Consider the following 54,166-nt stretch of genomic DNA (forward strand, 5'->3'; position numbering starts at 1 on the left):
GTCCCAAAACATTTGCCATTCTTTTAATATATAGTTTTTTTATAGCCTTGAATCCTATCACTGGTGGTAATTTGCTGTATATTATGGTGTTTTTCTAGGTTGGTGGCTGCCATTCTTTGCTAATTCGTCAGCTCTTTCATTGCCAATATTTCCCTGGTATCCTCTCAGCCAATTAAGGGAAAAGTCACCATTTGAATTTTGTATCATAGTATTAATATTATTCATAATTGGGTGAGTATCAGAGTTTTGAATTATGTAAATAGCTGCTTGGTTGTCAGAATAGATGTTAATGTTATGATGTGGGTATTTAGCAATACAGTCTTCCACTGCAGTGGCAATCACCAACAATTCTGCTTGTGTAACACTGGATGTATCATCTAATTGAGAAGTTTGCTCTCAGTTTCCATATATTTATGATATATTACATAACTGGCACCAACATTATTGTCGAGTTTAGACCCATCTGTGTATACGTCTATATGATTGTCTGTCAATGGTTCAGAGTAAAAATATTTTCTTTCACTTGGGTTCTAGATAAGTGTGTAAGGATCTTCCATTCAAAATCGTTGTTTTTTAAGTCTCTCATCCCCAATGGTAATGTTGTTATCATGTTTCAGTTTCTATTTTAATGCATGGTATTTGATTTCAAGATCCATGGGGCTTTTCTAGCAATTATCTGGAGGCTGTTAGTAGGAGTTGTTCTATAACCTTTGGTGAGAATCAGTAAGTGCTTTCCTTTGGGCTGATATTAGTTTCCTTTTATTATGTATTTTGTGAGTGGCTTCTTCCCAAATTTGGCAGGCATAGGTAATTATTGGAATAAATATCATGTTATAAATTGAGTCCATAGCATGAGAGTCAAGCCCTCAGTTACTTTTAGTGACCTCAGAGAAAGATTGAAAGATTAATCCTGTTTTCTTACAAATGTTCTCAATATGTTTGGTCCAAAGCAGCTTAAAATCAAGTATAATCCCCAAATATTTAATGTTTTTCTCTATTTTTATACTTTCCAACCCCATCTGAATTGTCAGTACACTCTTGTACAAGTTTTGAGCACCTGGCTAGTTCCAGACGATTCCTTCCCATTTGCTTATTTTTGACATAGCCTGCTTTCCTTTCCTTTAGAGTTCCCCATCAACAGCACAAGTGTGTCATCCGCATATGCAATGATTTTGTCCTGTCTGAAGTCCTGAGCCAAAAAATCATTGAAAAGGATGCACCATAGAAGCTGTCCACAGGGCTCGGGCCCTGTGGACAGCCCCTATTATACTCATTCTCAAAAGTAATATTTCCTGTTTTTATGGCAATAGTTCTCTCATGAAGGTATTCTTTCATCAGTATAATTTTGTGAGTATGTTTGTGAGGCATTGTAGTTGCCTTAGTCTATAAAGAATCATAGCCACCATGCAGTGTCAAATGCCTTCTGGATGTCTATACTAACAAGGAACTGTCGGAGTGTCATCTAATAGATTTTAATAAAATTTAGTTAATAATTACGTTAAAAGTATACAAACTCTATGACAAATTTCTAGTATTCACTAAAAGTGTTAATCAGAGTTATTAGCAATCAAATGTCGTACTATTTTATAGTGATTTAACACAAATATGCAAATTTTTAGAAGTGAAAGGGTCGGGGAGGAAGACGGTGATATTACATTTAGAATAAATTCTGGAATTTTCGAAAATGGGAGAAGAATTAATAAAATTTAGTTTAATTACGTAGAAAGTATACAAACTTTATATCAAATTTGTAATGTTTACTAAAAGTGTTAACACAAATATGCAAATTTTTAGTAGTGAAACGGGTCGCGGAGAAAGACGGCGCTATTACATTCATGAATAAATTGTAGTTTTCGAAAATGGGAGAATTAAATGTAAATATTCAAAACATTATAGCAGAATTTAAACGTTTATGTGATAATGTTTGGCCTACAGAAAATATTTGTAGGCCTAATATTTCAGACGTTGATAAACAGGTAGCCAAACTGCTTTTTAATGCATTTAGCGATATTTTAAGTAGTTATGTAAGTAGAGATGACGAAGAGTTTTGTCAGATGGAAAATAATAATTTGATTATAGATAGGCCTATTTCAGATAATAAAATAACATGTCTGCTTCTAGAGAAAGAAATTGATAACGCAGACACTGACTGTGAATCAGGATATTCAGATGATGAAAAATTCGATAAGAATATAATCTCAACAAAACGAAAAGAAGAAATTCTTAACTTGCATAAGAAACACCCAAAATGGAAATTACACACATTACAGTTTCCGCTGTACACACATTACAGTTTCGCTAAAGAATTAAAACGTTTTAGTGATTTATATAAATGGGAAAAACAATTTAAATCTCGAAAGCATAGAATTGAAACGTTAAAAATCATTAAAGAACATACTAAACAAATGTTTGACGAAGCTCGAGGCAGCTATAAAATTGTTAAAGGAAATCAATTAAAAATATGGGCATTACAGAAATTTCTTCAACTGAATAGTTCAATTAAATTTACAGCTAGTGATTCTTGGGTTGCAAAATTTAAAAAAGAATATAGATTAGTATCTCGAAAGATTACAAAACTTGTAAATAAAACAGAAATAGTGAACGAAAAGGATATTTTAGTAAAAGCTGCGCAATTTCAAACAACAGTAAAAAATTTATTGCCATCTTATTTGCGTAACTTCATATTCAATACGGATCAGTGTGGTTTTTCATACGAAATGATTTCACCAAGAACACTTTCATATAAAGGAGAAAAAAACACTATTGGATTTGCACATTCTCCAAGTAATAAAGTTACGCATTCCTACACTGTTCAATATTTAGTTAATGCTAACGGACAAGTTGTAGGTAATGTATTTATTTGCTTACAAGAGGCTCGTGGAACCTTTGGACCTAGAGTTCAAGCATCGCTGTTCAATGCCCCAAACGTAACTGTTACAGCTAGCTCATCTGGCAAATTATCTACAGCAATTATTACAAACTATGTAAAAGACGTATTATCTCCAAATATAACAGAAAACTCTTTATTAATAATTGACTCGTGGAGTGGACAAACAAATATTAATATTTATAATACAGTATTTCAAACATCTACAAATCGAAATTCATGCGAAATATTAATTATTCCACCAAAGTGTACGTCTATATGCCAACCTTTAGATGTCGGATTTCATAGACAATTAAAACTTTTAGCTAAAGAAATTTTAAATGCTATACAATTATTCTGTAATGATTCTTCGATGAAATTGTTTTGGACAACTAGAAATGGCATTATAAAATTACATTCGATTCTTCATCATCAATTATCTGCGCCAATATTTAATAATTTGATTAAACATGCACGGTTCGCTTCTGGACTCATAAATGAAAAGTGTCAATTCTTAAATGTAAAACAAGTTTGTTTTTCTTTTTTAAACACTGACAGTTTAAATTGTGTCGAGAGTAATTGCGAAAATCTTCGATTTGTTAAATGTGCACGATGCCAACAGATTCTTTGTTTATTTTGCTTTGTTGAAAAATATCATGTAAATAGTTGCCCATCTAATAATTTGTGAATATAATAACTTTTAAATATATCTATTAAAATGTATTTATTTATTACGTTTCGATTGTTTTTTTTATATTTATTCTATCAATACTTTTATATTAAATGTCATTGTTAAACTAGTATATATATCTAATCTTTTATAATATTTATTTTAGTTTCCTTATTGAGTTTCCTATTTGAGTTATTCCTTCTTCTACTCTGTAAATGTAATACAGTGATACCTCTGTTTTCGTAGTGTTTAATACTAAAAAAAATTAAGAAATTAATATAAAATGAGTATAAAAAACTAATACAATGGTCTCCGAAACAGAATCGCCATCTAACTGTTTTTGATTGATCGAAATTAATAATAACTGTTCGGCCTCTTCAATTGTTTGCGGTCTCCGTTTCATTAGCACATTTACACCTTTTGCTACATTAGCCTCCGTTTTGCTTCCTTTTTCGCCACAACGAAACTTATCGTGGATGCCGACTTCCCGTACAGTACATGCGACCGATTTCAGCAATCTTAATGCCGGTCACGTATTTTTTAATGATTTCCTTCAACTCGATCGTGTTCCTGGCCTTGTTTGAAAGGCTATTGGCTCTGGAAACTTTCTTTGGTCCCACGATGGAACTAAAAAGAATGGAAGCAATGGAATTGTTTGGCTAGACGCGCGGAGTAATGCTCATACAGCAAGAAACACCGCCACGATGACTTGTGAGCAGAAAAATGCGTGGGTCGCTCTTTGTTTTCGCAAAATTAGCAACGAGATCATGTGGCACGCCGACGAAATCCGGGGCAAATTTTTTGCAAAAAATGACGAAAACCAAAGTCACAGTAATACCTCGGTTTTCGTTATCTTCCTCCGCGACCCTTTCACTACTAAAAATTTTCATATTTGTGTTAAACTACTATAAAATAGTACAATATTTGATTGCTATTAATCCTGATCAACACTTTTAGTAAACATTACAAATTTAATATAGAGTTTGCATACTTTTAACGTAATTAAACTGAATTTTATTAATTCTTCTCCCATTTCCGAAAATTCCAGCATTTATTCTAAATGTAATATCGCCGTCTTCCTCCGCGACCCTTTCACTTCTAAAAATTTGCATATTTGTGTTAAACCACTATAAAATAGTACGACATTTGATTGCTAATAACTCTGATTAACACTTTTAGTGAATACTACAAATTTGTCATAGAGTTTGTATAGTTTTAACATAATCATTAACTAAATTTTATTAAAATCTATTAGATGACACTCCGACAGTTCCCTTGTAAGTCCCAAGACATATTTATTTCTGTGAAGTAGTCCTTTGATGTTGTTGATTGCCACTATGATAATGTTGATCTTTGCTTTCTAAAACCATATTTGATTATCACTCAGTAGGTTATTTGACTCAAGGTGTCAAGAGAGTCTGTTTGTAAGCAGTTTTTCCATTACTTTCCCTAGTGCAGGTAACAGGAAAATCAGTCTGTAATCTCCAGGTTTAGTTACAAGTACCAACTTGGCTCTCTTCCATTCCTTGGGGAAGATGCTGAAATGTAGGCAAGCGTTGAAGAGGTGAAGAAGTGTTGGGTTTATTTTCCAGATTTGTTTGATGATCTCTGGGGTAATTCCATTGAGCCTAGCAGTCTTTCTGTTATTCGGGTTAGTGATTACTTTGCCAACTTCTTCCTGTGTGAAAAGGGTTGTGTCAAGGGTGTTAATATCTACATTTATCTTAATCTTATCTCTGATTTCACTATGAATGTCGAGATCTTCATTTTTGTTGTCTTCTACACACATTTTTTGAAATATAGCTTTGATGATAGTTTGCAGATCATTTGTATGTCCTGTAGTTTCTCCATGGTGGACAGCCTCCATGTTCTTCTTAATCTGTTACAGCTCCACTTGGTAAGAAACCCCCAAGGGTCTTTGCTAGCTCTAGTGCAGTATTCTCTCCAGGATTTCAATTTAGAATCTTTCATGTGGTTTTTTGTATTCTTTTTGTAGCTGTAAATATTGTTGTTTGTAGATTGACCTTTGTGTCCACTCTTTAGTTTTTTGATACTTTTTGCTGAGGGTGTTATTTCTGAGCCTCAGTTCAGACAGAATATCATTCCACCAGGGGGGCTGGTTTATTCTTTGCTCTGTATTTTGGTATAGCGATCTCACAGGCCGTCCTTAATAATTTTGAGATTTCATTCGATCTTTCTCTTAGCCTCTTCCCTTAAGTGTGAGGGAGTTATGTCAGTTTTATCCATAATGTATGTTCTCCATCATTCCCAGTCTGCCCAGGCAGTGCAATATCTTGGTTCCTCTAGAATGTTGAGATTAGGATGTTGATTTCGAAAGATATGTACTTATGGTCACTTAGTGTAGTGTCATCTTCACCTTCCAGTTGTGTATGTATTTGTAAATGTTAGATGAGCTGGCTGAGAAAGTTGGAGGTGAATAACAGTTGTTCAAGATCAAGATATTTTTATCTTGAAGATCAATACATTTGGGACAATGTATGTTAATTATGAGCAGTTTAGTGTCGTGTCCATAAATTTCACAGCAGGTAATGTATTGGTTGTTATGATTTTTGTGAAATAAAATAGGTATGTTCTTATTTTCGAGAATAATAATGCTCCATGGGTATTTATTAGTCCCCTGAAGTATTACACATTTAGTGGGTAAACAAGCAGGTTTATTGTTAATACAATATGATTCTTGTACAAGGACCACATTGTAGGTTTAAAGTTTTGTAGAGAGAAGAGAGGTGGTGTCTCTTAGTATTGTTTGAAATACAAGAAATTGGTGAAATGTCACCTAAAGAAACTGGTTGTCGAACTTTGCTTACATGAGCGTCATTGTTTTTCATCGCCATATTGGACTCCGATGCTTTTTTGTTAGTCTAACAGCAAATTATAAATCAAACAAGAATGGAAAGCTAAATATATGTAGTTTATTTTAAATTATACACATAATGATTAAAATTAACAAAGATGTACTTATCCTCGGTTGAAATTTCCAAAATTTTCTTAGAGATCGTCTCAAAAACACATTGCAAACGAATGAAACTCTGCTTCCAATGACGACGACCACATGACTACAGATTTACCACATTTGCTACCTGACCATAACAATCACACATTAACAATTTCATTCTGTTTTGAGATACCTAAGTGAGCAGGATTTCCCAACTTCCCCTAAATGCTGAAAATTGTATATGACGTACATCTTTTGGCATTTGACTAAACTTGAGCCCATGCACTGTGTGCAATAAAGTAACAAGGATATTAGGCTTATTATGATTTCCATTAGGATAAACGTTAAACATGAATAAATATCTTAAAAATATTAGTTCTATAGACTTAACTGTTATTAGACACTGCCATATTTAAAGATAATGCATTAGCATGAATCATGTATATAAATTTGTGATTCAAGCCAAATTGACTCCCCTCTAGTGGCAAAAATGCTAATTATTGATAAAGTTAAGGTTACTTGCATTTAAAGTATTTAAGTTTGGTTTGATGGGATGCACGTGGACGATCTGCCTGACCTACAGGATACCTCCCTGTAGGTCTTTCTATGGAAACTGATCCCTGCCTAGGTGCTAGACACACCAAGTAAACTTTGACAACTTCACCTAGGTTGGATGTAAACTCACAACAGATTATTATTGGATCAATGAAAACTAATGGTAATATACACGTGTTTATACTTTTCTGAACTTTCAGCAATACAAGTACATGTGCAATTATTATCGACGAATTCTTTCTTTCTTATAAACAAACAATACCGATTTTTTTTTGAGGTAGGGAATAAATGCCAGAGGTTACAAACTCTATCCAATAAGAATTTTATTAACCAAATTCTTTCTCAAAACCCAATTAATATAATTTGCACTCGCTACACTACTGTATTGCCTTTTTGAAATAACATTAACAACACACAACCTCAACATTAATGTAAACAAATGCATCTTGTTTGCATCTGCCATTTTGAATGTATACCTCCTCTCTAGTTATAAAAACCAGAGGGGAGGTCTACATTTATAGTAGGATTTATCAAACCTGACAGCAGGTCTTTAGCAAAGACAAAATAAAATTTGACAATGCATTGATCAGACTGCCCCAGTCTCCAGGAAGTAATTTTTATTTCTGTCTTACTTTATTATTTCTTATAGATTTCTCTATTCTTAAATGCAAAGCTTCAATGATTATTATACAACTAATTCTACAAAATGATGGTATTGTCAGGCTTTGTTGTAAACACTCTATTATTAGTTTAAAGGATGCTGATAATCAGATTTATTCATAGATTATCCAAAAACTTTAATGTTTGTTAAAGCATCAACTGCATCCATGTCATAATTGGCCATCTGAAACTATCCAATATTAGTAAAAATGTTGAAAGAATAAACATTCTTTCAACATTTTTACTAATATTTCCAATTTAAAAAAAAAATTATGTGCGAGACTAATAGTTTAATGATTTTTATGTCCAGAACAGAAACGTGAAATTTAAATTAAATAATTAAAATGAATGTTCTATAATAGCATCTTACTTTATACCCAGAATATATTATTGTTGTTTCATCTTTTGCAAAAATGCAGTTAAAAACCAAACTCATTTTATGCCAGCATATACAAAATTTCATGCAAAATAAATCTGTTTTATTATGAATAAATACTGATATTATGCAAATTCCCTCTTCGTTGATCATTTTGTATCTGTTTTAAATGAAGTAATGTGCAATTAAACATTTGGCTGTAGAGTTTTTATAAAAATGTATTAAGCTTTTAATACACTAATTCAAACACAAAAATTGCATTTGATTTTTTTACAATGGCTCTAAAATTTGCCACGTCTATTAGATTATATTAATAAAATATTAATGTAAACACGAGTTTTTTCCCCCACTGATACAGTATTAGTAAATATCATGTATACAATGTGTTAAGAAGGAAACGTTTGGCATAACGTGGGATGGATAGTAGACACTATACCAAGTAAAATGACCTCAGTAAACACATCACATATGCAGTGAGATCTGTAGTATAAAACAAAAATAAATTGTCAATTTCTGTAAAAGATGGATTTTGTAAAGAAATGCCAACTGAGAAACTGCAGAATTTCATCTACTATCACACAAGTAAAATTCTTTCTTGATAAAGGTGATTTTGATGACGTTATATACTTACAAACAGTATAAAATTGTTCCGTGTAATTTTTGGTAGTGGGAATAGGATATTCAAGAGCAAAAATTTACCGACTTACTAGATACAATATCAAATCGAGAAGATTAATGTATATAAATTCATATTCAAAAGCCAATTGGAATGTCTTATTCATTATTCAAATGGGAATGTGGCAAAGTTAAATGCAAGATATGAATTTCTTGCAATTTTAGTACAGTGTTGCCTATGAAATTTACTAATATATAATGTAAAAATTGAACGTAAGAATATTCTTACATCAAAAGCTCTACTGTTATATAATGTATGCTTAGTATCTCCTTATCAAGAAAAGAAGCTTTGGAAATACCCAAGGCAGGTACAGTACTTATCACAACTTGAGTAGGGGAATTCTTACAAAATATATATTATATCTTAAAATTTGTTACTGCAGTATTGTTTCTTAATAATGGTTCTGCATGTCTGTGGTATGTAGCCAAAAATTTCCATGTATTGCCCATTGAAGACTACAATGTTTCTTTGGGAGTAGACTGATTAACACACGGCACTCAATTTGTCTGTTTTCTTAACTAAATTATTTTACACTTCTAATATTATCGGTAAAGAGAAAGAGTATTTTTAACAAAAAGGGAAAAGAATTAAATTTTCCCTCGAAACCAATTTTATAAAATACAAAAAATAAACAGAGCATTTTAATGTAATTCTATTCAACACTACTCTGACTTACGTAGAAACACATCAGACTAATTACTTATTGGATAGGTAATCGATGATATGAAGTGTCAAACCAAAATTAAAAACACTTCCAGAATAGAAATGAGCCAAAAAGGGTGACATTTGCAATTTCATTACGTGATTTAATGTGAAAAATTTTAAAAAGTTATGTTATACTCTGTGAATTCTTCAGATATAAATTATATGATTATTGGATACAAAACTATATTTTTAAATTTGTGGTTTGTGCACAGTAAGATAGTCACAAGGAAAATTTTATAATTCTCAACACGTATATTAGACTCATGTAAAACAAAGAGTTTGTGTTCAGCACATAAAAGTGATCTAAATTAAATTTTAAAATACTTTTTATTCTATTGTTCTAAATAGAATTTCATATAAATTACATCAACAAATATATTATATGTAAGCGCTTTGTGTAAACGAAGAAAGAAAATATGAGAAGTTTTTGTATGAACATTTTAAAATTATATTCCGATCTTAAGTTTTAACGAATGATACAATTTACTTTGAATTAATTAATATAATTTTAAAGTTTAAAATATGACACTTGACTTGAATAGATACTAAAATTTGTTTAAGAATTGTCCAAGTATGGCATAACGTTTATATATACATGAGAATGGTAAAAGTGTTTCCGAAACACGATCTAACACAAATTTATACAAATTGTATTATCTTTAAATGATGATAAAAATATTAATTCCGTTCTTAATACTATAATAAATTAAAAAAAGTCTAGCAATGAGTGTTGCATAACTTTCCCAGCTGTTATAAAAGTTATTTTGCTTAATAATTTACCTTTTTTTTTAAATAAAAACTCATAAGTGTGTGTGGCACCATCCATTATCATATTTCATTATAAAAACTTTTTATATCTTTAATTACAATTAATTTTGAGGGTAGAGGTGAGGTTTATAAAAGAGTGTAAATGTTAATGAAGATTTTATTCATCATTAACATTAAGTCCTATGTCTAGAGATAAATGACCCCTCTGTTTCTCCTTGACCTTTCACTACCAAAATTTAATATCTTCAATGCCCCTGATATACAAGCCACCATGCCAAATTTCATATATTAATCTTTACCCCATCCTGAGATATTAAGCCAAATACGTGCCAACACACACTTTTTTTTTTTTTTACTTGGACTCTGGAGGGGTCAAAATGTGGAGATTTGCAAAAAGTTCACAAGGGTCAAATTTGACACGATTTCAATACTTTCCTCGTTATGTATACGTAACAGCCGGGAAAGTAAAAACCAGACATTTCCTAATCTGGGATATAAAAAACGCATTTACTATTGTGGCAAATGAGAATCTGTGATCGGATGGGTTTGCAGCTGCAAAATAAAAAAAAAAAAGTTTTTTAAATTAAACTGTGACATTAAATGTCTAAATGCATAATGTTAATTGTCACGTTTACCGTTATGATCTGCTGCTTGATGGAATCTCCAGAACCAATGCCATTCCCGTTACTCGAGATCACTTTTAATGGCGAATGTATCACGATTACGCTTCCCAAATTCGAAAGAACTTGCGTTCCCTTTAATCCCTCAACTATCACCTGAAATACATTATGTATCTGAGCGGTTATAATTTATTAAACAATAAAGAAGGAATTGGAAATTTAAATACCTGATGAGATAAAAGTGGCTGATTTGTCATTTCTAATGAGGATGTATTGTTAAAAGGAATGCTAAAAGTTAGTTGCTGTTCTTCTGTGTCATTTTCTAAGGCCGGTAATACTTGTGATGTTACCGAATCTTGTGTCTAAAATGAAATGATGATGTATAAAATTTTCTACATTTCATTTGAGAAAGAAATATAATTTAATGAATTAGAATTGTAATTTTTAATTGTGTGTGTATGTATATATATTTGGAATTCTAAACATTTCCCAAATCTATAAAATGTAGTCTGAGAAAATCAATGTAATTGGATGATGGTAGGTTACAAAATTTTTAAATCTATTATTTTTCTTAATAATAATCAAATGCTGAATATTTGGATTCAGAATAATTTCATTTTTCACAATTTCAATGCATTTTAATGATCCTTTTTTTAATGCTAAAAATCACAGATTAGAAGAATAATTTCAATATTGTACTAGCTGAAACACAAAATTAGAAAATCTATACATCAGGATCTTCCAAAAAGAATGCTACCATTTTAATTATTACGTTAATTATTATCCAAGGATGTCGTAACGTACGTTAAAACATTGGAAAACTGAAATTGATATAAGTTATAAAGCAAAACTGAGATACTGTCCAATGTGCTGGGTAGTAGGCTGCCATGCATATGCATCATGTTATGCAAGGAAACCTACTTCCTCTATTACACATACATTCCTTCAAGTTTTGCATTTGCCCATCACAATTTCTCAATGTGTGCACCTCTTGTCATGTGGCACAAATTCTTACACTGGCTATGGCATACCCAGTGTCACTCCTCCCACAGCAGCTGCGATTCTACGGCTCCTATGGATTATAATACGGCTCATAATGAGTGATTCTGACTTTGTATGCTGCAGAACACAGAATGCCTTCTCTGTTGTGGAATAGCCATTTTTGTTTGCGACGTTTCCTACAGGTAGTATGTAATGAGATGCTCGAATGTGTATGGGAGATCGGACGGTTACTCTATTGATTGGTGTTCTGTTGCATACTTCTCGGATAATAATTAACATAATTAAAGTAATTTAAAATGGTAGCATTCGTTTTCAAAGAGCCTGTATATCATTTGTAATGGAAGACTTTGTATTTAACACAAAAAAGAAACTAAGTATTATATTAAAGAAAACTATCAACAGAAAGATTTTAAATTAAATCTGTTGATAATAACATCCATAACATTTAATGAACATTCAAATGTTTTCTTTTTTTGTTACAAAATGGAAAGGATAAATGATTCTACACAATCCATTAATTATAAATGGATTAACTACAATCTCTTTATTTTAGGAATTTTATAGATAATATAATTATTTGTCTGAACATGAAAAAGCTTAACTACTATTATAAATTTCAACATGCGTTAAGTATTTTTTTTTGTCATAATTGCACAGAATGATTTGTTTGACTGTTCATTACAAAGTATGAATGTTTAACTGGTAGATAATTTTATATTTTATAAAATTAAATTAGCATGCACAAAACTAAAATATCAGAATATATCACAATATAAGAATTGAATGATTTATTAAATAAATGCAAACCTCTTGCTTTTTTGTAGTTATATCTTTCAGTTTCTGTGTTTTATTAGTATTTATAGAACTTTCATTTTCTTCTATAAGACTTCCCTAAAATTATATAAATTTTATATAAATAACAATTAACATATCGGCATTGTACCTACATTTATTTTTATCGTACCTTCAGTGCACTTTCTTCCGAGAGATTTACGTGATTCTGCGACACACTTTCCATATTTGTCTGAAGAGTGGTAATCGGTAATGAATCGGATGTCGAGACAGATTCGGTACAAATATTCAGAGCTATGTTGTTTGACGACATTATTGTTTCACACAAAAATGCCAAAGTTCCATCTTCAATATTTTCGGGTCTGAAAATGAATTTATTGAATTATTTCAACAGTAAAAATGCAGTAAATTTTTATTTTATGTTTGAGTTTCAATTCATTGCCAGAATGAAAAGACACAATCAACTTACAATTAGTATCATTGCATTTCTTAAATCTAAATATATTTTAATGCAATGTTTTCATCAAAAATGCATAATGCCTTATTAAGAAAATGTCAGAGTAAACATGTTAAAGGAGCACTATACTTATTCCATTCTAGCAAAAGTTAAACTATTGAGAGATTCGGTAATAAAAAAAAAACCTAATTACTAATTTTAATAGCAAATGTCCAAGCTTGTACTTTGTTCTTTAAAATGATATTTGAGTACTCAAAGTTTTCTAAAAACTTTTTTATTTCCATGTAGTTGTTCAAGTTTTAACATTGTTGAGGAAATTGTGATGGACAAACTAAGGGCCAGGCCGAAATTTTTTGTTGAAATGGAAAATAGATATAAAGAATAAACTTATCTTTCATATAATTTGAAATACTGTACTGGGCTGAATATAAGTTGACCTTTTATTATTTATTATTATTATTTGTATACAAAAAATTTGCAAAGTCATTGGAACAATACACCATTGTCATAACTCCTGTTCCCTATTTCATTGTCATCATAGTCTTCAGTTTCCATCCTGTTCGAGTTCTTAACACATTTAAAGTGCTCTGTAATTGTGTCTTCACCAACAACCTTTCATAACTCTCCTGTTGTTCAAACTTTTATGTGAAATTTTTATTTTTTTAATCTATACAATTAATTTCTTTCTTTTCCAATATTAATTTAGTTAAAAATAAAATTTGTTTGAATTTGTATTGACAAGTATCTGGGAATCGATTGGCATAAATGAATTTCTGATTTCTTATTCATTTTTATAAATTGAGTACAATTTTCCAATCAGTTACATATGATTTGAATGCAAAGGGTTTTATAAAAAGAAATGTAGATGTCCAATGCATATAAGTGACAAATTGTAACTTATTACTTCTTTTTGTTGATATCAGTAAAAATGAAATTGATATAAGTTATAAAGCAAAACTGAGATACTGTCCAATGTGCTGGGTAGTAGGCTGCCATGCATATACATCATGTTATGCAAGGAAACCTACTTCCTCTATTACACATACATTCTGTCAGTGTACTTGCAGTTTCATGGCTATCAAAACTGAAATAAAACTTCATGTTTTGCTTTTCTTATTATTTTTATTTTTGGAGGAAGTTATATTCAGTATTTTATAAAGTCTAAAACATATAAGCTTATCAAATACATAAATTTATAATTACAACAGAAACTTACAATTGACAACTGAATAAATTTTGTGGTAAATTCTCAGCAACCTCTCCCAATTTTTGACAATTTCTTGATTAGCAGATTACCAAAATAAAATTTCTGTTGAAGTTACAAAAACGAAATGTTTCTGTTGAATACTATAAGACAATTGTTTTAGTTGTGTCCACTCTTTCAAACAGTGTCTAACATGATTATAAATAATTCCCGTGCACATTTTGCAGGCTGTGGCATGAGGGGTCACAATCTGACTGGCACTTAGCATCACTAAACAGTCGATTTACTAAATTTTAGCACCAGTTTAACTCTGTACAACATGTACCACAGACAGTTATTGAAATTGAAGAAAACTTTAATTGAACTCATAAGTTGAGAGCAATCTTTACCCCTTTAAAATTAGAAAAAAAAAGAAAATGTGTATATACGTTATTGTACTTACTTATTACTTTCTTCTGTGTGCTTCTTAGCTTGTTCTTGCCAAAACTTCTTTAAACCGTGTTGAGGCGGTTCACGATCACCTCCGGTCAGTCTCATCTGATCGCTAACTTTTGATATTGTACTCCGACTACAACCCGTTACCTGTAGCATATATATGAAATTTAATAAATATTTTGCTATACAGACATAATTTAAAGGATATATGATTACATTATTTTAAAATTACCAATGAGATAAATTTATAACAATTAGTTCTGATTCCACCAGATGGTGTAAGCATTTCTGCTAAAACTCTTCTTGCTTCCGCTTGTCCCATTTCTGCCCTCTCTCTCCACTGTTGTAACAATTTTCCATGAGAAAGAGCAATTAAAACACAGTTATCTTTGCAACAAATTTCTGTTGGAAGATCGGATATAGGCTTTAATAATCCAAGCACGGCTTTGCCTTTTTTCCTTTTAATTCGCCGAACTCTCTGCAAACAAATAATAATTTAGTTAAATGAAGAAAAAAGTAATTGTTGATATGTATTGTAGTTAAAAATTAAAAAAAAATGCTTAAATATTTATTGGAAGGATTTAATTTCCCATTATTACTTTAAACCAAACACACATCTTTGTATATAAATTACATTGGCCTCATTTATTCACTTATATCACTCATTGATATAGTGTTTGAATGTAATTACAAGACAGTCTATTCTAAATTAAATACAAAATTTGTTCTTTTTAAAGTTCGTTAATGGCTTTGCTCATAATGTTTCAGAATTTTGTATAAATAAGAATAAAAGAAATAAATATTACTGTATTTACTCAAACATAAGATGCCATCAAATCTAAGATGTACCTTAATTTTTACATGCTCATCCATAGATTTTTTTTCGAAAAAATACACAATTTGTGATAAATTTATGTCAACAGAATTGATTCTGTTGACATAAATTTATCACACATTTGTTTAATATTTATTGCAAAGCAAGTTATATATCAATATTTTCCATAGTATCACAGTCAGAAAACTCTTAACTTTCTGTGTTAGGCCTTCACTTTTTCCACATGCAATCCTTGGTGTTGTTTGAAGCACCGGAAATGCAACATTTCTTGAAAGAGTACTACATCTCTCTTTCTACAATTTCTATCCAAATAATTATTACATTACTGTAACTGCTTGATTGAGCTAGCTGACCTCTTAAACATATACTATTACAAATATTGGTCTAATAAAATCATTAAAATGACACACAAAATTACTGATAGAGAAATAATTTGCATGGCACTAGAGGTCGCTAATTACGACACAAACTATTTTCAGAGATAATAAAATCTGAAAAAAGTGCATCTTATATTTAGTAAACACGATAGATCAAAAATATATCAATTACCTCAGGTTCTGTCCTTAACCTCTTATGAAGGAAATTATTTGAGTACATAAGAACTTTCTGCGTTGCTCTTTCACATAAATGAAGTTCTTCACGAAGATATTTTCTTTGTTTTAAAACAAAATCTTCGAACTGGTGACTTCTCTTTTGTCCATTTCCCAATCCGACATTTGTTCGGTGCATTTTCGTTCCAGAACTTTTACTCTTAAATTTAAAAAATCATATAGAGAGAGATTAGTTAATGAATCAATATATTTAAGAATGAATAAATCATATATTTATCAATCCTCTACTGATTATAAATTAAATGTATCAAGTATTTTAAGTAATACAACCCTGACGAAAAAACCTCGGACAGTACATTAATATTTAACCTTTGGCATAATTTTATTGGAAAATGTAAATTAAATTACTTATATATCAAATAATATTACAATATACTTTTTATTTTTCCTATATTATTAGTTTATTATAAATATAAATTTGTAAATACCATTGATTTTACTGCATCTTGGCTTTTATAAAATTTCTGCTGACTAAGATGCTTTGCTTCTTTTAATAATTTTAATAATTTAACTGCCCTTTCATGAGTTTGATCAACATTATCACCATCTATAAAAAATAAAGTACAGTACATTAAAAATGCATTATATTTATGAGCACTTAATAGTATTTATGCTACTAAATAAATAATATTTAAAATGTAAATCGTGTAATCCATTATATATACAAAAAGTATGTTCAATCCTAGAGGTTAGATTTGAAATTAAAATTAATTTGAGTTTTAGTATTTAAATGGAACATACTGAACATTTAAAAGATAAGTGTAATATTCTTTTAGGTAAACATTTTATATAAAAATTATAACTGTGCATCTAATGAATGTTTATTTTAAAATGAAAACATTAAGTCTATTCAAAGTAAAATTTTTCAAATGTATTTTGCTTTCTAAGATAATATTTTTCTTTATAAAAAAAAACAAACTATTTTTTTGTTTCTGAACTCTCACATTACTCATTCAAATCAAAGCACATAAATGTAATAAGTAATTATTCAAAGTAAAGTTCAAGTTACGGTAATTTAATAATGTAAATTTGTAGGTGAAATTTATCCATTTTCAATAGAAATTATTTATTTTACTTAAAAATTCTTTCAAAAATATTTTTTATATAATCTTAATTCAAACACTAAGTAATTATTTTTATTAAGAGAGTAAAAAACAAGAAAAGTTGGCATTTTTTAAATTTCTTTTCCATATTTCAAATGTATGTTTCTTTTTTCTTTCATTTCAGTTTAATATTAAATATAAAGCATTAAATATTACATATTATATGTAATATATACATCATATTATAAAAATAATATTTCTGAATTGGAAATAAATAAATTTCTTACATTGAATGAAAAATATTATATGTATATTTTGTTTAATTTAAAATTTTTTAATAACTTAAAGTATGATCTTTTGAAATAAAATGAATTTTGTTTGATAAACAACAAAAAAATGCAATTAGTTTAATAACAAGTAAATTATCATATTTCCGATATTCTGCTTTTTGAAATGTGTTATTTTATTAACAACTTGTAGTCCAAATTTGATATGTAGTAATTCAAGATTATGTTTCTGTTAAATCTACTTTTATTTTGAGAAATTTATTGATCAAACTAATAATAATAATTCTCAACGACTTTTCAAAAGTTTTGTTTCCAGAAAAATTCTATAGGTATCTACTGTGCTCTTTTTTGTTACAAATATTTGAATTTTGAAATAGTAATTCATAGCTTAGATCGATGCTTCTGAAGTTAATTAACAAATCTGATTTTTTAAAAGAATTCCTAAGTGTCCACAATCATGGATCTCCCTTTTATTCTAGTGTTATAATATAAAATTTTTCTGCTGTAAGTTATGGACACTTACAGCATTTCTTTATATTAATTTTATAGAATAAATAGATAACTTTTAAGATTTATATTTTAAAAAATCAATGCTAAGGCTATTAATTAAAATACAAAATTTTTATATTTTTAATGAAAGTCATATTAAAATTTAATGTATATCATCTGATAAGAAAATGTAAAACATACAATCTTGCAGAGAATGTTCTATCCAAATTTTAATTGGTAAGAAATGCATTGAAAACAGTATCAGTTTCATATAATGAAAAAAAAATTGTCTGTAAAATTAAGTGCAATCTTTATTTAGTATTGTGAATATTTATTAATCCTCAACAGTTCAAATTTTCCAAAATTCCAAGTTATCTGAATTTAATCTAGTCTCGAAGTCCAAATTAATGAGATTCTACTATATGAAATAAATACATTTAACATTTTATATAATACTACATGAAGTGCTGCAAATATTTATTTTTCACAATACTATATTTAATTTAATTTTTCTTAGTTTACATCAATTAGACAAATATACATGAGGACTTATCATACCGGTGTGATAAGCCCTCAAGTATATTTGTCTAATTGATATAGACTAAGAATAAAACATTAAAGGCTAAAAGCAATAGATTGTTCAATTGAACTATATCTAATGTAGTAATATTTTTCTCTATATTTTAGACAACTGTAGCCACTAAAATATATTGATTTAATATTTCTGTATAGTAAATTTATGTGAAAATGATATTTGGAAATAAAGAATTAATCATATCTGTAATACTGAATATTTCAATATAAACTTAATGTTTAAAATTAGTTATAAGAAAACATTACCTTGTCCTAGGACATATTTCTGTAAACAAGCACAAGGTTTAATTTTGAATTCTGGACAAAATAAACGTTCAGCATCTCTATCATGCAATGTATCAACTAATGATAATGAAAAAGCTTTAGCTTCTTGGAAATACTTTTCTTTTTCTTCAGGAGTAGGGCCCTGTTTAAATATTATACACAAAAATAATTTATTTATTTTAAGTTGTATTTAATCTTTAAATATCTTCATATAAATATTGCCTGAAGATGCAAAACAAAGAAATAATATACTGATAAACAATAATCTATATATATATATATATATACAGAATATGCATGCTATTGTGAAATCTGTTTCCAGTTCATTAAGGTATTTGTGTATAAATTGAAGTTTTGTTTCCTACATCATTTTGAAACTTATTTAATGTAGATTAGTCTTATTACATCTATTTTATTGTTTAATCTCATTTAAAATAATCAGAAGCAAAAATATGCCTAATTCTGCTATTGCTATAGTGGCGCTCCTCCCTGCCATTCCAACTATTGAACTTCCCCTAACTTCTCAAACTGACATTCTTTTGTTGATTTCCAATAATTTTTTAATTTTCATTGAGTTCTAATAAAGTAGTATATTAAAGTAGGCCTACAGTTTAAGTTGGCAGGGAGGGGGAGAGTGCTGCAGCACCACAGCACTAGCAGAAATGTGAATTTGCTGACTGGAACTTTTTGGTTAAGTGATGTTTTGGTTGATCGGTATTTGGATAATTGATGCTCTACTGCAGTGATTCTCAACCTTTTTTTCATCACGGTACACTTTTAATAATTTAAAAATTTGGCGGCACATACGGTTACTTCAGTAAGTATCGCAGGACAACCAGTGACGTCATAACAGTGATTTTTAAACATGGTTATTTAGGTCACATTTCCTAAATACCTTGGTAACTACCAGCAGTTACCGGTAACACCGGTTACAATTTCCAAACGCACCCTAGGAAGGTAAAATCGATTGAACTACTTGTCTAATGTCGCTTATGTATGGGTATTTGCAGTGGCGGCACAGTGGTTGAGAATCACTGCTCTAATGTATTAACAAAAAATTATTCTGAATTATTTCTTTATGAAAGGAACATTAATCAACACAAACATTTGCCTTGTTAGACCACTTTATTTCATTAATGTCATATAAATATCAAACTGACATTATTAATGATGAAACTACTTGCGTTTCACTGTTTAAGAAAAAGTTTTTTCATGTTTAATGTTGCTTTACTGTAACTTCTATTTTACAGTGCCCTATTCATTCTTTTTGGATCCAACAAAATTTGATAATTGAATCTTGTTTAATGTAGGTATATAGCCGAGATCAACTGTTTAAGATCTTGAATAGATTAGAAAGATGTATCATAAATTTTAACATTAAGCTATAGAAAAAAGCTAGTTACTTGTAGGTATTAAAGTTTTTCAATAAACTATTATGATTTAAATGTTTTATTACAGACTTACCTTCTTTTTTTGATTTTTCTTGCTTTTATCGTTGATAGCCAATCCGCATCCCACACACAAAAGTAACATTCGATTAGATTCGGAGTCAAAATAATATCTTGGAAATGACGATTGCTGAGATTTTTTCCTAACTTTTCTGTAAGATAGAATGTAATTTTATCAATTTATAACTGCAGAAACACTTTAGAAACAGATTCAAATCATTAATTTATAATAAAAATTAAAAGTTAAAATATAATATCTAGATGAATAAATATTCATGAGTAACATCAATTAATTATAAAATATCAATCAATTCTGATAATTAATACAAATTTAATAGTTTAAGTTAAAAGTATTTCAAATTTCCTAATTATTAATCTTAATGACACATAGTAACATATATATATCTACTGTATATTCTAAATATATGAATCATTAATTAACTAAATTAATTCAATTAGAATGAGTTCTGACACAAGCTACTGTTACAAATTAATGAATGAAATCATGAGGGATGAATTGATAATAATAAAAATTGTGTTATCCCTAAAGCTAATCAAAAGTTTATTAATTCAGGCCCTTTGCAATATTCCACCAAACAACATTGACTCTTTAGATATGCAAAAAAAGGGGCAGGGAAGGCCTTGCAAAGAGAATTCCAAGCACCCAAAAAAGAAAAAAAAACTTCACTTTAGAATCTGATTTATTACAGGAAGCTATGCAAAAGGAGATAATACAATATACAGAAAGTAAAAAGGTTCTAATATACAAGATTATTTCGACCCTTTGGAAGAATCAGTAACTGATACATACCTAAATTCTGAATACACATTATAATCATCATTCGACGTAATCCAGGTACATTTTTCTTGATTAAATAATGAATTTAAAAATATAAGATACAAAATACAGTTTTTTAAAACAAAAAATATACCTTCTTTAGAGAAGAATTAAAGAATTTTGCAAATAGGGAGGAGGAAGTTGAAACTATCATTAAAAGAAAAGGTCAGATGAGAGGTAGGTTCAAATTTGAGCTAGCTGAACTGCTTAATGAAAGATTTGCTAAAAATATAATAATACAATGACAATCTCCATTAACAGAAAGACTGGTGATATTATTAATGTACTTGGAATTTTTCAAGGTTTGAATTAACTAGTTTGCAGATAACAATCAGAAGCTAAGGATAATGGGAACCAAAAAGATCGTTTTAAGAGTAACTCAAATGATTTAATTACGGATAAGCTGATTTGAGATAATTTACTGCTAATAAGCTGCTGGAACATTCAAGACCTACAAAATAAATTATATAGTTGGTCAATTCGGAATTATATTAAGAAAAATTTTATAATTGGTTTTATAAAATAAATAAAGTGTTTAAAAGAAGAAGATAGAGAATATCTAGGAGCAAGATCATTATATAGTATTAAAAGATGCATTAAAATAATCAAAATTTGGATGAGTCTCTGGAGACTTGATGTTACTAATTAGGAAAAACATTAGTCAAAATTGTGAAAAACCAAAAAAATAATAGCTTTTTTTTCGTTTCTACTTTTCTTAATGAATCAATAGTCAATAATAAATAATTTATGAATTCTCTTTGGAAATTTTAACGTCCACATGCTGAACAAATGAACTCCATACATAAAGAAGACAACAAGGCTATTAAAAAACATATGTATATCAAAAGATAGAAAATGTAATTAAAATAGCATTAACTCTTAATTATAGAATTTGCTTAGGAGAATAATCAAAACATTAAATGGGAAAATAACAGGTGATGTTCCCATTAAATACACTTTTCTGGCATATAATGACAAATCAATTGTCAACTATATTCTCTGTTCAGAATATCTAGTTGAATTTTGCAGGATAATGATGGTACAGGATCAGGATATTTCAGACCATTTTCTGGTATAATTAGAACTTTTGAAGTCTAAAGGAAGATACTATTGTAAAGAATCTGATAGAAATTAAAAATAAACTACTAGCTGAAATTGACACAGTTTCCTGTGAACTGGATTGTGTGAGTCTTATAAAAGTTTGCTTGAAAATTATGATAACATAATCTCTTTATTTACTTCATAATGCCATAAAAATGAGAAAAGCAATGAGAAATTATTTGTTGTGGCATTGTCACAATGCCGGGCTGCAATTTTTAATCATATTTTTAATATAAAATATACTCTCTCCACTTTAAATGAGTAGTGTCTTGCCCTGTACATCATACTTTTCTGTTAGCAATAGAAATGTGCTGGTCGTCTAACTCCTTTCGAGAAAAATTTTCTAATTGAAATAACGTGACTTCCGGTTTGCTCCAGAAGTTTGTATATACTTAATCTGGGCCTCCTGCCCCTAATCTTTCCACACCAGTCTTGGCTTTTATCTATCTGACTCTGTTCTTGAGATTAAGGAAAAACAGACAGACAGTGGGAATTTATAGGTCTATAATTTTCTCAAATTGCAGCCCAATAATAATTCTTGATATAAAAAATAATGGCTCAACACAGTGTTACTATTATAAAATAAGAAAGTAAAAGAGTATAAGGAAAAAATATCTAAGTAGTGATAATTTTAAATTGTATAAGACCTTTGACAACCATAGTTTTGCAAAGATCCTACTTTACATAAGTTTATATAATGTAAAGCCTGTATCGCACAGTATATACAAAGTTTAAGATCCCAGCTAATACCAGATTCTGAGAAATAGATTTAAAACCACACATTGACAAGAATATATTATGAGCACATTGTCTGGTAAAGTGGCTTCATACAACTGGACAAGTAAGCCAATGACAAAGCCCATTCAATTTGAAATAGGCTATGTCATTGGCTTGCTTATCAACTCTATTTGAGCCACTTTATTGCTTTATTATGCACCCCATATTCCTGAGAAGAAGAGGTAAAATTGCAGCTCTGAATGAGGTGGTTGGGACCTTATCAGAGCTGTAGATTGTGCCTATAGGAGTAAAAAAGAGTCAAAGGAACTGACGATCACTATTCGTGAGATACAGTAATACCCCAAACTTACGCGATAGGTGGGACTGAACAATAACCGTGTAAGTCAAATTCGCATAAGTCGGGGTATAATTTCGCATATAAATACATACAAATTATTTTTAATTGGGGCCAGAGACTAAAGAAAACAATAATTTAGAAAAAAATGTTTAATAGAATCTTAGATAATACATATGTATAACAAATTATATTATTAAAATCGTATACCGAAATTATTTTGATGTAGAAGGCTTCATAAAATTTAACAAATTTGTCTGACGGCACAAAGATTGTTTTTTTCTCCCGCAAAATTTCCTCGTAGCATACTAATAGTTTTTTTATTTCTCATTTCATAGAAGAAATGAGCTCTTCGTTGGAGTCTATATTTTCTAAAATTTGTAACCCCTTTTCATTTTTGTATCAAAGTCCTTAATAATGTTAACTTTACATTCCAAAGATAAAGTTTTTCTTTTCTTGTTTGATGCAGAAGGATCAGTTCTACTTCATTTGGATGACATAGTAGAGTCTCTCAAGTCTCCGTAGATATAACAAACACAGAAATAAATAACACAAAATAAATTGTAGCTATGCATCGATTCCATGCGACATGTCTGAACATGTAAGCTGAACAATAGTGTGGGGGGGGGGAGTGAGTAATCAAGAGTTGCGTGGCACTCAAACAGAAGACAAATCGACGCGATTTGAAAATCGTGTAACTCCGGCTTCACGTAAGTCGGGGTAGAGTAAGTCGAGGTATTACTGTATAGCCCTCCAAAATCAGCCTATAAACATGAGATAGGCTTAATCAACTACACAGTAAAACTCTGATCACACCCCCGAAGTAGTCGGTGTGATGGTGTTTATTGTGTTTTATGAGCATTTAGCCACCTCTAGTAAAGTTGAAATCGGTTGATGTTTTTAGCTTTCTTTGAGAAATAATTCTGGATTTTTTCATCTTTAAATTTTACCCCATTTTTGAGGGTCTTTAAAATTCTAGATAGATTTCTGATATCAGAGGGGGCAATATCTCACAAAGGGTCATACATATATAAAGGGTCATACATACTATTGATGCCTTTGACATTTTACTCCTTGGGGCATGATCTACAACTCTGATAAGTTCCCAACCACCACATTGCCTGGTAAAGTGCCTTTAGTAAGCAATGAACCCAATTCTATCCAATGTACTGTATGTAACTAGCCCTCACAAAATTTGTCACTATTTTACATAGAACGACATAACGGTTATGCCATAACCAGAAAGTTTGGTAAGACGCGAACTCTGAGCGAGGGATTTGCCACCCCCATACAAGCAAAAAAAGTCAACAGAACCATACTCGTAAATGTGACCCTCGGCGAGACATCAGTCTCCAAAGGTCAGCTTTTATCGCAAACCAGTACACTGCCCATTCTACAAATTCCACAACAATCAAGGCTTGCTTGGTACATAGTCACACACTTTGGTGCTCGCACTTCGGTGCCCACTAAAACTATAACAAGTACTCCACTCAAAGCCAGCACGGCTGCTTGGGCCGAATATTTAAACGGTCTCAACAGCATGACGTGGCCCGGAAGCGGGCCAATTTGGGGGACACACTTAGAGGTACGATTCCTCTGCCTTCACTCCCGCAGTCGGAACCGTAATCTCCCAATGGCGTAATCGTACCGAATGGCTACACATTTTGTCTCCACGCCATTAATATTAAGAAAGAACCCGAAATTTACAAGTCACGTGTATCAAATGCAAGAAGATTTACTTACTTGTAAGAATTTACAATAAATAAAGACTTGCATTTATTACAATACAAAGGCTTTCTGTTCGATTTATTGTCCAACAGAGGTGCATTTCGCTCTTTGTTTACAGATTTTCTTTGCTTTTTGATGTTGTTCTGTTTAACAATCGGCTCGGGTGAATAATTTCTCTTTCTTTTGACGGATCTTTCGCTTCTTCTAATTAAATTCACTTCCTCCGATGACATTCCGAACTCCATTCGTCACCGATCCACAAAATGTAAACAAAACTTTCGCCATGCAGGGGGAAAAAACGTGGGGGAATGGAATTCTTTACCCGATTTTTACTTCAAACAAATTCGTTTTTCTCGAAAAAATCCTCAAACACGTCATCGTTTTCACTTTGTTTACGGTGTTCTACACAATTTACGCTATCCGAGTTAATTATTTATAAATTTAAAGTCGTTTTAAATACCCAAAACGAGATTATTCACGACATTTTTCCAACTGGTTTCCGAATTTCTGCTGGACTGTGATTTTAGGGATGGTTTTAGAGAATTTTCGCTAAATTTTTTGTCGTCTCTGATCGCTCTTGGGGAAAATACGTTAAAGTCGGCGTAAATTCATCCGGAACGAGTTATTAGGGAAAAAATCTGATACGAAATAGAATCGAATCACTACTAAAATTAATTAATTTTTAATATTTTATTTCAATTTTAATTTATATAAGAAACGTAAAATTACGTACTCGAATAAAAATTTTTTGGCGTTTAGGGAAATTTCGTTCGTTTAGGGATATTTCACGAAATGGCAAAATATCTTGAAAATAGTTTTTTAAATTTAACGTTTTTATTTTTTTTAATTTTATATTTTATTACAAAGTTTCGGTAAATGAAATGAAATAAAAAGTTATTTTTTAAGCACTTATAAACGTAAATAATAATCGTCGAATGGCTTATTCTTAGTATCTGTAGCACGTGTTTGCAAATTGTAATTGATTATTTTTATACAAGTAAGAAATTAATATATAATTTATTTAATTTTATAAATAATATAATTTAAATGAAATGTTAGAAGTTAATATATTATATTTTTCATTAATTATAAAAGATTTTAAATATACAGATATTAATATGTTTATCTTTATTGGCAATTTTCATTAAAATTAATGTTAATAATTGTAAATTTTACACTGTTTAATGCATTTGTAACACATGTTTGAGTACTTCAGATGCTGCTGGTTTTATTTCATAAATTTTCCAAATAATATCATTGATTTCTCTTTGTTTACAATATTTTATGACTTATTTTAAATAAGTTGCACAGCAAAATAAATGGAGTATCTATCTATTAAGTTTAAAAATTAAAATATTATGGAGTTTGGTAATGATATTGCTTCAAAATTACCATTGCAGTAACAATATAATGGTGGTGTAAGAAGTTTATACAATTGCTAAGAATATAAAGACAATTTAAATGCTTATGTTACAATAAAATAAGTTCAGTTTTTAATTTATAAAATTCTTTTTGAGTTAAATAATGTAATAATATTAATAAACTGGACTAATTAATGCGCTTTTTGGAAGAACGCTAACGCTTTCGACTCTTTAATCGGGTCGAAAACATTAGCATTCTTTTAAAAATCCTGCAGTAATTAGTCTGGCTAAGTTATCACGGTGGCTAGTATATCATCTTCGTGATTATTAATAAAGTCTAAGGTTACAAATTAGTTAAAAATTGTCTTTCTTTATCTGTATGAGAGTTAACAATAAATGGAAACTTCAACTGTCTTTTAAAACATGAAGTCTTTCAAATAATATAGCATCTGCATTTAACTATAAGGAAAAGAACTAACTTATTGTGAAGACTAGTTACATCAGTACAATGATTATTAACATAAATTTACTCTTACAAAAATGCCATTGCTTTAAATTAAGGTTACTGGATATACTCAGGAATCCATATAATCTATACTCTTTTTTTCATCACCAAAACCTCAAACTACACTCTTTTCACTTGTTTTTGCTGTGAAACAAATAAATATTTGAAGTTGCTTTCATTTTTAATAACCAGAATTGTGTGTTGTTTGTGTATTTCAATTTATTTCTTTGGAATTAAGGCAATGTTGTGAGGAAGTTCCAATATAGCTATGCATTTGAAAGTAGTTACCCTGCAAGGTAGATTTTTGTTCAGTTATGCGTAACTAATTTAAATCTTTATCCTGCTTTAAAGGCTTCGAAGATAGCAGTTACCAAAATTTCCTACATAAGATTATATTATGTTTACTATTGTGGTAGCACCCCTTTAAGATTGGTTAACAGCACCATGTACTGTAGCATTCAGAGAATAAAGTTCAATTGTTGTAAAACTGAATCGCGTGCATTTCAGACTGACCCAACCTCTGTCAGTACTATGTTTGATGTCCCACCTCTGTATACTCTTTTGGGTCAAAATATTTCTAGTTACATTTGCTTTATAAAATTGCAAAGAAGAAAAGTGAAAGAATAAAGAAAATCTTGGGAGGGTCAGTAGCCATCTCATGGTTCCTCCCTGTGGATTTCCTCAAATTTTAATTTCATTGAACAAATCTCGTTTTTGGATACAATAAATTTTATTTGTCAAACATCAAAACATATCAATTTATAACATACTTAAACCATTAAAAACATTTAAATAAACTCAAACTGGAAAACTATGAAAGGTATGCTTTTAATGTCAATTGTTTCAGCTTTATATAAACCATACAAACCATATAAACAAATTTAAAATGTACACAGTGACCAAAAGTCTCTAAGCAAGAGATTGTCTTTAATTTTCCTATTAAAGAATATTTTGACAATGAATTCAACAAACAATGAATTGGATATGGAGTCAATATTGTATCTTGAATGTCTGATTTAAAATGTGATAATTTGCTTTGAGGTACTGTAAATGAGAAAATTTTTCTACTTTACTGAGCAATTGATGATTTAAAAATAGATAATATAGACCATTTTAATAACTTTAAGTTATCAATATGGAATATTTTCAGAACAATATGAGAAAAAATAAAAATTTGTACAGAGAATGGTGGAAACATGTAGATAACATTTGCAAAGTGACTTTGTGACCACTCTATAGCGATATGCATATCTACAGAAATCAGCTTAAAACCAGTAAAGATTCATTTTTGGAATAGTTAATTATTAAAATTATTTATAATAATTAAATCATTAATAGATAGGAACATAAAGTATAAACAGAAATGTAAACAAGTTTATTTTTCTAATGGCCTTAATTACCAATGTATTTCCGTAAGTGCCATTCATATCTGTCATGCTTCGTGAGAACTCTGGTTCTCCTGAAGTACAACAAATACAAATGGCACTTATGGGAATACATCAAACTGACCCAATGTGATAGGGTTGATGATGGGTATATCAATAGGCCTTAATTACCTTCTCAGCTCTCTTCTTTCTTGAAGATCGAAAACAAAAAGTATTTCTTCTGATCCCAAGTACTTTTAGGCTTCTCAACTCATCATCAAGCAGATTGTGACAGACACACATCTTAGATTCTAACATTACATAATTTAAAGTATGTATGTAGTGTTAAAATCTGTCACCACAGTTTTTGTATTCCCTGACTTCCTGATTTTAACTACCTGAGAGGAACAGAAGTATTTTGGATTAGGAGAAACATTTTTAATTTGTTTGGTCTCCAAGAATGCAGAGAAAATGTAAGATGATAAAAATTTTTCATCAGATGTCAAATTTTTTTTACATCTTTTCAGTTACATTTTTAATCTTTTAATTATCATACTTTAATACAGTAGTCGAACAGTAGACAAACTGCAACTTACAAGCAGCATGCAGCTCTTCTAGACTCTTACTGCTTTATATTTTGTGACCAAACCAGTGCTTTATATATATAGTAAGGACTTAGAAGAGCTGTATGCTGCTTTTAAGTTGCAGTTTGGCTACTATAGGACTATATAGATTAAAGTATGGTAATTAGAAGATTATATATATAAAACTTATATAAAATACAGTTTTGGTAGAGAATGCAGCTTTCATATTTCTCTTTTAGTATCACACAATGTAGAGAAATTATGATTGTATATGAATTGTATACAATCACAATCAGTTGTAAATTTAATGTCTGATATAAGATACAACTTATAACCAATAGCCACTTGACATTCTATTGATGCTTTACTTTCAAATGTTGTCTAAACTTCGACCTATTTCTCTCATAAGATAGCATTTCGAAACTAAGTTAGAATGCCATGTGGGATAGATGTAATTTGACAGGAATATCTCAAGTCACTTGTACTTGTGTGTTGATTCACATGCTTTGTTGGTATTTTATTATTAAAAAAGACATGTTCCCAAATACTATCTCTGATATTAAATTTTTTTTATATGTACAAAGTGAAAGCCATTTATGGAATTATAAAGTTCGACAATACTTTAAAAACACTTTGAGTGAGAGAAGAAGGTTATCATAACAGCCTTTGCTTTTTCTGTTCATGATCCATTTCCATGTCCAGACTTTTTTTTTATGTTCTTCAGCTATTTCGTCTGCAGCTAGCATTACAATAATTGCTTTCATGATACAGGAAATCTTGTTAATTTGAACGCAGTTTGTAACAGTTAGTTTGTAACGGTACTTTTGTCCTGGTCTTAGATATAGAGATTTACATGTTAAGGAATTAGGTTAGTTAGAAATATGGGTACTTCGAAATTCAAAGTGAAAATTATTTCCGAACTGTGATATGCATATGTTAACTGGTTCGTTTAGATCGAAGTGCCTCCATGCTATAAGAGAACAATAGATCAAGAACAATTCTAATCTGGTCAATATGGCTTTGCTTTTACCATAATACATTTTCGGGTTTCACCTTACCCATGGACTACCATTTTCTCTCTTATCTCATAAAATAAGGCTGGGTTTTGGGATTGCAAGATTGGGTTAAAAGTAGCAGAATGAGATATTCATAGTGCTCTAGGCTACTACATTTGGGCAACTTTCTACTTTTTGGACCATTTTAAAAGTAATTTAGGGTACATTTTGAGGAAATTTGCTTTACTTTCTATAAAACTTATCTGAGAGGTTCTCACTGGACACGTTCTGTTTACCTGCAGTTTATTTATATTATTATTATTTATTATTAATTAATAAAAATTACATTCTGTGTATGTGACTACATATACAGAATGTAATTTATGTTATTGATGTAATTTATTAAACAGTTTAATAAATTACATCAGTTACATGGCATTTGACATGTTGTACAGAAATATATAAATCTCAGATAATTTGAAACTTGATAATTCAAAGTCATGATTATTTTGTCCCCTGAATTTGAACTAACAAAGATTTCCTGTATATACCATTTGTTGGGCAGCCGTGTTTATATGCCTGCTACACAATGTTGTGGGAATCTCGGGTATGAAAAATTGCATTGTTTGATTGGAAGTAATTGGATTAATATTTCATTGTACTGAAATCACTTCCAACAAAATCATCTGATTTTTGTAGTCTTTATATAATACAAACTAAAAGTATATACAGTAAAAGTTTGTGAATTCAAGTTTAAGAGGTAAAAATATCCTGACTTTAAATTAATGAGTTTTGAGTTAACAATTGCCATAAATTTCCCATTATCAAGCCATTTCTTGAGAATCTGTTTACAGAATTGTATACAGTTTATGATGCTTTTGAGTAAATTGTCACGGTACCCAATCAAAATGCTGGTAACATACTGTATCAGTAAAAGGATGTTAGTGCAAGATTGTAATGGCATGGTGTTGTGTTTGGCTTGGATTAATAATGTTTGTTTATCATAATCATCTGTATTCATATTCAATTTTAAGAGAAAATGGAGATTACAGGCTTATCAAAGGGTAGTGGATACATAGGAAAATAGGTTTGAGTTAAAAGTGCTGACAATTTTGATGTAATGAGACTGCATTATTATATGGAAAATCCTATATATTTTACCTAAGATCTGTAGACAGCTTTGAGTTAATGCAGTTTAACTTAGCAAGGTTTTACTATAACACATTTTAACAATGCTTATTACTTTGGGGATAAATATTCTCAAAACTATTATTAATTTCTCTGCAACCTTATGATTAATACATCATCCTTTATTGACTGTTTTAAATATTTCTAATGTGTCAAGTTTGAATGTATTTCTAAAGTTGGTATGTATCATCTCTATGCCATCTAAATGTGCCTTTACCCATGGCTTTGTTATAAGCATGGCCAGTGCAATTGTTGGTTTCTTTTCCTCAGTAGTATATTTGTGTTCTTTCAGTCTGTATGCAAATGACATACAGGTGCATCCTATATATTCTACCTCCTCCCCAACTTTATGATCCATTATAAGGATCCAATACACTCCCAGGGCTCTATATGTGTTTATAGGATCTGTAATATTTTTTTAAAATTTTGTACACTGAGTAACTGAGAGTTATGATGTTGTATCTCATAATTTCCCTGAATACGCTATTTACTTTTTGGCTTATTTTACTATCATACAGTGTGGCATCTCCTGCTCATGCTGTTTAAAGCAACTAATGAAGTATGATGGATGCACAGGGGCTATCATCAGCTTGGAGAGCAATGTACTCTACAATACAATTGGAAGAGAGAAGATAAACAAGAACAGAAATATCTACGAAGCCTTCAAAATTAAGAAAAGCCTATATACTGTACCTTTAAAACTAAGTTGTTTGGTTACTTCTACAATTTTGTAAAAATAACTTCTTGAATTTCTATGAATGCTTTAGTTATTTATTATAAGATTTATGTGTTTGAAAATTTTCACTTGGCTCTGATAAAAAAATTATACAGGAGACTAATGTGGGCTGGAATGAGCCAGATATTAGAAAAATGTGGAGAAGGAAGTGCGATAATTTTTAAATAAGACTGTAACATATATGCCTACTATCAGTATAATAAATATTTATTTTGACTTGATGTTTATCTTGAGAAGCAAATTGAGAAGAACAAAACAAACAACTTTTTGTTTTCTTCTCAATTTACTGACGAGCTGTTATGCCAATGCCTCATCATTATGAAGTCAGCAATGGTTGATGCATTGTGCTCTTCTATGAACTTCAAGGCAATCTTAAAATCAAAAAAATAATAAAAAATATACACACTGCAGTATGGAAAGGTAAGATTTGGATTAGTAAACAATAATTTTGAAAATTTTTTGGTTGCCTTTGATTAGTTGAGATATGAGAAAGTCTAATGTGATTTTATAGGTCAAGTTGCCTTCAGTGGTTAGCTTTTTAAATTTAAATTGAAATATTAATTCAATAGAATGCTCTTATAAGAGTTACCTGAAGACTCCCATAAAGAGAGCCGAAAATGTTTGTGTTGTAGAGAAACAAACACTCTGACATTACAAAAAAAGGGTATTGAATTTTGAGTTATTTCATTTCCCAGTTTTAAGTTTTACTACTAAACTCTATGGATCTGATAGAAATAGTGTGTTCAATGAAAGCAACAGCTAGCTTTCATTGTGCACACTGTTTCAGTCCTTTTGAATAAGTACTTGAATTATGCAGTGCAGTTTTATCCTTTCTGCTTTGTATATCTCCATGGCAAGCTATATCAGATTCCTTTATATTTTTTCATTTTCCAAAATTTAATTTGTATGTAAATTTACAATTAATAGACAAAAAGTTTAAGTAATTTATCATAGAAAAAATGTACAAGGATGAGATTTATAGTGGAGAATATTATATTCTGTTTATATAAATCACCGAATGAAGTTTTATTTTGATTATTATTGCAAAATGTTACTATAAATACATTTCTGTGTATATACTGTCTACTTGGATCTTGTTTATTAATAGGACTTATTATACAGGTGTAGTTTCTGATTAGCAAAGAGAGGAGATCTTAGTCAAAAGTCAAAACAAAATATTTTTATTTTCACCTGTATATACATAGAAATGTAAAACAGTAAAGACATAGAGGTGAAAGGAATTAATAGTTACTATAAATAATTTTTGCTTAATTATTTAGTTATATTTTTATCGACTTATATTTTATAGAGATGGATAAAAGTATCGCAAATGGAAATTGTGAAAAGGAATGCACTAAACAGGAAGAGAACAATTTCGATGACATCGGAGAATACTATTTCGAGTCCGATCATCTTGCTCTTAAAGGAAATCCCGATTATCATAATATGCTAAAGGTAAATATTTTATATATACATAAATAAGCTGATTAATTGAGTAATAGAGGGAAAAATCAAACTTGCAAAAGTTTTTGACAAATTGGCCATCTTTGGGCATCGAAAAAGAACAGTTTGAACAAATGGAAATGATACAGATAGGGTTTATTTTGAAATTTTCTGTTTTTACTTTTCCAACTGTTAGACAACAGAGGGAAAGTATTGTAATTGGTCAAATTTTGACCTTCTGGATTTTTAGCATTACTTGATAATTGCTCTGATTCCAAAAATGTGATAAAAGGGCTTTATGGATGGATGTCTATGTGTTTGCTTGTATTTTACTTTATATCTCAGGACCTCATGGACCAAAAATTTTGAAATTTGGCAAGAATATTTCTACTTATGGGGAATTGATGCTACTACATTTTGGAGATTATAAGTCAAGAGGGAATTAGAGGGGATAGGGAATGATATGTTAAGTGGATCACACTTTATACAAAGTTTACTTGTTACTGTCATTTACAATTTTCATAAAAACTCATCCTTATCCCAAAAGTAAGGCTTTTGTCTTTTATAATAATTAATGTTATTAAAAAATTTTTTAATAAAATCTCATAATATATGGTGCTGCACATAATTTTCCCCATAACCTCTCATTTGAGTGCTGATAAAGTTATGCAAAACTTTGCATAACTTTATCAGCACTCAAATGAGACTTCCCTTGCCAGTTTTCCTATAACATGATAACAAATTAATAATAAATAAATATTTTCAATACATTTCTGTACCAATGTCTCCTATTAATAGCAAAGTCATTTGGTCAAACTGCTCTGTTTTGCAATATGTGAAGATTACTGATTAGCCAAAAATGTTTGCACGTCTGATTTTTCTTTAGTGCTTCAATTAAGTAGTTTGTTTATGGTCATATTTTATCAGTAAAAGTTTTACATTTATTTTTAATAATGCAATTTAACATGTTATACTGTGTAGAGAAATGGAAAAATTGTCAACAATTTAACTACATTTCTAATAATTTTTACAAGTGTTCAGCAATGATTTAGTTCAATGCAAAATTTAATGTTTATTAGTTGCAAGAATATTGGGATTTTGCCTAAAAGTTATTTATATAATAGCAAAACACATATAAAGAAAAAACTTTGTTATGTATTTATGTTAGTTAAATGTTTTATACAATACAAGGTATCCTCATTGAACATTCCCAGTTTTAAACTGTTCTGTAAAATTGTTTGTTCAAATATGTGAGTAAAATATGTTGGAGAATATTGATTAATACCACAAGTTTCGTGTGCTTATGCTTGAAAAGGCCACTGCTGCTACACAATGGTGATCTGGACTTCCATTAATACATGGTCTAGATTTATTGGTCCACCCAATCACCTGACATCATCTCTCTGAGCTTGTTTCTTTCTGAGAATGTCAGGGATTGTGTATATGACACAAAAGTATCAGACATAAAAGGCTGCATACAAGCATTACAGGTGCCATTAACAATGTGACTTCTAACCTGTTGGCTACATTAGAATGCATGCTACATCTTAACATACTTGCCAGTCAGGAGCATATGTGGAAATGTGTTTATTTAATGTAATAACTAACTTTTTTGGATGCACTTTCTATTATCACTGTCTACAGTACTTTACTCGTGTTTCTTTCCTCAAAATTAATCTGCAAAAGTAGGGACGTTCAAGGGAAATTACTATTTTAGGGCAGTCTAAATACAGTCCATTTCAAAATTATAAACACACCCAACTTTTTTCAATAACAAAAACATTAACATTTGTAATGTATTTATTATATTAATATATTGTTTACAACATCAATTTAAACATTGTCTGAAATTTTTAGAGCAATCTGACAATTACAAAAAAATTATCACAGATTTTTAATTTTTGATTGTTTCAAAAGTATAAACACAGGTGCACAAAAAATGATTTGTGATGTTTCAATATTTTGTAGGTCCACCATTTGATTTAACTAATTCAAATATTCTATCAAGCATACATTTTACTAGTTTTTGAAGTTGATTTTGTTTAATATTTTCCCAACAATCCATGATCGCTAATTTCAATTCATTTACAGTATATTATATATACTGTAAATGAACTGAAATATTATATATACTGTAATTAATTTCATATTGTATTATCTGTTTTGACCATAAACAAGACAACTTATAATGCCTCAAACATCTCTATCAGATTCCTATCAGGGCTCCATGATGGCCAATCAATTACATTAATTTTTTTTCAGCAAACCAATTTTTAGTTGACTTTGATGTATGAATGGCAGCATTATCCCATTGGAATTGACAGTTTTCTCCCCCAATAAGTGATCCAAAAGTTATTAAATTTTTATACAACAGTTCTTGATACTTTTCTGAATTCATTCTACCTTCTATAAATACAATATCTGTTTTACCTCCCCATCTAAATCCTGCCCACACCATTACAGATCCTCCACCTTGCTGTCTGCTCATTCTGACTTCTTCGTTCTTCCTTAAATCTTGCCAGTAGTGACTATAACCATCAGGTCCATCCAAATTCCACTTTTTTTTATCTGAAATGACTTATTTGTTTCCACTTCTCTTTCCACGTCATCTTGTCTTTGGCCCACTTTAATCTAGCTGTTTTGTGCAATTGTGTTAATTTCAGTTTGACAGCCATTTTTATAAATTTGGCATTTTCATGATTATGCATACATCTCCATATAGTTGCTGGTGAAACTGCAATTGGCAAGGTTGATGCTGCTTCTCTGACAGACAACTTATTGACCGTCGGTAGCTGAAAAACTTTTCTTTTGTTTCTAGGCGTAAGGAGTTTAGGCCTCCCACATCACTTATTTCTGCCATAATTTTCACCCTGAGTTAATATATTTCTCACAGCACTTGTAGGTTGATTTATAGCTGCCGAAATTTGTCTTAGAGATTGTCCTGATCCTTTTAGTTCGTAAATTTCACGTATTTCCAACTCTGTTAGTGTTTTTCCATGGGGCATTGTTTTAAATCACAAAAAACCATTTAAAATTGGTGCCACGTTTTTAATAATGACTGATACTCCCCTCTGGTGATAACTAATTAAACCAATAATTAATAAAAAAAATTATTATACTAGTTTTATGCACCTGTGTTTATACTTTTGAAACACTCAAAAATGAAAATCTGTGATAATTTTTTTTATAATTGTTAGATTGCTCTAAAAATTTCAGAAAATATTTAAATTGATGTTGTAAACAACATACTAATATAATAAATACATCACAATAGTTAATGTTTTTGTAATTGAAAAATGTTTTCTCTGTGTATAATTTTGAAATGGACCATAGTACATTAATTCTCTGATTTCTTTAGTAAATAAATTGAAAACAAATTTAAGATATACAGTTTGATAAACATGTGAAGCGAGATACTAGTTAAGATATAGAATTATTGATCATTATAAAAATATTTTAATTATTTAAAGAATAATAAATGCTTTTTCTTCGTAGACTGTTGCAATTCTCGAGGCTCAACGAATGCAAGTCATTCAGGATTTAGATAAATTGCTAGAAAGTCAAAAGCAAGCATTAGACAGTCCAATTGCATTTGTTAAGAAATTGCAGAAAAAAGAAAATTTAAATTTTCCTCATCCACTTCGAATTGCGGAACTTCCAGAAATTAATTGGAATCAGTACAGTCTCACTGGTGGACAGTTCACGTCGGAGAAGAGGCAGATGACTCGTCAGTCATTAAAGAACATACCAGATTCTAAGAATTCTTGTAAGATTTATTTTATTAATTTTTGTCATTATCATTCACTTTCTGTTCAATAATTAATTAAATGATGACAAATTGATACAAATTACCAGAATTGGGCATTTTATTAACTAATCAATCAGTCACTCATTTATTGTTGCTATCTTACGTTAACTAATATGTGACTCTGTGACTGGCCACAATTTAGGATGTGTCTAACTAGCACAAAGTTGGGCAACCTGGGAAGAGAAATCCCTCATTTCTCACCCACGTGTGCATGCACTGATGCATTAACACGCCATTCATGATAAATTATGAGGATGCAGATCAGGTTTAAATTTGGATCTTTGCGACATTAATGGTGGATTCAGGATGGCAAAGTACTTTGAGTGCTCAGTGCTACAGTGCATTCCTTGGTTTTTGTATCAAGCTGAACAGCAACATAGCAGAAAACCAGTTTCATTTTAAACACGTTATGTCACAGCGATTTTACTTTAGCTGTTGTGTTAATTATTTTGTAGACAAGGAGAAGCAAGATCAGGAGAATAGAATTTTATTAAAACTACTTTCTAAAAACAGGAATAGGAAAGGAAATCTCTCTCCAAGAACTATTGGTTATGCAGAAGAAACTCTTCTGACAATGAATGATTCCCATTTTTGGTTGTCAAAAAACAAAAAAAAATTAATTATAGTCCAGTTTCTAAAATAAGAAAAATTTAAGATACACGTACTGTATTTATTTTATATTTAACACAGCAAGAACAGAATACTTGAAAGAAAATAGAAATATTTTGAAAATACATTTTAAAAGGTCTTTCAGTAATCAAATAGTTATGTTATTTTTATGTTATAGGTCTACATCTATTAATTTAAATTTTTTAAATATAGTGTTAAATTGTAAACTATCATAATAAATTAAAAATGTCTTTTGTTAGCAATAAATGTACCTGAAGTCCAAGTATTGCAGGAAATCTTTGTTAGTTCAAAATTCAAGGGAGGAAATAATTGCGAATTCAAATCATCAAGTTTTGAATTATCCAAGATTTACATATTTCTGTACGATATGCCAAATGCCACATACATGATGTAATTTATTAAGCAAACAGAATATGGCTATGTATACAGAATGCTATTTTCATTAATTAATAATAATAATATAAATAAACTGCAGGTAAACAGCACATGTCCAATGAAAACCTCACAGGTTGCCAGATAGGTTTTATAAAAAGTAAAGCAGAATTCCTCCAAAAGTAGCCCAAATTATTTTTAAAGTGGCTCAAAAAGTAGTAAGTTGTTCAAATCTAGTAGCCCACAGCCCTACAAATATCTTAATCTGCTACTTATAGCCCAATCTTGCAATCCCAAAACCCATCCATATTTTAGAGATAAGAGAAAAAAAGGGTAGTCCATGGGTAAGATGATATCTGAAAATGTGTTACTGTAAAAGCAGAGCCATATTGACCAGATTAGAGTTGCTCATGGTGTATTGTTCTCTTATAGTATGGAGGTACTTTGATCTAAACCAGTGTTTCTCAACCTCTAATGAATTGTTGCCCCTTCAATAAAACCATTACATTGTATCACCCCCTTCACTTCAAAAAAAAATTTGTTGGAATTATTAGTTTATTTGATAATTATATACTTTGTAAAAAATTAAACATTTATTTACTCAGAATACATATTAGATTTTGATATAAATAACAAAATTAAAAAACAAATTGTATGATTCCTGCTGCTACTGACACACAAAGCTTGATGCAGATGCACATGAGCGAAATGCGATGACAGCATTATTCGCTGTGAATCCCCTCTGCAAGCCAATTCCAATGCTGAGGGCCGAGGCTAACACCAAATTTATATTGCATTGAATAGACTAATGACTAGTATAATTAAGGTTTGAGAAGTCTCGACATTCTCAAAGTCCTAGGACACGAGACAACCCACGATCAAAATCCCAGGACATCCCGGGACTTCCAGACTTCTCAGAATAAAATTAGAATCAAGTTCATTTTTGGCAAGATGTATCAATAAAAAAGCAATTTTGGTAAAAATCAACATTTATTGAACATAAAATCAAATCATAACATTTATAACATTAATTAAAGTCTAAACAAATCGTATTTTTAATTCTTATAATCATAGATTCATTTTTGACAGTAAAATCTTATAATTATAAAACCAACTTAGTAATCATACTAATCATTAATAATCATTACCTAGTCTCTATTCATTAGTCATATAAATAATATAATAAACTGGCAATTAGACTTCTTTTCTGATTTAATAAAATAGGCATTTAAAAAAATCAGAGCATTAACAGCTTTGTTGACAATCTGTTTCTGATTTTTGTAATAATGCCTCCAGACAAGAAGAACGCTCTCTCGTTTTTAAGATGTCGGTTTTATTGTGTTTAAAGCTTTGTAAAGTAGTACCAAACTTTCAGTACGTTTTCTGGTTGCTTCATATAACTGGAACTCCTTTTTTAATGTTGCTCTTGATCTTTTTGCAAGAATTTTGTGTACATTTTCTTCGATTTTTTTTTATTGCTATTTCCATTTGACTTTGAAACAACTCGTTGGGTTCATTGTGTACTGTAGAGCTACTGGTACTGGGTTCGGTGTCCATTATTTTCAAATCTGGGATAAAGAGGGATATTTTCAAAAAGTCTGCAAAAGCAATAAGTTCAGTTTTATTTAAATTTGAAGTAAAAAAATCCGTATTTTGCGACTGTGAGCTGTGTAGGCCAGTGTGCAAATATTTTAACAAACATATAACCCGTTGTGATCTTCTTTCTTCTAGATGGGCTTTCAATGTTTCAAAGAACCGTACCGCCAGATTATCATTTGTTGTTGTCGATTGAATTATTTTCAGTAAAAAATCAATTATTGCTTCGGCTGTGAGTAATGAAGAGTTTTGTCTGCTTAAGGCTTCTACAGCTATCTTGACTGGCTGCAATAAAGTAACGATTGACTGCAAAAGAAGAAGATTGTCTTCATCCCATTTGTCTAACATGTTTAAATCAATCAATGCTTTCTTTACTCAATTTTTGAGCTTCAAAAACCTTTCTGCAATTACAATTATAGAATTCCACCTCGTTTTGACATCCACTAGTAAACTGAGTTCTTTTCCAAATTCTGATTTAACATATTTCTGTAATTGGCTGTTTTTCAGTGGACTCTATCTAAACAATTTCACTAGGAATCGAGTTTCATCAAGCACTATTTTAATTTCATCAATTGGTTGTAATGGGCAGTTTGTTTTGTAGCTGGCATTGCAGCTTCTTCATCAGAAGAGTTTTTGTTCTCTATGATTTCATCATCACTATCATCAGTATCTTCGGAGGTGGAAGCTGCAGATGTGGTAGTAGCCTGATTTTTTTTATAAAATGTGTCTATAACTCCTAGATGTATTGCATGGTTCAAGCATAGGATCATTTCATTGGGACACACCTCATAAAGTGAAATTGACAACTGACTGACTGAGCCGACAGTGGTGACAGACAGTCACAAATATCACGATCTTATAAACAAACGTCACAAAATAACAATATGGCGACAAACATATTTATTGTGTACTTACTCAGTAAGTTACGTAGGAGTATCAAGTAATTACTCGTTAAGCTAACAGATGGCGCTCTCAATGACGGAGTGCGGGAAGCTAATAAACTTTATTATGACCTTTTGAAAATAAAATTATTACAATACATTTTTCGACAAGCGTGTCTTGAGTCTTGACCCAAAAGTCCCGGGACCCGAGACAATTAAATTTAGAAAAAGTCTAAGGACTTCGAGACACAAGATGTCCCGGACCCAAACCCTAAGTATAATGTTATTTGTTTAATTATTGTACGATATAATGAATAAAATATCTAATTATTCTTAATACAGTGGGTGATTGATTAACGAACAGTTCGGATAATGAACACTTTCGCGAAAGATTATGTTCGGACAATCTCAGAACATACAGAAAAAGAAGTGACATAAAATAGTGAATACTGATTGGTCTTCCCTTGTCTCCAGGTGACAATTCGAAACATTTTTGGAGCTCTGGAGACATCAACACTCAACCTGATACTGATCAGATAGTATTCCTCCGAATTTTGAAACTCTCCCTTGTAATTCCAGTGTTTTGTTTACCTTTCTGACAGATAATTTTTTATAGTCTTCGCAAGACTGTCGGGCGGGTACTCATTAAGTTTTGTGTCAGTTTTTATTTACAAAAGGCAAGAGTTTAACTGTCCCATTGGATATTCGTTAACGTTTTAATACCAAATTTCAAATTTCATCCAAACCTTGCATTTAAATAATTTTTTGTGCACTAGTTGATTTCTGTTCTCTGAATTTTTGTAAGTGCTTTTTTGAACTTATTATTTAAAGAAGAAACTGATAATATTATGGAGCATAAAAAGAGTGGATTGACGAGAACCGTGCTCACCGTAGAAACCAAGCAAGATATAGCCAAGGTAGAGAGTGGGCAGATGTCTGATGTTGCTAGGCAGTATGGCTTGAACAGGTCTACAGTAAACACAGTCTTGGCTATGAAAGCTATATCAAGAAGTCTCAAGCAATTAAAGATCTTTTGAGGAAGTGGGAGTATGTCAGAACAATGGGCATCCAAATGACATCCAAACCAGAATGAGGTTAATAGGCTTGGAGATCACTACAATTACAATGCTATTAATTACTTCCAAAAAAATCCTGAAGAAGAGAGAAAAGCAATTGACATTTGACAGATTCTTTAAACCCCACAAATGGAAAAAACATCTAATAAAAATGCAAGACTGTGTATATGTATTTTTATTATTACATGTATACTTTCTTACTACGTTTATTTATATTTTTTATTTTTTGGAGTATCCCAAACAAATTAATCAAATTCCCATAAAAACCTATGATAAATTGATAATCAATTAACGAACAATTCAGATAGCAAACAAAGTGTTGGAATGGATTATGTTCATTAACCGATCAGCCACTGTATAATGTTTTACTATATCGCCCAGAAATTTGTTTTTTGCCCCCCAAAATATAAATTGTTACTAATTGCCCCCCAACATGGAAAAACGCCCACATAGGGCGATATCGCCCCTGTTGAGAAACACTGATCTAAACAAACAAGTTAACATATGCATATTACAGTTTGAACAATATTCACTTCAAATTTTGAAGTAGCCGTATTTCAAACTAACCAAATTTCTTAACATGTAAATGTCTATATCCCTGGTTGGGACAAATAATACAAACTAATAGGATTTCAAACTATTCAAGTTCAAATTAACAAGAATTTTCTGTATGCACTTAACTAATATTTTTCAGTTCTATGAATCTTCTAAAGTTGAATCATTTTCAAAAGTATAATTTTGAAAATGTTTAGGATAGTATCACTGTCCTAGAACTTAGGGCACAAATTTGGTTAATGACACAAACTGAGGAAACCCCTCGTACAAAGAATGAGGGGTTTGTGTCGTAGAAAGAATGAGAAAGATCCAGAATGAGGTTACTCGAACTTCCGGTGAACAAGGCCTACTGATTAACAAATGACTTTTGAATTAAGTTTTGTGGTGCAAACTTATATTTATGTACAGAACAATTTGAATAGCTTTGTTCTTGAAAAAGGCCTTACAACCCTTCTGGAATTGTTCCAATGTACTTTCCAATTTCATTTATCTAATATGTTTGTTATCTGTCAGAAGTAGCATTTGATTTTGTACAATATAACCAAAGTTTAAATCAATGAATTAGATTTATTCAGTGAAGTAAAAGTGGACGAGTGTCCACATAACATAATTAGTAACACATTTGTTCAGTATGCAGGAATTGTCGATTCGAATTGTGTTTTGGATCAACATTTTTCCAGAATTTTGTTTGCATAATATACATACGGCTCAGCTGTTCAGAATTGGGATAATTAGCCAAAAGTCAGTGATTCAAATTCAAAATTTGCAGTCCTCTTATCTTTTGAAGATTTTGATTGTTAATGTAAATGTTAAACTTTAATTTAAATGATAGATACAGTAGAAAATATAAGCTCCAATCACTTAAAATACAGCAAGGAAATGTGTTTGACTCATGAAACAAACTGAAGTTTATATGTCTACCAATTATTCTATGTAAATGTAGCCTGAATCATCTTTAAGCAAGCCAAAAATGTTTTAAAAATTTCTATGCTGAATTTTAAAGATTTTTGGAAATCTTAGTTAATTTGAATGATCCTTCTCTGCCCTGTGGCAATAAGTGATCCTCTTAATTATGCTAAGTCTGCAATGAGACCTAATGTGTCCAAGAGATTCCACAATCAGATGTGAACCCAGGTCCCCAGAATGGCAGGTTGATGCCTTTGTTATCTAATCTGGCCATCTTTTAGTAAAAGTATAGAAAATCTGAGAATTTATTCTGTAAAGTTAGTATGGAATGTTACAGGCTCTACTGTTGTACTAAACTCATCCAGAAAGTAAGTACCGTTTGGGTATTAAAAAAGATATGCAATTTGTTTTCATTTGTATTTTATTACAGAAAAATCTACATACCTTAAACTACTTTTTGACATATTCACCATACGAATTAAGGCATGTGTCATATCTTGGCACTAATTGCAACATACCCACTTCATAAAATTTGGCCTCCTGCAACCTGAACCAGTTCTGGACATTTACCTTGATCTCATCATCACTTGCAAAGTGGTGGCTGGCAATAAATTTCTTGAGATGAGAAAACAAATGGAAGTCTGAATGAGCTAGATCCGGACTATAAGGAGGGTAACAGAATTGTTCCCAGCGAAATGAATCAAACAGCATTGTTATTACACGTGCAGTATGCGGTCGCGCATTCTCATGCACGAACACAATGCCAGAAGTCAGTAGTCCATGCCTCTTGTTCTGTATCGCACACTGTAACTTCTTCAATGTCTCACAGTAAGCTGTAGCATTGATTGTTGTGCCTCATTCCATCCAGTCCACTAACAAACTTCGTTGACAGTCCCAAAACATGGTGCACATGATTTTTCTTGAAGAAAGAGGTGACTTTGCTTTCTTGGATTTTGGGGAACCAGCATGCTACCATTCCAGTGATTGTCATTGTGTTTCAGGTGTCTGGGACAATCCTCAAAAAATCATTTCCTTCTGTCTCATAATGTTGCAAAAACACCAAGGCTGCTCCCGTGTGTTTCCATTTTTGAACATCCATTAGTGTTTTTGGTACCCATTGTGCACGAATATTTTGTTGTGCAAATGTTCAGTCACAATTTCGTGTAATAAAGACTGTGAAATGTTTCGAAAAAGCATTGACAAATCAGAAATTGTAAATTGCCTATTGGAACAAACTTGTTTGTCAATGCAGTGCACCAATTCTTCAGTGATCAACAACGGGAGTCCACTGCGCTCCTCGTCATGGATATTTTCCCTTCCTTCGTTAAACATCCTAACCCACTTTCACACCATACCTTCACTCATCACATTCTCTCTGTAAGTTTCACTTATCTGACAATAAATTTTACAAGGTCGAACATTTCTTGCATTCAAAAACTTGATAACGGCTCTTATTTGACAGCTGGTGAGCCGATCGATTGTTTTAAACATGATTACCAACAAATAATGACTTCAAACATTAACATAAAACAAAATGGCTATGATAATTTGTTCTGGAGTTGAAGGATGTAACTATGCATGCACGACCTTTGTGCTGTCAGATGTGCGGGAGATATACACAAACGGTACTTACTTTCTAGATCAGCTTAGTATTATTTCATTTGCTGTTAAACTTCCAAATACTTAATATATGTTTTAATGATAACAACAGTCAGTTTTAAATAATGTTTTCAAATTGATTTTGTTCATGGTTTTAAATATTTTAATAAATAGAAAAATCCAGCTTTTAAGGTTTTAAACGTGTTTGATTTTGCAATTTTAATTATTTAATTATGGTATAAAAATGTTTATTCGAGTCATTATTGTTAGAGGAAAGAAAGAAAGAAATATTTTCAGTAATTAATGTTTAACTCAACAAAATTAAAATAATAATGTAAATTTTACATTTTAGATGAAGATACAAAGGCGGGTTTTGGTGAAAATTCCGAAGTCTTGGTACGTGGAAGACCGTTTGATAAATCCAAACCAAGTAGTTTCAATCAACTGTGGACGGCCGAAGAACAGAAACGTTTAGAAGAGCTTCTGATACAGTATCCTCCCGAGGAAGTAGAATCTAGAAGATGGATGAAAATAGCTGCTGCTCTTGGAAACAGAACTCCAACTCAGGTACTTGATTATTTCTTTATATCATATATTATAGATATAAAAATCATTATGTATAAAATCAAGATGGGCATGTAATAATAAAACAAGTGATACTGCTAGATTTTATATGTATTCACACTGCAAGGGTAAAAGCTGAAGTCAGCCAACGCAGTGGCACGTGGCAAACCCCGAGTGTATAATCGTCGTCGGTTGGCATATTGAGTGACCCGTGTGCTTAAATCTTCTAAATTAATTAATTGGTCTGGAAGTGGAGGTTTGGGTAGCATAATTGGGAATACATTTGCACGATGAGCAGTAGTTGTGGATTCAAGTTCTGCTCTGGCTCAATCTTTTCTTCCAGAACATCCAAAATTTATTTATTTATTTCTAATTACTAAATTTAACACAAGATGGTGGCTTAACCATCTATCTTTAGTCCAAATTATGTAATATCTTGATAAACATTAGCTACATTATAGCTTGATTAAAATTTGTTGGTGTCATTTGTTTTATAAATAAAGGAGAAGTTTTATTTGCTCACGATGCTGTTGTACCACATTATTTGTGTAGATGCGTTTGTGTTAAATTTTTGCGTTTGTGTTAAATGCATTGTTGTTAAATTTTGTTTTCATTTCTCTCAATTTTATTTCAAGAAATTTATCTTTCTTTTTATTTATATACTTTGCTACAAATGTGATTCGTTATATTTTATAGAACTTGGGAAAGTTCACAGATGTCTTTCAAATGACCATAAAAGTTTCATTTGGCAAAACGAATCTGTGATGTCCACTGTGTACAGACCACTACGCTACGAAAAACACCACAGCTTCATCAAGAGAGGGTCAAAAGAAAACCAATGATGTAATTAGTTGACTCTGTGACAAACAGTTATCCAATGTGTATAGTCACCAATTAACAAAATCATATATAGTTTTCTAACCTATTTTTCTATTGGTGGATTGGCTAATTCTCACTTCTCTTAAGATATTCCTCTTGGAAAAACAACTGATGTGTCAGTTTTCAGAATTTACTGGTCCAATTTTATGAAATTACCATCAAAGCCACCTAGCATTGCCTGGGCAAAAAGTAAATAAAGATAATAAAATAAAAACCATATTGAAAACGTGATTATTTTAGCTGAGTATATCTTCTAGTTTATTGTAAAAATTCAAATGGATGGAATTGTAGAAAGAATTTAATTCGTCTGAATCCATAATGGTTTTCCTCTAATGAACATTTTTTATTACATAATAAACATAAAGAAATTATAAGTTATGTTACTCGTAATGTTAAAAATAATTTAATTTAATATATTTTAGTAAATATTGTTGGCCTAGGTTATAATTGCTGTCTAAACAGAGATGGGATATCATTGGCTTAGCAACATGTTTATAAATGTGTAGAAAAATAAAGTAGTGCACAAAAAAACTACCTAGATGATCTCATACAATAGATCATCACAAGCATAACGCTATTATTTATATTGTAGTTTCTTCTGTAGTCAGTACTAAGGTTTCTCATTTCCCAGTCTTTTGCTTGTCTCGGGATTTCAGGAAAAAAGTGAATTGTTTCCCAGGATCTCAGCATAGAATTAATTATTTTTAAGATAATTTATATATCTTGAAATCAAATAATATAATTATTTTTCATTTTTTAAAGTAATTTAATACATTCTGCAACCTCCAAAAATCATATTATAATGCCGTGTAAGATATATATTAAAAATTACCTTTGAATTACGTAGAAATTTTCACAAATAGAAATAATTTATTGAAGTTTGCTGGAAACTGCATACAACACTAACAACAACAAATGCTTTGAACTGAGTTGAAAATTTTAAAAAAAATGAACTTAGATCAAACTTCTAACTTAAAAGGTAATTTTTCATTTTTTAAATAAAACATAATACAAAATATTATTGTAAATTTTTATAATAAGATTTTAAAAAGCAAAGATGGTCAATACTCCAATCACTCAATCTGATTCTTATTTTAGTAATGAAAAGTCTTGGTACCGAGAATGCCCTTTCCGATTCAATTGACGTGGGTGGAATCGTGTTTAATGCATTTAAGAGAAGAAAGATGTTGCGTGTTTTTTCACCTGTAGCCTGGAAGATTTCTAGTTTGTTTTTGAGATTGTAGTACTTCTTTTGTTCTCTAGTATTCTTGATTTGTCTACCTCAGCTGCTTTAATAGAAACATTGAGCTTATAGCCCAATAATTCGGCAGTTCGTTTCTCTTTAATAATTGGATTTATGAAGAAAAACTTCATACTTGCAGACTTTGTACTCGTTTGTATCCTTGCCCACTGTACACAACTTGGCATTACACATTTATTAAAGCTACTGGACATGGTTAAAAATTAAGACAGCATAAGCACAATTATTCCAGATATTACAGGTTCTGAATAAGTAAAGAATTTTTAGAGTCCTGCCACGAATAAGCTATGTATTGATTATTGACCATTTGTGACATGCTATAATGAGCAAAAATTTAAAAAACTAATAAGTAGGTTTAAAATTAATAAATACAAATGTATTCTAACAGTTTATGAGTTAATTATACTTTCTATTTGCAAAATTTTCTTAACCTTAACACAAAATAAGAAAAACCCGAACTTTTAAGAAATTTGCAGGATTACTTGGGATGAGAAGAATTTTCCAGGTTAAAAAAACAGCTGGGATCCCATTTGAGAAACCCTAGTCAGTGCAATATGTTTGAGAGACAAATCCATGATCACCACATTACTCCCTCACATTTGATTCTGACTATTAGCCAAGGGAATGGCTGTGCACATAACTTTTCACACTATCATATTACCATTCCATATTTTCTAGAAATAATAGAAAACTTTTCAAGTGAGAGTTGCTTTTTCTCTTTTTAACATTAACACAAACAGCTTCTCTTGTTTGGATTTTTTCACATTTCAAAGTGTACAAATCAGCTTGAAGATAATTTTTAGTGCATTTTTAATTTGTTTTTAATTTAAATTAATAGTTTGGCGTGATTATTATTTATTCCAAAAACAAATGTTCATTAATTACTTGTTGCTTTCTTTAAATTTTAGGTTGCCAGTCGAGTGCAAAAATATTTTATAAAATTAGCAAAAGCGGGACTGCCCATCCCAGGCAGAATGCCGAGTAGACACAATGTTAATCGTAAGGTAATGTATACAGTTAATGTCTTTTATTTTGCAAGATGAAATTTAAATGTTATAATATAAAATTTTTATATTTTATTTTGTAGGTTTCTTCGCGAAGAAATGTTTTAAGTCGCTACTATTTGCAGCAACCTTCTACATTTTTCGCTTCTCACATACCTCCCGTGTATATGAATGAAGCCGATGACGAATACAGTAACAACACTCACTCTCTCTCTAGTAGTGTGGACGGAGACGTGTCTAATGATAAATTCGATTTTGCTTCTGTAAGTGTGGCACTCGAGGAATTATATTTGAAGCAGAGCATTAGGAAAGCTTCTTCTATGAGGTTTGCAGAATTGTGTTTGTTCTCAAAATCTATTCAATAGATTTTGATTAAACCATTAATTGCAATACGGAATAAAAAAATGCAATAAAAAAATGGGGTTGTGACCTTATATATCGAAAATGAAGTCATTTCATGAGCACGCACGACAAAGCAATATTGCACAAATCACATGACTTTGTCATGCAGTGATTCATGGTTGCTAGCACGTCTTGTACGGGCTTATAGAATCGAGTTTGTTCTCAAAATTTAATGGATCGATTTTGATAAAACTTTGCCATTTTCCATTAATTGAGACGAGGAATCCGAAAATGTAATGTGGGTCCATTTAAATGCAAAAAATCCAGCAATGAATCGCTTAACTTTCCTGGTAACATTTAAAATTCTGGTGGCAATATTTTATTTAAACTGTTTACATTTTTAATTATTATAAAATGGCAAAAAGCTTAATTTTGAGTGTAGGGATGAGTGTCATAAAAAACTGTAAATGCTAATAACAAGTAAAATCGTCATTAAGTCCACCCTACTCAAGATATGACACATGACCATCCTTTATCTCCCTCCCCCCCACTGACCTTCAACCACCAAAATTTAATACCATGAATCTTTCTGATACACAAATCTTCCTGTAAAATTTCAGAAATTTTCAAAAGCACAGGAGTTATTAAGCTTCAAAGAGGGTAAACAAAAACTGTGCCACAAACAAATACACACACACACACACACACACACACACACACAACACACACACACACACACACACACACACAACACACACACTAAACTCTGAATGTTTTTGGCATTTCTTGACATTTCAAGGTCCTCTAAGTCCAAAAATGTAAAAATCTTGGGGGATCATTTATTAACCAATTGCCATAATTTCCCTCTATAACGGAACCAAGAAAGTAAAAATAGGAGTCCATGTCTTTGTTTTCGATATACAAAGGTTTACAGTGACAATGTCCATACTCTCTGATGCGACGAGCGCACCTAACAAAATTTAGGCCTAGGAGTCAAAAATAAAAACAGTATTACATGTGCATAATGGAAAATAGGCACAAAAAACAAACAAAACATAAGAACACGTGCAAGGATTGCTTTTCCTTCTAGTTCCGCTTCAATTCTATCACGATATGACAAAGTTGTGCGATGTTCTAGTTATCGCCAGAATAAACTTAAACTAGATTTATTCTTAATTTAGGATGATGACGGAATCTCTCAAGAAATGAAAGACACACCAGAATATCAGGAACTTCTTTATTTAAAGAAATTAAGGGAAAAGAAGCTTCACGATCACGGTCTCGCTCAGCATGTTGGATACAGCGTAAGTAATTTAATTCATTATATTCAATTGAATTAAGATATATCAGTAGCCTTCACCCCAAAGAAATGCATACATTGTTTGAAATGAATATCCAAAAGTTCATATTAATGTGCATGGTTTTGCACAGGCTGAACATAACATAAAATAGTTTAAGGTTGTCAAATATTGTGTGTTATGTAGTGAAGCCTTTACCTACCATATTTGACAAGCTGTTAAAGGACCCCACTTGATATTTCAGAATGCCTAAAAGATAATACTACTGTACATATTTTTCATGTACTACAACTTTTTAATTGACAGTGTTGTACTATTTATATTAGGAGCTATGATCAAGAAAATTATTACAAATTATACATTTCACTATATACATAACAGAAATCTAAACTTTGTTAATCCTAAGCTGTGATAAATATCATACATGGATATATTCATGAAGAGCTGGAACACTAGCAATAAGCAACTCACAACCTGTACAATATGCCAAATTCCATGTAACCGATATAATTTATTAAAGAAACAGAATACTGCTATGTATATAGAATGCTATTTTTGTATAATAATAATAATAAAAAGTAAAGCAGAATTCCTCAAAAATATAGCCCAAAGTGGCCCAAAAAGTAGGAAGTTGCTCAAATGTAGTAGCCTAGAGCACTGCGAATATTTCAAACTTGCAATCCCGAAAACCAGCCATATTTTATGAATTAAGAGGAAAAAAAGGGTAATCCATGGGTAAGGTAACACCCAAAAATGTGTTATGGTAAAAGCAAAGCCATATTGACCAGATAGAGTTGTTCTTGGTCTATTGTTCTCTTATAGCATGGAGGCACTTTGATCTAAACAAACGAGTTAACATACACATATCACAGTTCGGACAGAATTTTCATTTCGAATTTCGAAGTAGCTGTATTTTGAACTAACCTAATGTGTAAATCTCCTCAGGCGGAACAAAAGTGTGGTTTCGAACTATCCGAGTTTGAATTAACGGGGATTTCCTGTAGCTATGCTTTGTCAACTACAAAAATGGCAACCACAAGGTGTTATTTTACAAATCTATCCATATTTTGCCTAATAGAGAGTTAAAATATAAATAGAGATAAATATTATTGGCCAAATATAAAGTTCAAAGAGCAATAGTTGTGTAGAGGGAGAGGAATCTGATTTGACTCTGGTGACAAAAGGAGTAAGACGAGGATATGGTTTATCACAGTCATTATTTAACCTATGCAGTGAATGGATGATGAGAGATAGAGTAAAAATTAATGGATATCTAATTAATAATGTAAGATGTGCCAATGATGTAGTTTCATTGAGTGATACCAAAAAAGCTCTGCAGAATATACTCAACAGAAGGAATAAAAAGACCTGCCTCTAGTGCCAAATTTAATTAATAATAGTAGTAGTAATATAGCCCTACATAATTCAGCAATCGTTTGGCTTTAATATCTAATGTTTATATTGGACTAGCATATACTACATTAAAATAAATAGTAAGAAAACAAAAGTGATGAGGATTTCAAGGAAGACAAATGCCAAAGTTGATTTACAAATCACTTTCGGGTCCACAGAGTCGGAAAGGATTTCAAATATCTCGGAAGCTGGATTACAGAAACTAGTAGGTGTGATCTTCAAATTAAAAGTTGAATATATAAGGAAAAATCAACTTTTTTTCTGGATTTCTCACATATTAACAAACTATTGTCTTAAGAATTTTTAATTTGAGACTTCTGTATGGAGCACAATGACCTATGGATGCGAGCCTTGGTCTGTCACCAAGGAAATGGAAAACAAAATAAACTCGGTAGAAAGGTGGACAGTGGATCACAAATGAAGTAATACTTAAAGGATTTAACGTAGGAAAACAATTAATGACTGGCATTAAGCAAAAAGTCTGCATTTGCTGGACATTTGACCAGGGGATCTTCAGGCATATTAACAAAGACGGCCCATTACCTATATTACTAAGAGGAAGACCAAGGAAGAGAGGGAGGGATAACTGGATGGATGGGAAGCAATCTGAGGAATGCTCATGACAAGGAAAGATAGAAAGGAGTACTGTGTCAGCTTCAACCCTCTAAGAAGAGGATGCTACAAGATCTGGAGATGCCAGCATGTGGAGCTTATAATGCAAAAGTAACTATTTGGCCTAATATGGTGCTTTAAACTGAAAACTTGATGCTGGGGATGGGGAATCAGAGTCTAGGAGTCAATACATTTTTGTGCATGTACTCATTCCCATAAAAAGATTTTTTTTATTTTTTCAGTGTAATCGATGTAACGTGGCCCCAATTATTGGAACCAGATGGCACTGCGTAGAATGTCCCACGAAGGAGTCCGTAGACTTCTGCAGCGACTGTGTCGACTGGTGAGTAAGACAGTTTGTCATGTAATCTGTTGAAAAATGTACACTTTTGTCACTTCATTGTATTTTCAGTATGCACGAATGCAATTTCCACACGTCAGATCACAAATTGGAGCCAATAACTCAGGCACAGAGTCAAAACAGATGTTTGGATCGAGACTACATGCATTTCCTCGGAGGTGGCGATTATAATTATCTGGATCCCAACTACATGCCAGCATCTTGACTAAATTAAGTATACAGTTTTAAATTATTTAAATTAAAACATTGCCAACAATGAGTGTCGTGGATGGAATCTTTGACTTATGTGCCATTTAACAAACTTCATTGTGTTCATTTTGATATGTAAATAAATTTTTACTTTTTGTGTAGTAAGTGCAAAAATAAAACTTCCATAATTTAATGCTTGCAATTTTGTAGTCGTAAAAATTAACGTGCACGTGCGGCATATTTTTGATTCTTTCCATAGATTTAGAATACAGTAGAGCGTCGAAAATCAGAATCAATTGGGGACTGGGGGTGTTCAGATTAGTCATTTGTTCCCATTACCGACTTTGTACGAAAAAATATATTAACCTGTCCGATGTTCAAATTTTTCTCCCTTGCGTGTCGCTTCGTGTTGAATTTTTCTCTGTTGCGTGTTGCTTCGTGTTGAATTTTCGTCGATTTTAAGCCTAACGAAAATTTTTATAATAATAATCGAGGCTATCGTATCGTTAAAAATTACTTCTGCATTTTGTACAAACAAAATAAATATATTGAAGAATATAAAAAACATGAAAATTATACCTTAAAAGTAAATCTAGTATCAAAAACGTTCGATTCAGCATGACACAATCCGACTGAAAATCGTTCCGATTACTGGCGTTCCGATTAACGACTCTCTACTGTACTTACATAAGGTGATATTCACATTTAAAATTGTGAAGTAAAACATTTTGATACACTTTAGCAAATGGAGGCAGTAAAGGTTCCTGCCACTAAGAATTCAAGTACAGGTCGACTCGAATGTACTGGGACTCTTATCGTTTGGCCATCATCATCACGAACCTGCCACATCCACGAATGGTATAAAAAAATACCATCTTAGAGTCTGCCAATTTTGATAGAGTTAAAATTGTCATAAATAAGGTTTAAATAATTCATCAACCCCTCATTATTCCAAAAACTGAACCAAATTTAAATCCATTATTATGCTAACGGACACCTTATTGTAGCATATAATTTAAACGTCATGCAGCTTCCGCAATCAAAAATCTCCATTTGGAAAGGAAATCGAACCAAAATTTAATTTTATCCCAGTCCGTTTTGTAGACGCACGGCTCATAATATTCGTTTGGCAAGTTAATCTGTAACAGAACAAACTGCAATTGGATTCTCTTCTCGAGTAATTCTCAATAATTCAAATAATTTTTTCCAAATCGGAAAGATTTCCAGAATGTTTCCAGTGTTGTAAAACTCAAACTATTATCCAAGTGCAATTTAATAAATTACAGGAAGATAAATGCCTTCCAACCAATATAACTGTAATGGTTAAAGTCTATCTGAGAATATACAATTCCTTGTTTATCATCAGTTCTATTATAAAAATATTTTTTAAATAATATACTGCACAAGTTTCAGGATATCAAATTAGATGAGTATGGCAAATGATGATATAAAGCCATTTTTTTTACAGATGTGTGACGACATTATATCTGGGGGAGGTTGGGCGGGATGGAATCACTTGTGGATACCTGTTAAGGAGTGGTTTCCAGATGTCGCTAATAGTTAAAATGAACATAAACGATGGTCTATTTTAA

At 30.9% G+C, this 54,166-nt stretch overlaps 2 protein-coding genes across 5 annotated transcripts; one reads left to right on the top strand and one right to left on the bottom strand.

Moving 5' to 3' along the window:
* Positions 1 to 9,772: 9,772 nt before the first annotated feature.
* Positions 9,773 to 25,572, bottom strand: LOC136989525 (uncharacterized). The gene is made up of 12 exons (XM_067287725.1): positions 25,068 to 25,572; positions 20,330 to 20,465; positions 18,848 to 19,007; positions 16,617 to 16,735; positions 16,127 to 16,327; positions 14,975 to 15,220; positions 14,750 to 14,889; positions 12,819 to 13,008; positions 12,662 to 12,745; positions 11,080 to 11,214; positions 10,868 to 11,008; positions 9,773 to 10,784 (listed from the first exon to the last, which is right to left on the bottom strand). Exons 1-12 carry the CDS (start codon positions 25,295 to 25,297, stop codon positions 10,743 to 10,745), a joined length of 1,824 nt encoding a protein of 607 aa, XP_067143826.1. The 5' UTR covers positions 25,298 to 25,572; the 3' UTR covers positions 9,773 to 10,742.
* Positions 25,573 to 25,825: 253 nt separating this feature from the next.
* Positions 25,826 to 52,767, top strand: Atac1 (Ada2a-containing complex component 1). 4 transcript variants are annotated; one of them, XM_067287720.1, is made up of 10 exons: positions 25,826 to 25,924; positions 26,003 to 26,049; positions 33,095 to 33,240; positions 36,724 to 36,994; positions 45,004 to 45,218; positions 48,264 to 48,359; positions 48,443 to 48,622; positions 49,883 to 50,005; positions 52,267 to 52,367; positions 52,437 to 52,767. In XM_067287720.1, the coding sequence occupies exons 1-10, from the start codon at positions 25,845 to 25,847 to the stop codon at positions 52,588 to 52,590; spliced, it is 1,413 nt and encodes a 470-aa protein (XP_067143821.1). In that variant the 5' UTR covers positions 25,826 to 25,844; the 3' UTR covers positions 52,591 to 52,767. The 4 variants fall into 4 exon arrangements, with proteins under 4 accessions (XP_067143821.1, XP_067143823.1, XP_067143824.1 ...); XM_067287722.1 differs by lacking the exon at positions 26,003 to 26,049 and having other exon boundaries at positions 25,839 to 25,924; XM_067287723.1 differs by lacking the exon at positions 25,826 to 25,924 and having other exon boundaries at positions 26,012 to 26,027.
* The last annotated feature ends 1,399 nt before the right edge of the window (positions 52,768 to 54,166 follow it).

Source organism: Centruroides vittatus, unplaced genomic scaffold (assembly GCF_030686945.1).
Source record: "Centruroides vittatus isolate TY-2023 unplaced genomic scaffold, ASM3068694v2 scaffold_576, whole genome shotgun sequence".
In the NCBI taxonomy this organism is placed as follows: domain Eukaryota; kingdom Metazoa; phylum Arthropoda; class Arachnida; order Scorpiones; family Buthidae; genus Centruroides; species Centruroides vittatus.

Bases quoted from the DNA above. Each gene is read 5' to 3' on its own strand.
- LOC136989525 (XM_067287725.1), bottom strand. From the start codon at position 25,297: ATGGAGTTCGGAATGTCATCGGAGGAAGTGAATTTAATTAGAAGAAGC. The intron at 12,746-12,818 runs GTACGATAAAAA...ATATAATTTTAG, and splicing joins CGGAAGAAAGTGCACTGAAG to GGAAGTCTTATAGAAGAAAA. The intron at 11,009-11,079 runs GTATTTAAATTT...AATGTATTTCAG, and splicing joins AGCCACTTTTATCTCATCAG to GTGATAGTTGAGGGATTAAA.
- Atac1 (XM_067287720.1), top strand. From the start codon at position 25,845: ATGGCAAAATATCTTGAAAATAGTTTTTTAAATTTAACGTTTTTATTT. The intron at 36,995-45,003 runs GTAAGATTTATT...TTTACATTTTAG, and splicing joins ACCAGATTCTAAGAATTCTT to ATGAAGATACAAAGGCGGGT. The intron at 50,006-52,266 runs GTAAGTAATTTA...TTATTTTTTCAG, and splicing joins CTCAGCATGTTGGATACAGC to TGTAATCGATGTAACGTGGC.